The 67,670-nt window shown below is 32.0% G+C and overlaps 1 protein-coding gene across 3 annotated transcripts; it reads left to right on the forward strand.

Annotated features, from left to right (window-relative positions):
- The first annotated feature begins 1,841 nt into the window (after positions 1-1,841).
- Sema5c (Semaphorin 5c) lies at positions 1,842-49,305 on the forward strand. Of its 3 annotated transcripts, XR_016317245.1 has the most exons (21): positions 1,842-2,288; positions 10,730-10,851; positions 13,884-13,986; positions 33,282-33,489; positions 35,186-35,340; positions 35,665-35,824; positions 37,230-37,429; positions 37,833-37,994; positions 38,339-38,630; positions 39,880-40,090; positions 40,677-40,832; positions 41,193-41,396; positions 41,871-42,110; positions 42,259-42,335; positions 42,694-42,910; positions 43,584-43,742; positions 44,406-44,552; positions 45,102-45,221; positions 45,785-45,927; positions 46,230-47,616; positions 47,654-49,305. XR_016317245.1 is itself a non-coding variant. In XM_089708136.1 (20 exons), exons 2-20 carry the CDS (start codon positions 10,755-10,757, stop codon positions 46,464-46,466), a joined length of 3,288 nt encoding a protein of 1,095 aa, XP_089564262.1. In that variant the 5' UTR covers positions 1,842-2,292; positions 10,730-10,754; the 3' UTR covers positions 46,467-49,305. The 3 variants fall into 3 exon arrangements, 2 of the variants coding, with proteins under 2 accessions (XP_089564262.1, XP_089564261.1); XM_089708136.1 differs by having other exon boundaries at positions 1,842-2,292; positions 46,230-49,305; XM_089708135.1 differs by having other exon boundaries at positions 46,230-49,305.
- The last annotated feature ends 18,365 nt before the right edge of the window (positions 49,306-67,670 follow it).

The following is a 67,670-nucleotide window of genomic DNA, read 5'->3' on the forward strand; positions in this document are numbered from 1 at the left end:
TTTATATGAATATTATTATGCAAGTGCCAGGTAAGATAGAAATAACTCGTTCACATATGAGCGATTGCTACCTAGTTTTATTTTTATGAAAATAATAGCCATGTGGGTATTTAGGAATAATATTAAATGAATGAAAATAGGAATAATAACAAATGTTACTTATTAATACTGATAGTTTATAATGCTCGTTGTAGGCATGTCTATAAGTGTTGAATGCACCGTTGACAAAGTTGGTTTTCATCAGGTAGGCTTTAGTCCTTCGATAGGCTTTGATTCTTTGAAGAACATAAGTACGCAGGCATGCTAACGTTCTTCAGTGTGAACTCAGCGTGAGTTTTCCCTTATGAGATACTGAACAAAAAGCTAGTCATGTGTGATTTGGCATTGCGCACCGAGGGTTCCGTAAAAAACGGATTCAGGGAAAAATGTTGTCGTTGATAAGCATAGGTATAAACATACTCCGTACTCGTATATAGATATTCTGTGATGTAAGTAATATAATTTGCGTGGTAGGTATGTACAGGAACTGTAGGTACAGATTAATTATTTTTGACACCCACCTTCGTCCTTCTTTCAACTTGATTCCGCCACATGTTATCGGGGAAAAATTTATGTCGGACATAACATAGATTATATACCTACCTATACCGATTTAAAATAAACACTTCGTTTACTTCCTCAGCCAATAATCCAGTATGTTACCAGGGAAATTTCAATACGCCGCTATTTAAATATCTACCAATTTTATGACTTTATCAAAGCCACGAACGATAATACAAAAAACACGAGTCTTGACCCTTGATAACCTGCATTTAAAATCTTGTCCCTGTGTAATCATAAATATTTTTTGTAAATGACCTATTTTCTGGTAAACTAATTAAGTAGTATAATATTTTTCATCGCTAGTTATGATGTTGAGCTTAACAAAACATAAAACGCATTCGATTTTTAAAACAATGAATAAATTTAAATGTAAACCTACCATACCTACTTCCTTGATGATTACGTATTGTGCTCTAGTCGTGCTAGATGCAATAATATAATAACTTTCTTTTCCTCTTATCGTTTTGATAAAGTAAACGGTAGTAAAGGTGAGCTTAGCGGTCGGTGGCCGCAAGGACGTCGGTGCGCGGGCGGCAAGTCAAGCACGCTTTTGTATGTGTGCGTGCATCTTCGCTTCATGTGCTTTTGAGTTTGGTTTGGCTTGGCGGGGATTGGGGAATGACATTGAACATAAATGTTGCCCACTATGTAGATTTTCCTAATATAAAGAAATAATATTTTTTTATTGTGTGCACGACAATGCTACCTACTTACATACAATATATGAGTTTGATTAAGAAAAAATTACATTCCGTTATTAACATAATATGACTTCAAAACATCGATAAATTTTGAAAATACTTATATTATACAAGTTGAGGACAAATTTAACAAAAGCAAACATTTTACGTAAGGTTGTTTTATACCTAGTTATTAAAACGAAAAAAAAAAACATTGTATAATATGAAAGAAGCCATAGAGTGTAAAATATTACAAAATGGATACTGGATAAGAACAAAATAAATTATAAAAAATGTTGTGTGGTTTTATGAAACCACAGTAAAAGTGAAACTTAGGCACAAAATTATCGTATTTGTACGATAATGACTCCGAATACTGCTTTATACCTACTCGGCAGCCGACCGTCCCGCGACAGGCGCTACACAGACCAAAAAGTTTGAGACGATGTAATAAAATTTTCACTTTAAATACAATTTTTTTAGGGAAACGTAAATATCTGATACTAGCAACATTATCAGTTTAGTGAAGAGTGTGCGCTATACTGCGAGCACGGGGCGGCACACCGCGTATTCATTCACGCACACAGTTGCGTAGATTGTGGAGTGTGTTTTGGTACGGCTTGCCGCTTGCGAGACGCGAGTCGTTAGTTTTATTGTTTTTTTTCGTCCTTCCAGCAAGCCACCCGTTTATCGGTGTATGCTTACCTGTATACGGTTCATATTTTCAAAACTTTGGTGTTTCTCGCTAACTAGTTTACGAATACTTCTAAGTTATAAACAAAGTGAAATCAAAGTGGACTCCAGATGTTGGGACAAATTGCATAACCTCGTTTTGGATCAACAAATAAATATAAACAGTGCTCGGGACAAGTTTTGCTAAGAGTTAATAAATAAAAATAAAGTGATGAATTATACAATGGCTTAAACTGGTAATCCAGGAGGAGAATGGGCCGATGTTACGCGAATTTCGATACAACTCGTAACTTCACCCACATAACATTTATGGTAAGTAAAAAGTTTCATGTTTTGTTTCGTAACATGCAAGTTTTTTCGCAAATGGCTATCGCATATTCGCAGATGTGCTCTTTTATTATTTACACATCCTCGAGTTGCGAAAGTTTCATATTGCTTTATTTATGTTTATAGCGATATTATGAGTTGAAAGTTTGCAATAGATATAATAATTTGTTTCGTGTAGCTGCGCTCATTATAATTTTATGAATCTTGCTGTATAAATTTTTCTAATTGCTTTATTAGGTCACTTCTGGTTTCTGAGAGTAACTATTTGTTATTATTATACATACCTAGTTGTCACTGACGTGCTTTCGTTATTTTTAAATTTAGAATTTTGAAAGTGATTATTTTTAAATTAAAATAAACTCATTTTGATTTTGGCCAACCCCTTGATAATGTAAGTTTTTCTTCCAAAATTGAGTAAGTAAGTGTATCTTTCTTAGAATAAGAATATTACTAATTCCCCTTAATTAACATAAAGAACAAAAAATAAAATCATATAGATAATACCTAACCTATTCTACATGCCAAAATACATATTGAGTACAAAAACCATGAGCTTTTACATAAAATGAACATATTAAGGGTGCTTTTGGCGCTCTTTTTTTCTCGAGATAAACGTTTAGTTTTGTCACGATAAAAGTGGTTTATCGCAGATAAAACCAAAACTAAAAGTAATTACACAAAATGCTCTGACAAATATCTTGCAAATGTTTTAATATAATTGTTTATGAAAAAAAAAATCATAATAAGTATTACCATGTCAAGTAGAAAACGTAAAAGTGTGAAAATTAGAGCTAACTTGGTGATTTTTTTTTATCGAGTCAATTTTAATATTTTATGTTTTTGATTGAACAGAATCGTTGAACATATCATCTAGTTTGATATATATTTTATTTTTTAGATTTGGTCTTGAATATTACACATATCATCTAATAGAAGATTGGTAATTTTGCTTTATACGCACCCTTAAAGAAAATAGTAACTAACCTAAACATTGAATTAACTTCTCAAATGGATTCTAAAACCACCATTCTACCGTACCAACAATTACCGCTGCAGCTTATTGTAAAGTAAAATATCTACAAATTACCCGCATATGTTAGGTGCAAGTAAACAAAAGCTATTCTAATGTCTTCATCTTGCACACAATGGGACGAATGCAAATCTAAATGAATACAATGCTAGACCATTACAAGTGTTGCTGTTTAGATGAGGCCAAATTAATGATTGGGAACATTACTGATTGCTATCAATGATGTACTAAACAATTGATGTAAATAGGCTCGTTGTAATAGCTATGGTATTGTTTTAGCATGTTCTATAAGTTATTGTAAGGGTTTTAATGTGATATACATATGATGGAAAGTAGCATGGTGTATTTATTTAGTAGTCTATGAAAAGTATGAACTTATTAATTTATTAATTATACATTTTAAACAGTATTAATAATTGAAATGTCAATCATTTCAAGTATATTAAAGCTCTTTAATCTCCTATGACCTATGCTATGAAAATAACATGCATAGGTGCAATTAAGTCAATTCTATAATTACCGCTACTCTATTTATTATTTTATTTATTCAAACACAATTCCTATAAATAAAGATTTAAACATTGATCATTGTCTAAATCCTAAGGTCACATCTCATGACCTCAAACTTGAAATCTTGTTTTTTGTCAGATGAGATTTTTATCATCGTTCTTAGAAACCGAAAATGGAGCTGCCACAAATCTTAAATGCAAATTCCTGTAATTAACACTATATGAATGATATTCAAGTGTTTATATAATCCTGCAAATGAGTTAATTATAATTTAGAAAGTTTGCATTTTAAATAAATTTAATTACAGGCCATTCTCATAATGCAAGGAAAGTCATTTTGCATATTTTTTCTAAGAGCTTACAGTATTTGGTTACAATTTAACCACATATAGTTGGTCTGGGCTAAAATCTATCTACTTATAGGCTCATTAAAAAAAATTTTTTTTTTTTAATGTGGTAGAAAAAGTGCAATAACAAGAAAAAGAAATGAAGTAAAGTGAGCAAAGCTATTTAAAGCTCGTGCGAGGAAGTTAATAAAGTAATATTTTAATAGCATTTCTACAAAATCATTACAGGATACTTATCTAGCAACACCGAGCCCTTGAAAGTTGCCAGTGCTATAATAAATAATTTTACGATCGACGCGATATCTTCGGATTAACCACTACCGGGGTTTAGCATTTAGACGTTAGTGCAGCGTGTTATACGTCTTACCTCTTATCTGCCCATAATGAGTTTGTTATATTCTAATATTAACCGTTCGTAATGCTCTTAGAAGCGATCAATTTACTTCGCTGGCTAAGAGCATAGGTTTATCTACGTAATAATATGAGCTGTGTGTTCTTACGTAGATTAATGATGGTAAATGATTTATAATGCATTTGTTTATTTTTTATTACGTAATGAGGATTTATTATCGTGTAAGTGAAGTCGAAGTTGACTTATCTTATATCTTCTTCTGATGGTTTAGTTTTGTTAAGCATAGTTAATATATTTTACATCACGGAGTTATCATATTATGACTGTCCCATGGGTGAATAAATCAGGTTAAACTGAGTAGTTCCAAGTTCAAGTGTTAATTAATTTAAAAAGTTTTGCCTTGACAAAATGCAATAAGGCTAATCAACATTATTCTCATTTGGTATGTTGTACATGTCTTAACGGTTCTGGCGTCAAAGCTGTCTCTTTGTATGTTTACTCCGTTTTATAGAGACAGTAATTGCGTATCTAAAAGAGAAATTGTTTAGGAATTCGTAAGGAAACTTCGTTCTACCTGTGTAGTTTTACGACCGCTAGTTAAAAATGGAGCTTTTTCTACAAGCCCGATACATTAAAGGTGCCTAGATTTATTACGGGCCGCAATAAAATCGCACCAATGAACTCAGCCTAATGTCCCGGGGTTCAATGCTATTGTAGTGTGTAGTGTATTGTTAAATAAAACCTCATATGGATTTATAGTACATCTATAACGACAACCTACAATTCGTTACGGGTCGAATCTAAGTGAGTGAGTTTTCTGGAACCCTGATTGTTTTATTTGAGCACATTGAAACTCAAACACATGCTGTGTTTAAATGAATTTGGCAAATAGCAGTTCAGCCGCAATGCACGGTCCACAAATCCCATCTGTGTGCTCCATTACTTTCCCAGAAATACTGGCTCCTTGTTTTCATTGGCACTGTGAGAGTCCATTGTTAGTTAGCCGCTATAGGCAATAGTTATGTTTTCAGCGATACGTGTTGATTGTGACCGACATGCTTGCAGGCACGTAGCGTGTACAGTGGAGAGGAAAAGCTTAAAATATTTGCTGAACAAATATGTTAACAAGGTAATTCTGAGGGCTGACGTGCCGGTAACAAGGGTCGCGTATATGTGCTAGAATTTATGGTTGTCGACGCTTCCAATGGCTAGTTTGTTTTGGTGTTGTAATGTTGTATTGACTGTACAAATGCGAAACCTTGTCTATGGTCGTGCTTTATGTTAAACACGTAAATAGAATGTACATTGTACAAGTATTACTTAAGTTTAACGTTGTCAAAGGACTAGGTCTAGGTTGCCTTTAATATTATTGTTTTATCTATGTTTGGACGTTCCATAATGCTTATGTTTAGTAGCAGAAGCTTTTGGATGAATTAGGATTTGGCTTTTCTGTTCTTGTTGTTGTTCTTGTATATCGTAACATTTATATAATTGAAGTATTTCGTCGATAGAAATGTAACTAAGCATTACTTTTACGCACTATCAGTTGAGTAATTACTCGTGTGTTATCGTTATCAGTTAAGAAGTTTACTACCAGTGAGTAAATATACGTTATCAATACAGGTCAATCGGTTTGATGCACCTTATCAATAGTAAATACTTTGGAAAATGTTTATCTACGTTTGTGTACACTCGTTCGGAAAATATTGATTTTATTTATTTATAATAGGGATTTATAATCTGTGCTATTTTAGATGGTGGCGCCAGAAGGTAGTTGCTTTTCGAGTGCATATATTTCTATTTTATTTTTTTGGCACGCTCTGTAGTGTAAATTACGGCTTAGGTACTGCATTTTGCCTTTAGAGATGTTGTTAGATTTATATTAGATAACTGATAGTTACACTGGGTTCGTTAAAATACGTGAGCGTGTGTGCCGAGCACATATGTCAGAAGTGAAACTTCTTTTCAAGATTCAAAATCGTCGCCTTACTCCATGACGTGACGGTATTGCCATGACGCAACCTTAATTTTACTCTCAACAAAAACTTACAAAATATCCATTGTTCAAACTTGATAGAAACCTTCATTACCGAAGAATACAGTTTTACTGATGATTGATGAATAAAATAAATCCAGAAATTGCAACTTACAGGACTCGGTAACGTTTAAAGTGATGAATAGGGTACAGCAATTTCACCTTACAGGATCCTTTCAGTAACGTTTAAGGAAACACCATAAATACAAACAGCATGGCAGGTTGAAGCGAACCAAAACAGACATTCAATGCCATTCCGACAATGTTGCAACAAATCATAGACACCATAATAATTCAACTGCCCACCGCGACAGTTCGGAACAGGGTCTGTAAACTCCAATTAGGTTAAAACTGGTTATCTAAACAAATAACTGCCACTTGTTGCTGGTTAATCTTGAGGGCCTTTGCACGTTATACGATACGATATCGGATGGTATATGCCCGATGCGTGTATGGTAAATGGATACATTCGAATTTGGACGGTCTGCAGTAAAACAATTTGAATCAATTTAATTGAGATTTTTTAGCTTGTGCCGGTCAAAACCTGAATACAAAGAACACAAGTTAGGTGAAAAGGGTGAAATGAACTATTTAGACGTCTTGTTCAGTGTACATTGAATCTTCAAAACCTTACCACTAATGGTTTAAGTACCATGTAGATGTAGCTTGTAATATTTTTCATATAATGCAAGTTATCAAATTTAACATTCAAAGTAAATCACATTCCTTTATCAGATATCGACAACAGGTGAATATCGTGTCGTATAGTATAAAAAATATCGTAGGGACCCACAAGTGTATCAAATAGATCGTCTTATCGCTTATCCATATTGCTTCTGCTGGCACGCCCTGGTACTTGAAGTCGTATTAAAATACAATTTTAGATCCAACGACTTAAAGCACGTGGGGTTTTAACGTACTTAGCCTATATCCCTCGTTACGTAATAGATTCGACTTAAAATATTTGAAGATTTTTTGGGTGGGTTAAATATAAAACAACAGTTTTCTAGAAGACAAATATGCTTTAACTTAAGTAAATTAATACGATATTTGACAGCCAATTAGTATGCAAATATTGGGTTAAAATTAATAACGGAATGTCAATAAGGACGTGAAGAAGTTTAAATTGTTTTTCCTTTATTACCTTTTAAGTATGTAGTTTCTACGTCAAAACAGAAAATCGTGTGTAGGCAATCACATTCGAATTACAACCATGTCTTGTTCGGTTTATTAGTGCAATTGAATTTAAATTGCTTTTCTATCATTAGATACTATTTAATAGCCGTTGAGTCTTTAATTAATAAGAATGGTAAGAAATTGGATTATTCGAGTTTTGTTTTTTCGGGAGAGGTTGCTTTTCCCTTGCCTGCCTTATAAATTAATTCAAACAAGTTCATCAGTCCTAGATAAAACATAATAGAAATATAGAATAACCTAGGTAAATAAATTTTACGTACGTAAAGGCATCTACGTTTATAAAACGACTTTTTAATGTAAGACTTCCACAATAGGCACAATTCGACGCGCATAATTTTGCCGGATTTCTTTCAATTATTTAAATAACTTTCTCATTCAACTAGGAAACATTAGATGCGCTTTAAAACAATCTAGCAGAACATTAAAATGCATTCAACTCTCAGATATGTTTGTAATGATATCAATTTGATGGCGGAACTCATGTACGTGATTTCTTTGCCGCTCCAATTTATATTTACGTACAAAATTGGCTCAGTCATTACTGCCTGGAGTAGATTAGGTTTTTACGTTACGCGCCGACAAAAAATTAATATGATTTATTATGTTGGTAGATAACTTATTTGTAAGCTCGCTATTTTGAGACGCAGCCATTAACGTCCGAATCGTAAAAAAACTACAAACTAGCTCATGTCCGTGTAGCCTTCGTTACTTTGATTTTTTTTATTATTAACGTTATGGCGGCTTTATTGTACAGATTACGGATATGTTTCAGCGACTCTACTTTTGTTTTCTGTTTTATTTTTATATCGGGTGCTGCACGAAAGAACTAATTTACCTATTATGCTGCGTGTATATTTTATATTTATATTTTTTCGAAACTTGGACAAATCCGTTTGTATGAATTCAAATAAACAAAATAAGTCTTTATTTAAGGTGGATGGCGTGCTTCCAATAAAAATATTCAAAATCAAACATTTATTTATTCAATTAGACTTCTTCGAGAAGCACTTTTGAAGCCTCATTTCATATTTTTAACAGTAACCACCGATTTGGAAAGCAGTATCTACGGAGAAAAACCGGCAAGAAACTCCATAGTTGCTCTTTTTTATTACGAAGATATTTACTTTAGATGCAGAAGGTACAGGATCTTCATACCGCATACGTACGGATCTTCATTTATTCTGCCTATTTTGGTTCTTATCTGTATCGTATCGGTGTATGTTGCAACCACTGCAACTATAAACTCATTGCTAATCTAAGGCATTAACACACTTCCGAGTCTAAAACACATTTAGTACGTGTAGGCACGGCTTAACATAATTGATCAGTGCACAATATCTAGGTCGGTCTATTTAGCATACGAACGTATCTCGAGTTTATAAACATTAGCTATCTTGTTTGTTTTATGAAGATAGCCTTTCAGCAAAATACGATCTAATGAGTGCGAAACTGTTATCGCCGCTATGAAGTGATCACTAACGAGATAGTGTCGCAAATCTCGGAAATCATATAATTATGGCTATATCTAGTGTATTGAAATTAATGTGTAGGTTTGAGAAAGTTATGTTTTATTGGGAATATTATTTTGTAATGATTATAGTGATTGCTTCCTATATTCTTGGTATATGAGAGAAAGCCTTTTTCAATAACTAATAACTCATAAGAGCTTTTGTCTGTATTGACCTCATAAATTAAGTTGTCTACGAAGTTATTGATTTTGTATTCTTTATGTTAATCATGTCAAATTTGGAATATTCGAAGCGGATTACGAGCGATAGTTTGATTGCGACGGAGAAAATTAATGTGTCGATATTGAATATTATAGTTTGGGAGATGGCTGGATATTTGCTTATAGTTTGAAATATTTTAAATTTTGTTTTGGACTTTAATACCGTTAAAATCTTAATACTATTATAAAGGCGAAAGTTTGTATGGATGTTTGTTACTCTTTCATGTAAAAACTACTGAACCGATTACAATGAAATTTAGCACACATATAGAGGGTAACTTGGATTAACACATAGGTTTTATCCCGGAAATCCCACGGGAACGGGAACAATGCGGGTTATCCTTTGAAAACGCGGGTGAAGCCGCGGGCGTAAATCTAGTTTTAAATATTTCACTTAAAATAACGTTTGTATGGCTAAATGTGAAATTAATAGTTTAATAGTGATATAAGTACAAATCGAGGCATTAAAAATTAATCGTCACCTTGATAGATCGCGTCCTGATTGCGCTATAAACGAAGTAAGATTTATTATTAATTAGAAAATACAAGCACCACGTCCTAGACTATAAAGTTATATTAATTTGTCGCAATAAACGTTAATTTGAGAGAAATGAACGCCGACGGTATCTATCTACTTTGATTGGCCATTAAACGTTTTTTGTACATCAAAGAACGAGAATCGAGATTGAAGTAATTGCTAAGGAGTAGATTTTAGACCACACTCGCGCAAATAACGCAAAAAATAAAGTACTACCGACTTTATGTGTGTAACTTGGTTTATATGCATGTAACAAATTATATACGTGTGGTAGCTTGAGCTTGGCTTGGTTTGTGTGTAGTTTAAAAGGAGCCTATGTGATTCTCTAGTTTTGTGGGTAGTACACAAGATGTTGTGTCGGTAAGCGTCTTATAATTTTAATCCTTGTTTCTCCGGTTATGGTAACTGACTTAGATATATATTATAGAAAATAATTAATCGTGTTATTTTTTTTGTCATAAAACTGTCCGTCTTTTGGTTAATTATAATGTCCGTATGTGTATTGTCATAAAACTACAATGGAGAGCTTTAGCAGAGCTTTGAAACGTGAAAGTGTGTTACCCTTAACTCAGTAACAGTAAAAGTATAATATGGTCACTTCAAACTTTAATAGCCTCACAAAAAAGGTTCAAACGGGCCTTTCAAATGTTCAACATGTGTTAAATATTAAACAATTGTCTTTGTTGCAGCGTAAATAACCGTGAAGGCATCAAAATGTGGCGTGGTTATCAACTAGTCGCTGTCCTGGGCTTGCTCGTGTTGAGCAGGGGTGAACTTCCCGAAGACGACTTCAGGATAATACACAAACAAGGTAAGATTGCATTATGGACCGTCTACACAGAGCCAATATAACGAACGAGAGCGAACAAGCGAGTTTTATTGACAGATAAAACGTGCGAAGGTCGTTTGTAAATTGTAGTATAGAATGAGTAAACAGTATGCAATTACCGGCCTATTAGTTTTAATAGTTTCGTGTAAACACTGTAGTGTACAAAATAAAATAAGCGATTTACGTTGAGTCATATTTTAATGTGTGGAATTTGGTCGTTGAACATAATTCTTTTTAAAGGCTCTGTGTGTACGCACCATTATTAGCTTACAAGATCTCATGCCGATAAGCTCTCCATGTGATATTTATGATTGTTTTAATGCTCCGTTGTTTTGTTTCAAGGAACAATGCTAAAGCAAAGCAATTTGAACGCACGATGATTGGAATTGGCTAATGAATTTTCATGAATGTACCCACTTATGGGCATTAGTTGTGTAGTTTATTTCAAAGGAACTCTCCCAGGACACGCGTTTATTTATTACCGTGTAGGAATAATTTGATGGCTGTCTTGTCCTGTGTATTTTACAAGATTAGTTAGTATTTATTATTTACATATTTTGTCCTCGGCACAGGCAGTTTTGAAAGATTAAAGTGTTAGGCCTTATATCCTTTTTTTAAATGTATCGAATTCAAAATGCTTTACATCTTTTGAACGATAAACCAATAGAAGACACCCAACATAGAAACTAAACGGTTGGTCATTGACTTCTCCAGTCTTCCTTAAAAACAACGTGAACGTTGGAAACCCGTAAGGCATTTCATATTACCAAGATGGTTGCGAGATAAACCTATCATAATCTCCCTCGCAGTGTCTCTAAATAACAGTAATTTAAATCTATTACACACAGTATCTCACAGGAAGTTGACAGACCTCGCAGGATGTCATTCGAAGACATTTCACAAGACCTATGTAGACTGGCTGATATGTAGTAGATAGATTGCCGTGATTCATCCTGGCTATAATGTTATAGACAGAACGGGGCCGCCTATTGTCTAAATATAGTGTGGGTGTATTATTAGAGATCTTACAAGTAATGAAGATGATTACATTCGATTGAAGGATTAATTTGCATCGGTGATTATCATATTTTATCGACAATGAGCTTCCGCCCGCGTCTATTGCTTGCTATTTTTTGGGTTGACACATTAACATGGAACTTTTAACCGTGTTTAAGGCTACATATCTCAAAGTAGGTATTCGTAAGAGATAAGGTAAGAGATATTAAAATATTGAAAAAAAAAAACAATATTACTGTTTTAACAGTATTATTACGTGTTTGTTTATGTAAACTGTAACCATACGATAATTTGTTAATTATGTATCCGATTTTATTATGATGAAAGTTTTTGTAATTATTTTATAACGGAATCATCTTACCGCTCATTTGTATTAACATTGAGTATGTTTGTCTGTTTATGGGAAACTTCGAAATTCAGTGCAATAACTAACCAAGTTTGACTCGTTTTATCGAGGCCACATGGACATATGATGCCGTAAAAGCCTTATATTTGCCAAACATAAGCGAATGTTTGCTGTACATTAGACTTAATTTATTCAGTTTTGTTAATTTTGGGTAAACACTTTGTTTGATGTTCTTCGCCTTAAATATGAAGTTTGTTTATAGTTTTATGTGCTCTTAAATTGTTCCGTGAATGTGTTGCTTGAATTTTAAAATAGATATATCTTCGTAAATAAATAGAGATTATGTTCATATGACATTTTAAAATAATATTGATTTGAACTTAAGTATTTAAAACGACCAGACCGGAAATATTATTTAAAAATAAATGGATGCAAATGATCCAATATTATAACTCCAATATGTTAATTAAAGATATTTTCTCGTTTCCTAAAAATTAAAAACAAGAATACGTAGGATTTGGTTCTTATTCAGCGTTAGATACTTAGATACATATATTTAAGTTGTTTAACTTATAGAGTTTATCTTAATTATTATGTTGGACAAGATAATGCAATTTGACTGCACTATGATGCCATAACTTTTATTTACATGATAATTGAAACGTAAAAAAAGATAATGCTTTAATTTTGTCATGATTTGGTGTCTAGTCTTCATCCTCTATTCAAGAAATGATATTCAATGATAAATACATTTCCTAATCTAGTTTAGTATCTGCTTACAAAGCAGAAGAAGTAGGGAAAAGTAAAACGTACATATCTACTACAATATCTTACAAAACAGACTGGTACGTTTTCCATTTAATTCAAGTATTTAGCGGCTTAACTTCAAATCTATGACGACAATTTTAAGACAGTTGAAAACAAATTACCCAACTGTTCAGGATATATTTCCTCATACGCCCACTAATATGATCCAATTCTATCACCTAGTTTTCCAATACTTGATAAGCATAACGCGAAATAAGACTTCGATTTAATTTATAAGAGGTATAAATCGATTTATGTCCAATATTTCAATCCTAAGTGCGCTATTCATCACATGCGATCAAATACTAGATTTTAAATGGAATATCTTAATAAATAAATGATAGTAGGTCAGTCAAAGATTTGCGTGTTTGTTAGGTTATCTAAATGTATTGGGGTGATAAATATGTGTTATGAGAATAGAAAGTTATCTGTGGTCACAGAGAAATGCCAATTTTGGAGGTTAAGTGACAGGTTACCGAGGATTCTCCATATAATAAATTATTATTATTAAAGGCATAATGTTTTCGTCGAATTTCGTATGGACAATTTAGGACGTATCTACACTGGGTGTTTTTTGTTGTGATTTTTTAATAATCTGTTATTTTATACAATAATTATCACGCGAATTCTTCTAGTGTACATATAGCCATAAAATAGCGGCAACCTTTGAAGAATTCTCCATATTTAATTCAAGGCATTAATTATTTCGATCTTCAGCTGTAGACAATTCGTCGTGAGTTTACGACCTTGCATAATAAATCCGTTATTTGTAGGCTCTGTGTAATACAGATAAGATATATTTGGATTTTTACGCATTATCATAATTTATCATCATTATTTTCAGACCTGTTGGCGTCAGATAGCGATATCTTCGAAGATAAGGATGCCAGATCGTTTTCGCAACTGTTGTTCGATGTTGCAAGGGACCAGGTTATTGTGGGTGCAAGGTTGGTGAAATCTGTTTATTAGTGGTGATTTTGTGGTTTCTAACACAATTATAATATACTTACTTTATTCAGTATCAGAGTTCTGGAGAGAAATAAGGCAGTTACACATTTTACATTAGTAAGCTGATAACGATGTGTTAAAATTTTTCTCCTCAAATAAGTCCAAACCAGATCGAGGGTTGCATATGAATAGTATATTAAGATGTGTCAAAAATGAGATTTAAGAAAGGGCCTGTCCCCAAATCGTTAAGTCTATAGAAATATGTAAAATATTGTTTTTCAAATGCCACGGCGCTTGTAAAACTAGTTTTTTATTGGCGAGCCCGTTTGCGTATGCGTGCAAATGCGTGGGAGTCACTTTGTATTTAACATCGCCATAAAGTAAGGTTTTTACAATATTGTGATACATTAATACATTTATGAGCATATTTCGGAAATGTCTCAATTCCAACAGTGGGATGTTCCCATGCGAAGTGACGTGGGTCGCCAGAATTGACGATCCATATGGAGGTATCATAAATTATTGTCTCTTATCTCTAACTAATATGGGATTCTTATCTAATAAGCCTAGTGGCGTTAACGTTTTATAGTTTTAATTTAAATATTGCTTAATTTAGTTATGAGCGCGTTTTTTACGATTTTTTAGGAGATATATCAGAATAGATTCAATCGTTTTTGGCGAAACAAGCATGTTCATATAGTATTTCACTTTCTTTTATATTGAATAGAAATGTTTTGGTACACTTAACCAAATGATCATGTTAATAAGAGTGATAGATACACATGTTTAGGTATAGCTTAATTGCTTCCTCTTTACTAATTAGGCTATCTATAATCCCTGTTTCCCAACAAAGTCGTGGTCATTGTCAGTGTTCAAAGGATTACTAATTACTGCTACTGGAAGCGATGGTAGAGATAGGTCTATTTAGCTTTCTAGAAACAATGTTTTATTAAAACGTGTTTAAATATTAAAAGGTTTTTGTGGGAACAATAGTCCTTACGTTGTAAGATGTTTCTTTTTTTTGGATAGGGACTGTCAATTTCAATTGATCTGGGCTGATCTGGTTTTTTTCATTCTTATGGTCCCATCAAAGTAATTTAAGGTAAAGTTAAGTGTCTGGTGGCTTATGTTAATATTTCGCGTACCTATCTGTGAACTGGAAAATGTTATTGTAATGTTCTTGTTTTATATGATTTTAGATTTGGCCTCGATGGAGGAATCATTGTAAAATCCACCTGTTGAATATTTGTACGACATCAGGTGTATAAACAGCTCATAAGTTAGTAATAGAAACTGGGTCTCTGTCTCCATTGAAAGTTGAAACGTTTTATTTTCCTATTGACCCCTTTTACTTTATCCATGGGAAATAGACTTCGACGAATAAGGCAAGGAATTGCTATTATTCTTCATGGGAATGTATTGAGTTATGAGCGTATGTGTCTTCAATATTACGCCGTTATTTCTTAAGACTTATGAATCTCTGCCATATGTAGGTATTGCAAATATACATACATCACGTTTTGATTATTGACAAAATTTTTTTGATTTAAAATAGTTTCGTTTATACTCGAAAGTCTAAACCATTTTTAATAAATGAATTTATAATATGTAGGTATTGCAGATGCGAAAGAGTGGTGTTATAAGTTTGAGGTGTGTGTGTGTTTGTGTCTGTGGCATTATAGCTCCCGAATGAATGAAGCGATTTCAATTTAGTTAAAAACACAAACATGATGTAGTAATTACTACATCTACTTGAGAAACGAAAACAAATGAATCATGTCTATACTATACACATTAGAAAACATGTATGTGTAGTAATGACATAGCCTTGGAAAACATAATAACTTAAATAAAATAACATTGTTCTACGGCATCTTTATGGCACAGATCGGGGTCAAAGTCAATTTCAATGTCCGTTCATAGAGCATTCGAAAGGAAGTTCAGCATTATACCTACTTTTAAAAAAGTTTTAAATATACCATTTTGCAATTTTTATATGATTAATATTTAATACATGATATTTAATGAGCCAATCAAAATATCAATCATCAGAATCCGATCACTGTCCTAAAGAACTACATATTTCTTTAGGACAGTGACCGCTAGGATTTAGCTATCAAAAATATACATCATTTTAAATTAGGCGTATAACCAGAGTTTATAAATAAAAAACTCACCTTTTCATCAACAGACTGTGCTTTAATTGAGACAAACGGCCGTGAAACATAATCCAAATAAATTTAAAAGTTGAATGTATATCCCATAAAAAGTTATGTTTACATTATTTTGATGTTAACACTATTTGGTCTATCCGTTTGAGTCATTCACCTGTTTGCAGAGATAGTTATACAAACAAATTTTAGATGCTAGTATAATGATCAACATATGAACAATGCTGGTATTTTGGTCATTATGAATACATTAATTAATTATAAGTTATTTTGAGGTTGACCTTTAGATGTACGGCCGTATATGTCGTCAAGTTTGTCGTTATTTTGTAATAACGCGAAATATGATCGCTTTAATGTTAAAAATAGGATGAGGTCATGTTTAAAATGTATTTGTTAGATTTGAACTTAGAATATTTCATACATCCCATTCTTATGAGAATTTAGGAAAAAATGAGGGTAGTTATAATATTTTACAAAATTTTGTTGCGAAATATTTTAATTGAATTTGGTATAGTATTTTTTATGTTTAGAAAGTCGTTAGATATATTTGGTATAGCGTTTATATACGTTGTTTGTTATTCCACCATCGTATCGCACATAATTATATAAGACTAGATTTCCGCCCGCGGCTTCACCCGCGTTTGCAAAGGAAAACCCGCATAGTTCCCGTTCCCGTGGGATTTCCGGGATAAAAACTATCCTATGTGTTAATCCAAGTTACCCTCTATATGTGTGCTAAATTTTATTGTAATCGGTTCAGTAGTTTTTACGTGAAAGAGTAACAAACATCCATACATCCATACATCCTTACAAACTTTCGCCTTTATAATATATATTAGATAAGTTATTTTATTGCATAGGATAACCTACGAGTAGCATTAGTTTTACATAAATAATGGGAATAGCTAGTAAATGCAATATTAATATCAATTATGCTAGCTATATATACCAGTCCATGGGCTTCAGTAAGGGTCAACCCGTTTATTAGTAAGTAGTAAAATATATCGACTTTTATGTTCGTATGTGATTATTACCTTGCGATGTTCGCGATAAAGTTCCCGTGCGTAGAGCTATTAAATCCAATCGTTGACTATTATGTTAAGCAGGTCCATGAACTTTGTATAAAATAAACAGAGTTCATATGTTGTTTGAGGAATTGCCTTTGTATGCCAGTGTTTATTTTGAGCAAAGCTTTGTTTGGTCTATGAAAGGGCCTTTGAATTATAAGAACTTTATATAAAATCATTTAAGATTTCGAACGAGAAATTTTGTACTGGATGCATACTTTGAAGAAAGGGAGGTCAAAACATAAAAGGGGTTTAATAAAATTGTTAAAATTTTCATACAATTATGTTGTATCCTAAAAAAGAGATCCTTGACAAAATAATAACTCGTAGACGTAAAAAATTCTTATCAGTAGAAAGGTTATGCAAGAGTTGAATAAATACAAATTAAGTTATTTGTTGTTGATACGTGAGTCAATAAAAATTAAGGTTACATAAACAATAATATTGATAATGTTAAGTGTTAAAGCACTTACGTTTTATCAGATTTAAATATTTTAAATTTTAATCAAATGAAGATGTTGAAAGTTGTTACTTGTATTTCGCTCTATTACGACAGTTATATGAATTAGTTATGACTTATGATTATATGATTACTTAAAATGTTATTTTAAAAAATGTGTGCGTGTACTAGTGTACACACGTAAGAAGTGAAACTTCTTTATGACCTTATTTTTCAAAAAATAATTTACTATATGCAACTTTACAGAAATACGTCGAATCACGCGTGGTTGGGATAAGAAAAAGATGGCGCGTAACGGAAAAATGTCACGCGTAACGAAAAAATGTTACACTAAATTTTTTTCCAACCCCGATAAAGAAGTTTCACATCAAAAATTAAGCGATTTCCTCTATTGTCTTTTAAATGAATACAAAAGAGAGGACTCTTTTCTGTTCCCACATTAAGAATAGGTACCTAAATAAATTGGGTCTGCTTTCTTTCTAATGAGCTTTCATTTGACTTAAATTATCTAACATTTTTCATATAAAACTACCTATAAATTATATCTACAGAACCATGTATCACCTTGGTTTCCTGCATTTACTGTTGTATACAATCAGAGGTACCACAGATTACTAAAGTTACTAGTTCCACGTTGTTTTTAATGGACTACTTGCAAGTGATTACAGTTGATGTACAGACAAATAGTACGTAGCTCGTAAGGGTCTAGGTAAACGAACCCTACATTGCGTGTTAATTTGTCGGATCGTCGCATGTCGTGATAGCGATAATTAATGCGTATGCGAGATGACAGTGCCGCACCTTTGCGGTACGAGCTAAAAATAACAATTGCTAATTGCTAAGGGTGAGTACGGACTAGGCGGTTTGGCACGGGTGTGGAGATCGCCTAAGGAAATGGTGAGAACTTTTTAATAGAGGGGCATAATTTGTTTTGATTCAGATGAGCTAGTCGTATTTGTTGTAACGTATAGTCTGCTTTTTATGGCGAATTGTGTAAATTTATTTTACAATGTAAATACCTACGAAATATGCTTTTCTGATGATTTATTTTTAAATGAATATTTACTTGGGGCAGTACTAATTTAAAGTGTACACGTTAATTTGGACGAACATGTGAAAAAGAACTAGGTACAACATTTATCTCAAAACTCAATTCTAGCACCACGGTCCATACATTTAAATAGAAACCAATACAAAAATACAGACAAAAAAATCTCATACAATACGCAACCATGCTATATTTAGTGCTAATTTGATCCCCTCATCAACATCTGTTGCAGAGGAAGTTGTCGCAATTCCATCGTATCTAGTCATTATTTTAGTTGACATTTATTTTATGAACCTGCTTTTAAAAAATAAAACATTTGTATCAATCATACGATACTTGCGAATTACGATCTCCATAAAAACGTATAAAGTACCAGCGCTATATATAATAATTATTACAATATTTGCTATAAAGTTTTCGAAAGCAAATAAATGGAATATTGTAAACCCGTATATTTTCCCAGATCATGTATGTAAATTGCTTACGGCTGGACTGTTTTGCAATGGTTGTAAAATAAGATACAAGTCAAGCGATAGGCCCGGTTTCTGTTGCATATAATAATTATGCGTGACGGATAGCAGACGGCTACTTACAATAAACGTGGAATATAAATAAAATAAGAAATGCAAAGTTGAAAACTTGATAAAATTATTGGTTGTGTATCGATTTACGTAGGAGAGTAAAACCTCTAAAGCTCTCGATTAAGATTTGAAAAGTAAAATGATGAAAGTGTCCTGCCTTGCTTGAAAAGGATGAGCAAACCTTTACCGGTATCTGCAACTTTTGTACTAATTTTGGTTATATTGATGATTTCGTTTATAGAGTTATACATATATTCTTGGCGTTATAGTTAGGCAACAGTTTGTTAAGAGTTAAGACCTTTACCAGGCCGTAGCAATAAAAGTTTCCCGGGATCGCCAGCGTGTTTTTATTACCGGCACATCTTTTTCGTCGATATGCCGGTGCCATCAATAAAACGTGAATAAATATGTACGCCTTTACATCAATGATTTTATTTAGGTTGATTGGTGAAGGGAGGCGTCAAGGATTGTGACTTATAAGGCCTTGTTTGAATTTTTATTTATTCGATGCTTTGCGGCTTGCCAGTTGTAATGTATCGTTATTCAGGTCATTTTTAATCGAATTTCGTATTTATTTTTACTATTATTTATTTATATGGCACATGATAAGTGGTTCACTTTGAAAATCATTTCATTTATATAATATTTGTTGTTGCAACAGGACAAAGAATAAGATTATTCTCTGACTATTATTAAATCACGACAGTCACAAGCAACAAATTAAATACTAAGCTTAAGGCGATAATTTGTTATTCTCTGTACCTGTAATAACTAATAAGTAGTATTCCAATGTAGGTACTTGTTTTATCTCAGAATCGCAACGGTTTAGCGGAAGGAGCTGATTCATATCTCACTAGATGTTTTTTTAGCCTTTTCGTTGTTTTTGTAAGCCTGAATGACTAATTAATTCGTGTTAGTGTTCGTGTTACCATAGTAAGTAAGGATAGTCGTGCATTTTGGTAACGCTATGTACATAAATTTAATAGGACTCATATATTGATCAGTTTTTTGCTGATGACCAAAACTAGCCAATTTTGCAGGACATGAGTTAAACATTTACAATACATTTTATAAACAAACACAAATCCTTTACCCTTATAGGTATTATGTGAGGTGATGGAAATCTGAATCCTCACCTTCTCAAAGTTTTAACTAGTAAATTTGAAAATCTTTAATATTTTTTGACACAAACTTAGGCTATGATGATTTACATGCTGACTTCACCAATGATAAAAGCAATTCAAAGGCATAATAATAGCCATAGGCCTATATTAAACAGCTATATTACTCCCATATAAAACATCTGATCCATCTAACACCACACACAAACATTAACGATCGGCCAGACCATCTGTGTAATAAAACAGTAACTCGATAAAATATAAAATTGTCAATTTGCACACATTAAAATGCTATTACACACAAAAAAGCGGCGTATCAAAGAGTTGTGTCACGTGTATCATGTCATATTACTGTGTGTAGTGCTGTGTAAACTTTGGTTATTATGTTTGACCAAGTGGCTTCGCTTGTACTCGAGTCTGTTAGTATTTGAGCGTGGTACTTGTCTAGGAATCAGTTTTATATGACTTTTAATTGTGTATATCTCGAAGTTGAATAAGAATAGACGTTGCTATTGTTGCTTGTATGAGGTTTTGGTTTTCCTCAATAAATCTTTTTTCATTGATAATAATAATTATCTTTGCAATCATTAATATAGAATGTATAATTCCGATTACTGATTAAATTTACAATTTTTCAAACAATCGAATAATATAAGTGTTTGTTTAACAATATCCTAATAATTATAACGATGCGATATATGTAAATATTTTAAACTGTTATAAATTATAATACGTATTACGTAGTATTAAAATGATTGTGACAGTTAAGGTGATTGCAACGATCTGTTCCCAGCCAATATCCCGCTAGATGGCGCTGAATTCTACATTTCTAGTTTATTTGAGTTTTTGCGTAATTGGAATAGTCATCAAACCTAGGAATAGTCATGGCGGTTACTGAATATTATATTTTATTGAAATATGTTATATCATTGCCTTAAAATCCACCCAATTCGGTAAAATTATGCGTTTTAACATCTGTCATTGCATACAGGGTCGTTTACACACACAGACGTATACAAAAATGATAAAGATTTAACTCTAGATGGCGTGAATGTAAAGCGCGTCACACACGGTGAAGATACTACCTATAATATTTTATCTAATCTAGTAATATTTTATATTACAGTATCTTAAGGTATCCGGTATCAGCGTTCTGACCATCATTTTTCTTTTTTCGCTGTAGAACCGCCATCCTGTTACAAATGACCCACAAAGGAGAATGACCACGGGTGGTATCGGTAAAATTTTAGTTGTGCCACGTATTCGTTATATTGTTAATTCCTATTTGTATTTATAATGATCATATGTATCAATATTAAGTCTTAATTAAACCGGATAAATTGAAATAATAGTAAAAGTAAAAGTTTTTCTTTTGAAACATGTATGAACTTTCGCATTAGTAGGAAGTAGGATTGTTATAAAAATAAAAGTTATATTTGTTGGCGTAAACTATTTTATTGTAATTTTGGGAAATAAATAATGTCAAAATTGATTACCTACAATAAAACGCAGTTTTATTTTATTACCTACATTACACTATTGTTTTTTTTTTATCAAAACATGTATTTGAAGTAGCAAATATGATATTATGCTGATCCAAGCATTTTCACTCAAAACTAATATCACTAATGATTTGTAAAAGTAAATTATTTCAAAATACATTTCATAACCAACAAGTAAGAATAATTATTCATACAACAACAAATCAAAAACACTATTTACTATGGAAAAAAAACCAGGAAGGTGAAAAACATATTTACGATTTCGATGCACTCGACTTTTAGTAAAATAATAGGTAAAAATATTATTATGGTTTTGATCACAGACATATCTGTGGTTTTGATTTTAGCTACTAGTATCAGAAAGCTGCGTGTTCAATGCACGTCGGGGTCCCACAACTGTGGAGGAAGGAAGGTAGAATACCTCCATCGAATAAGTGAAGTTTCTCGACATACTCGATTTGCCGGCCGGCCTCAATGAAGATTGTCCGAAAGTTGTATATGTGCTCTGTAACGAAAAAATTTCGCTAGCGCGATTCAGAGTGAGGTGTCGTACAATATACCTAATGAAGTTTTTCATCTTTTTATTTTACTGCAAATACAAAATAAAAATTAAACAATGGTAATGTAAATTCTAAACAAACTACTACCAAAATACAATTAGAACAAAAATCATTTGACTTGTTTATTTCACCCAGAGGCCTTGAAATAAAACAACGAAAATACAATAGCGTTCGGGATGATTTATTACAAAAAAATGAGCACCACATTTTATAAATGTCTATAACACTAAAAATTACAAAGTACAGGCTATTTCAAAACGAATTCAATGACTAGGTATCAATAATTAGTAAATCACCGAATTTGCATTCGCGAGCGTAGGTATCCATAGTGTTTGTCACTGACGGTCACTGACCTCTATAACTTATAGTTATAGAGGTCAGTGGTGTTTGTTGTGTAAACATGTATGTATTTGAGTAGTTAGTAGCATATTATATTCTGAATTTCTGATCCATGCCTATTCACTCAAAACTAATAACACTAATGATTTGTAACAGTAAATTATTTCAATAGGTAGGTATTTGAACATTTCCCAACAAGACGTAAGAATAATTATTCGTAGGTATACAAGATACAATAACAAATCTAATACACTATTTATTATTTTATTATTTACTAGCGGTCCGCCCCGGCTTCGCCCGTGGTACATGTTTACGTTTTCTCTCCATAAGAAGTAATAGCTAGAGAGCTAGCGCAAAGCTACCTGTATGTATTTGACCAGACCTGGATTTTTGTGTGTTGATTCCCCTATACCTACTATACATGAGATGAGGAGTCACTAAGCCCAGAGTGGTGGACGGGGCGCGCGCTTAGGTAAGACAGGTGGAAATTTTTGGCGAACTTTGAAACCATTTGACCACGTCTGCCATTTTGATATTTGAAAATAGATTATTATTACTATCGGAAAATAACAATGGCAGACCATTATCACGCGGATAACATTCTGGCAGACACTTATGAAAGTGCTGAAAAAAATACAATTTTGAAAGTATTTGACCAGATCTGCCATTCATATATTTTATTTATTAGGGTCTTAAAAACTTATTTTCGAAACGGCAGACATTTTCATTGCGTACAGACTTCAGCAGACAACAAAACTTTACAGACTTCAGCAGTCAACAAGACTTAGCTTCTACATGGTCAGATGTATATATGTATTACGTTCCCTGACCTTACATCAATGATTTACTTTATTAATGTTTTTATGGTCATTTACATTTAATTTTGAAAACTATGGAATAAAATTTATAAATTTGATGATACAAAACTAAATATACATTTGTAAAGAATCTCAAATATAAAGTTGTGTTGCAAATAACAAATCATCATTTAAATATTTAGTTTATTTCTTTATTTAAGAAACAATTAACAATTACAAAACAACATAAAAAAACACGCATGCATTTATTGAAATGTTCATTCATCATCACTATCGTATGGCGTTGTGTGACTCGTCTTCATAATCCATTGAATCGGATTCTGTAAAAGTAAAACGTAAATCTATACTAATATTATAAAGAGGAAAAGTTTGTAAGTATGTATGTAAGTATGTATGTATGTATGGTTTTCACGCAAAAACTACTGGACCGATTTCAAAAATTCTTTCACCATTAGAAAGCTGCATCTTTACTGAGCAACATAGGCTATATTGCATTTTCAAAAAAATTAGAGATCCTTACCAAAAATGCAATAATGTAACCCAAGGTGTAAAAAAATCCTCAATAAAACTTCTGTCATCGCGTGCGCTGCGGAATCTATTGAAGATAGAACAAAAAAATGTTCTACGGTATTATAGTATGGATCAATATCTACAAGAAAGTCCGCGATACCATATGTCCATCTTCAGTAGTTATGTTACTACAACAACTTTTTTACGTTTTCAAAGTAAATAAAAGTGCCGACAGTAATCAAACCATGTTATCCATACACATATATTAATCCTTATCCCATTAAATGATGTTTTATTATAGACTGTTTCAATACCAGCAAAATATTTTTTAAATGAAAAGAATTGGATATTCCATTCAAAAGATATAACGAATTTTTAAAAGTGTCAATCTACAGAAAATAGTAGGTATACTGTTCGAGCAGGCCGTAGTGCGGGGGTCACGGAGGAATTCTACCAATATGCGTCTTGACGGAACACAGTGGGGTTTTGGTCGGTAGGAATCCGACATAACCCACGGCCCCACGGGACGGGGTAAAGGTGATTTTCATGTGATTAAAAATTAAACCTATAGTCCGACCTATATAGTAGACTTTTTTCTTTTCACTGTAACGATATCGCTATCTATGCGGGTGAAACCGCAGGGCATTGCTAGTTATATAATAAAAGAAATGAGTCATTATAAACTTACCTAGTAAGGCAATGCCTTTGATGTCGCACGATGCCGCCGCGCCGCCAGTGTAGGTACTTCTGCTGCTACATGAAAATATGCTAGGGTTGCAACAAATGGGAAATAAAACAATTGTGATTATTACTATTATGATGTAATCATTTATTCATATTATGTACATTCAAAACAATTGCTATTATTAAATCTGATGTAATTATTTTTTCATAAATATATAATTATTATTAATTACATAATATATTGCACTGTGAAATATTTACGTATCACTTTATTTTTGATGTTCTTAATTGTCTTTTATAAAATTTAAGTGACGCATTCGCATTGGGATCAACAATCCGATAAGAAAAGAATGGAGACAACATATACATAGCTTTGATTTCAATTCTACAGATACAAAATATACAATCTATCTAAAATGATACAACGGATGTTTCCTGCGTTTTCTCGTCAAAATACCGAAACAACGTAATTATTGTATAGTAGTTGGGAGTGAAAGTAAAAAAACAAATGAAAAGTGTTTTCCATATGATTATTTATTAAATTTACGCGATTAAGAATAATTTCAACGATACAATTTAGTAACCGAGAATTCAGAGGATTAAAGAAAATACCTGCCTGATCATTTTATCAAACTCTAAAAGAATTATGGTTATTTCGCATCACTCGGTTTATTAGTTTGGTAATAATTATTATAGGTAGTTACAACCCTAGCCATTGAGTCGAACGGTAGGCAACACAATATCGACTTTGTGCGGGTACATATGGTACATTTCTTCTTGCTGTGAAGCGTAATTATTATTATTAAGATTTTTTAGGCTATTTTGAATCAGCTGTTCTAATTTAATTCTAGAAATTTATTAAAACGTGATTTTTTTTAAAGTATATTATGAGTTTATAAATACCTCAACCAATAGTTATTGTGTCCTATCCTCATTTCTTTATATCTTGGTAGTTAACTAAAGTGTTAAATTTACATAACCTCAACAACAACATTTACACTGCCACTGCACTAAAACTAAACTAACTAGCTCTCTAGCTATAAGAACCATCCTCGTACTTCAAGGGATATAATAAAAAAAGAATTATCGAAATCGGTTCAGCCGTTCTCGAGTTATGCGCTTACCAACACATTTTGCGATTCATTTTTATATATAAGACTAGCGGTCCGCCCCGGCTTCGCCCGTGGTACATGTTTACGTTTTCTCTACATAAGAACCATCCTCGTACTTCAAGGAATATAATAAAAAAAGAATTATCGAAATCGGTTCAGCCGTTCTCGAGTTATGCGCTTACCAACACATTTTGCGATTCATTTTTATATATAAGATAAGATTATGTGAAAATAACCAGGAAGGTGAAAAACATATTTACGAAAACATAGTAACATAATATGGCTGTCGCTACAATAATTATATTTCAATTTTATCTTTTTATACCTAGTAGAACTGGCCGACGAATAAAAAAAATCGTATTAGAATAAATACAATAAATTACGGAACAAAAAAAGGATTGTAACTGAATTAGGTATGTTTGTTTCTGGGCGCACCGTTTTCGACGACGCGACGCGCGACGTAAGCGTATAGGTATAGGTACCTACTTTGCTAAAACAAACTAATAAAATTGTGTGTCTGTCTGAAAATTCGGAAAAGCATATTTTGCAAGTTTGTAATTACTTTGATAGTTTACCGATTTATAATAATTGTAATTGTAATTGTATAATATATAATTTGCAATGTGGTGAAATTTCATAAAAATCACGGGCCAATTTTTTGTTTTGAATCCCACCGAAAATATAATTGCGTTATTAGAATAATTAATTACTATACCTACCCACGATCAATTATTACAATATAGTCTCAAATGCATACTAGAGAAATATTGCAATTTGATTCAATTAAAATGCATAGCATACAAAAATAAATTCACAACACAAGAAATTCCGCGCGCAAATCATAGCGCGTGTCAATGAAATCAAGAATGTTTTATATCAAGCCGACGCGGACGACGACGCGACGCCGAACAAAAGTACCTACGACGGACGACCACGCTTCGAGTTGCCAAACAACATGAGTAATAAATTGTTTACAAAAAAAACAAGTTTTCCATTTTTCTGTATGAGTAGACAGAACTTCAAAACGCCACCTGCTACGGTTTATATTATGAACGATTGTTATAAAAATAAAAGTTATATTTGTTGGTGTAAACTATTTTATTGATCAATAATTTTGGAATTTAAAATTGTCAACATTGATTACAATAAAACGCAGTTTTATTTTATTACACTATTGTTTTTTTTATCAAAACATGTATTTGAAGTACCATATAATATTATGCTGATCCAAGCATTTTCACTCAAAACTAATATCACTAATGATTTGTAAAAGTAAATTATTTCAATATACATTTCATAACCAACATGTAAGAATAATTATTATTATTCCTACCTACAACAACAAACCTAAAACACTATTTACTATGGGAAAATAACCAGGAAGGTGAAAAACATATTATTATTTACGATTTCGACGCACTCGACTTTTAGTAAAATATAGTAGGTAAACATAATATTATGGTTTTGATTTTTGCTACTAGTATAAGAAAACTGCGTGTTCAAACTACTTGTTTGTCTGTCTGAAAATTCGGAAGTACTTTGGTAGTTTACCGATTTATAATAATATTGTATATATCGTTGTTTAAAAAATATTCAAACACAATAAAATATGATATTGATATACCTACTGATTTATCACTGGTTTCAGTGATGAACTGATGAGTCAATTATAGCCACTATACTTTCGTCATACGTGTGTATGATTGATGTGATTTGCAACGTGGTGATATTTCAGAAAAATCACGGGTCAAATTGTCCCACCGAAAATATAACTGCGTTATAAGAATAACTATACCTACGATAAATTATACATAATACAATATAGTCTCAAATGCATACTAGTGAAATATTTTATTTGAATCAATAAAATAAAAAAAAAAATAAAAAATAATAATAATACAAAAATAAATTCACAACACAAGAAAATCCGCGCGCAAATCATAGCGCGTGACAATGAAATCAAGAACTTTCGAGCCGACGCGGACGACGAAGGAGCCTAACAAAAGTACCTACAATCATAGGCGGCTCGTGACAAAATTGTATGGCCGTGTTCACTTGAAATAAAACAACGAAAATAGGTACCTACAATAGCGTTAGCAGTACAAAAAAAATGAGCACCACATTATAAATGTCTATTTATACACTAAAAATTATAGAGTATTTCAAAACGAATTCAATTATTATTTAGCAATAATTAGAAAATCCCCGAATTTGCATTCGTGATCGTATTCATAGTGTTTGTCTACACTAATATTATAAAGAGGAAAACTTTGTTTGTTTGTTTGATTGTAATGAATAGGCTCATAAACTACTGGACATTTTACCAATGTTTGCAAGTTTGTGATTACTTTGATAGTTTACCGATTTATAATAATTGTATACTTATATCATTGTTTAAAAATATTCAAACACAATATGATATAGGTACTGATTTATCACTGGTTTCAGTGATGAACTGATGAGTCAATGTTAGCCACAATACTAATCACTTTCGTCATACATGTGTATGAACTATGATTGATGTGATTTGCAATGTGGTGAAATTTCATAAAAATCACGGGCCAATTTTTTGTTTTGAATCCCACCGAAAATATAATTGCGTTATTAGAATAATTAATTACTATACCTACCCACGATCAATTATTACAATATAGTCTCAAATGCATACTAGAGAAATATTGCAATTTGATTCAATTAAAATGCATAGCATACAAAAATAAATTCACAACACAAGAAATTCCGCGCGCAAATCATAGCGCGTGTCAATGAAATCAAGAATGTAATTTTATATCAAGCCGACGAGCGACGACGCCGAACTAAAGTACCTACAGTACCATTTACCTTCAGTGTACAATACAGTTTACAGACCTACGACGGACGAACAATAATGAGTAATAAATAAAAAAAAACATAGTTTCTAAGGTCATTAGTTTTATTTTATTTTATTGTTATTTTCTTTGAACGATTGGAAATGAAATTACTCAATTTTTACACAGAACTTTGATTTATTAGAATTATGCTCATTATGCATAAGATAACGAACGCGAATGCACGACATCTAGCGCGTCAATGTCTAAACATCGCCTTTCGTTTAGACATTGACGCGCTAGATCTGTAATAAGTATATAGTCTATGCGCTAGATGTCGTGCTTTATGTCGTGTTTCGCTTGGCAAAAGTCACGCACACTACTGTAGAAGTGTCAAATTTTTCCGGTATTTTACTGTTGTTTTTCTAAGTAAATATTGTAAATTATTGATTAAAAAGGTCGAACGCGCACACATTTCATTATAGAGAAGTGATAAAATGATTAGTTTTAAAGAAATAGTGTCTGTGTTAAGTGTTTAGAGGTAATCAAAAATGTATGGAGGGACGGTCGGAACATCAACCTTAAATATGTAGGCTATTACAAACCTAGAAGCGATTTATTCATTTAAGCTGCACAAATACGTAACTATATTTCATACTTAGCAAGCAGGTATTACGCAAAGTACAATGTAATCGCTAATGCCTAGGCTTTGCAGATTTATTATGTGCAATAAAATAAAGCAATGCCTATTTGTACGCAGGAACAGTAGTAGGTATTTATTTTATAGAATATGCATAATTTATTCGGTAGTTGTGGCCCGCGTCAGCGTATATTTGCAAAATCTTATAGGTACCTAATATAGAAAATTATTACGCGAAAGATTGTAATTATGGATGGATTGATGTATGGATATAATATAATATATCTAGGTACTGGACAGATTTGACTGAAACTTTACAGGAATGTAGATTATATATCAGAATAACACAGCTATAGAAATGCATGATAATGCACGCACGCTCGTCCGCGTAAAAAAATTTAAACTAGCTATCATTTTGCCAAGTGCAAGGGAAAGCTACAAGAAATAATGCACTCAAGTTTAGATCGCAAATAATTTTTCATCTCCCTTCATTTCAATAGATTTCATAGCAAGAGTTAAGACAATATTTATGTAACTCGCACAGATAACCTTCGATTTCTCATTGTATATTAATATTATTGCTACAATACTGTATTGCACTGAAATTCGATATTCCCGGTATTATTTCAAAGCGATTGTGGCTTTACTTGTGTAATGATATCCTATTTATGCGTTTCTAGAAATATGAGGTCTGTTGTAATCTCATCTCTGATACTTAGGTAATAGGTATGGATGCATGTCATAGGATTTATTAAATGCACAATAATATTCAATATAATTGCGTTCGTAAGTGGCACTTTAAGGACAACTTCTAACAAGTCATTTAAATAATTATTATGCATATTATATAAAATTTGAAGTAACTTCTAGATAAAATGAGAAAAATATTACTCAATTTTCGTCATTACATATTCGTTTTTAAAAAAATAAAAATAGAAAGATAAACGATAAGCACTATCCTTAGGCTAGTGTAAAGAGGATTAGAAGATATCATTTTATGAATGCTATTGACGTCATACGTTTTTGTTTATTGCATCGTATTTTTGGGTGTGTATCGCTTGCTCGATTTATTTTACGAAGTGGGCTTGTTTTTCTAAATGTCTTATTTCCTGTTAAATAACTATTGAACAAAAAAAAGTAGAGATTAATCTGTAACTCCGGATCTTGCTACTTATGAAGCAAGTGGTCAATTATGCTACAAAATTCTAACAAGTTCATGGATCTTAATTATATAGTTCGATTAATCTTGTATCTTGTATCTACCAATAGGGCTTTGCTCTATAGCTATAGGGTGACTTCATGAATAGTATTAGAATAGTAGTCATAAGTCCCGGGATATATTTTAGTAGCTCATACAGTCCCTGTAGTTTATAGTTACTATGACCCGAACTTACTAATCGTAACACTCGTGTCAGCCTGTTCCAAAGGTGGCGTAGAAGCAGTAACTATTCACTAATCTGTGGTAGAAGTAAGCAGAACGACGGCGGAATATAAGTAAATAAAAACGACGATTAATTAAAAACGAAATACATCACTTTCTGTAATCCCCTATTCGTTAGAGCTTGACTACACAACTAATTGCTGTGAACGCTTTGAGATGACTTGCTTTCTTGTGACAAAAAGATTTGCACAATATAAGAACGTCGGTCAGATAGTTAGGAACCTGTTGAGGATGCTCATTAGCGACGTTAGCTGCTTAAGAATAGTGACATTTATAGACGCGCTTTTTGCTGCGTCAGAGCGTTTACCTATTGCTTAGGGTGAAAGCACACTTGTAAGACTTATGTATTAGAGCTAATTCCAGTCCGACCCTAATTTGCTTGAAATGTAAATATTGTACACGGTTCTTCTTTGTATGGGATTATGTTATGGGTAGGTATCTAACTTTTTTTGCAAATTATACTTCATTGTTGATAGGTATTATTCGAGATGGATTGACTCTATTTGATAAATGCGTTAAACGTGGTATCGCTCCGCTATTAAGATATTTAGAGCTAGCTCACATGGAGCTTCCTTCTATACATGTTTGTGGTATAGTGTGCACTGACCTTCAACTAAGGAATGCATTTGTAAGTCTTCGTATCCTTCCGCTTTTTATAACTAAGGATTGAACACATGATTTCCGTATTTACGCTTAGTATCAAGGAAGGGGTTAATCAACAACTCGTTAGCGCGAATAAATTTTAGCGCAACCTTATTTGTCAGTTGAGAGGAAGAGAAAATGCGATTTCCGATCGAATGCTTTATGGACGCAATCATGGGGTTATCGCTGGGTGTTATCATGAGTTAACGCTTATTTCACTTTCTATTTATTAAGCCGTGCTATGCGTATCCAATTTCGTGATAACATTGCCAATTCGTACTGTATGTTTTCCTAGAGTTGCCCTAGTAGCAACTATCTTTATGGAACTTAATTATTATGCCTAACATCACCTTTATCTTTATACACCTACGTGACGCGTATTAATGAGACGCTTTCCTAAGATGCTTTTAAGATACACGACAGTGTCGTATACGTAAATAATGTTAAAGTGATAGACGCCAAAAGAAGTAATCCAGAAACTATTATAATAGCATGTCTCTCTCGTTTGTTAGGAAAGATATGAGATAGCGTTCTAAGTTAAGAATAACTTTTACTTGGAAGTTGATAAATCGATTTTAACACTATTTCATTATTTTAATTTTTATCTTCAAAAGTTTCGCCGTTTAACTATGTAGTCGTAAAGTCAATGACATGTTGTTTTGAAGATCGTATGACAAAAAATAATGCGTAGTACAGTGCCAGATGTACATTGTACAGTTCAGTGAGGTTACTACTTAATCAGATAATTAGAGACTCCTATGTCCTAAGTACTGTTCGCATATGTATTATGTTACATTTCTGCTTTACTTGGTGCTTAGTAGGCGGGAATACGAAACTAGTTGTTTGCGTTGCATGTTTACTATGCAACTTGCATACGTTTTAAATGTGAAAATAAACTGTACAATATTATTCAACATATACTGAACATAATCTTTTTGGAATTAAAATATGTGTAGATATAAAAAGGTTTTTTGAATAGGAAGGGAAGTCTTATAACTATGTATAATTAAACCCTTATATTACATTCGCCCAGTTTTTTAGTGATTGTTCCTCTGAACATTAGACTACTAGATTCCTAGAAACAACGTGACAAGATAAACTAATTTTCAATTTTTTTTTCTAAAATGGTATTCAAATATTCAATGTAAAATATGTTAGCACTCTAAAAACATGCGCCCGCCACAATAAGTTTACTGCGTTGGTAGATTTTTATATAAAACGTCTGTGGGTTGATGATTGTGACATTTCCGAGATGGAATTTAAATTACACAATATTCATAATTTGTTTAAAAATATGCAATTTGTAAGTACATATTTATAATATCGCTCAAAAATAATTCCGTATTCTAATATATTTTTTGTAATAGTTGAGTATGAAACAAAGTAGGTATACATTTGATAATATTCAATGAAGAGGAATTAACAGAAATGATAATGTATTCAGAATTGTTCAATTTAGTGAATAATGATAACACAGTTCAATATTATATTTATTACTTTTTTTTTTATTAAATACTTTGATATATTTCTGCCAATCATTGAGACAAAAAAATATATTACAAAAAAGTCGGTTATTAGATATCCAATACAAACTCATATCAATTATTCCAATCCACTTAATTATTATCCTACATCCTATTATTTCCGAGTTCTGGATTCATCACGTAGTTGACATAAATGCCTACATTATTTTGTATATTTTGTTAAAAAAAGCTTTACGACATCTCTATCCGTATAAATCTTTAAATTGTTATTTCTTACAGCACAAAATAATCAAACTTTTCTTCGCAGAGACACCCTCTACCGTCTTTCCTTACGCGGCTTGCGGCCACTAGAGCGCGCGTCCTGGCCAGCACCCGCAGACAAAACCAAGCTCTGCCAGGACAAAGGCCAGACGGAGGAAGACTGCCATAATTACGTGAAAGTTCTGCTCTCGTATGGACATAAGCTGTTCGCTTGTGGGACCAATGCCTTCAGTCCCCTGTGTAGCTGGCGGGAGGTGACTTTTTTGTTTTTTTTTTATGTCGAAGAACTATTTATATTTTTGTCTGGATTTTAATGAATATTTGTTTTGTTTGTGTTTGTCTTACAAGGTTGTTAGATGATAGATTTAGTTTGGACAGATGGTAGTATTATGATTAGTCAATAGATATATGTATTATAAAGTGTTGAAATCATAAGGTGTCTAGTAGGCGGATACATTTTAAACTCCTCATCGATGTTTTTGTATTGTTTTGAAATGGATTAATTTTGCCTACTACGGCATTGGATTTGACGTTCGTATAAAATGCTTCAAAATAAAACTTCTAGCATACGAACAACATAATATCATCATGTTTACGAAATGCAAATGCAATAAATAGGATAAATTAATAACAATAATTATACATCTATTAAGCAAAAACGTAATAACTCGAAATGTCACATCCAATAGTAATCAAGTTATTTGATCTCCGCTGGCTTGTAAATGAATATGATGTATAATTTTTTGCATAGCTTACTTCCTAGAAGCCCGCAATATATTGATAACTAGTTTGATCTCTGTCATATAAAATGCACATGAAAGATCAAAAGAATTTTTTAACCGTCATTCATACGTGAATAAATATGTATTGGTAGCTAATCATTCAGCTTGTTTGTGTCTAGACCATTGATTTAAAATTGTATCTGTACATGTTATTGATGTATAAAAGGAACTTGTTTTGCTTTATGATAGCGAAATGAATATACTCGAATTATAATACCAGTTTGTGCGACATTATTTTTTGTTATTTTTATAGATTTTAAAGTGTAGTATCCATACCGCGTTTTTACAAAATAATAGCAGAAAATGGAATTGGGTTCGTTGATGTAAAAATACTGTAATAATCATTTTTCAAAAATTTTGCCCAAGAAGAAAAATCTATTTATAGTTTATACATTTATCTATCTATTTATATAACAATATTCAGACAATTTCCATACATTAGTCCTACACTTCACCGAATTGCGTAAATCTCACACTATGAAGGTCACCTTTAGAATAATAACGGTAATCTTATCGTAATGAAATTAGGTGAACTGTGATAACGAGGCATAAATTAGCTGCTATGTAACTTCCTAATTAGCGTGTGTAAGTGGGGCAAGAAGGTTAGACCAATAGAATGGAATACTAGCTTTCGAATGTAATATCTTATGGTGTTTTAGAATATTCAACATGCATTATATTGGTACGAATTTTATGAAGACTTGAAGAACTTTTATGAGCCTGAATGTACAAAACTGATGATAAAATTAATATGATATTATATTTAAAGCATATCTACTTACATGCATAAATTCAAGATCAGTGTACTCAAGTTGCTTGCCTAAAGTTTTTACAGCATATAAACATTGATTGTATTACAATAAAGTGTAATAAAATAATAAATAAACATGTTTACAAATGGCACTTACCAAAAATATGCCTGTCAAGAATCCTTTTAGCACCCGATTGTTATTTTCTTATATATCAAGTAAAGATTATATTATGCACCTACAAATGAAAACCTAGTCTAGGTATCTTTCAATGATTACCCATTATTATAAATGCGATAGTCTACGCGTTACACTTTCAACTTATAATGAAAATAGTAGAAGATCCAGGAACAAGTAAGTACTTTAATTAATCAAAGCCTTAAAATTTAATAATTTATTTAATCTTTTATTTATTCCAGATCGAATCACTAAACATGGTGTCAGAATGGGTATCCGGGGTTGCGAATTGTCCCCACAACCCCCACTCGAACGTGACCGCCATTCTGTCGTCTAGTGGCGAATATTACGCAGGAACACCTACTGATTTCACTAGTTCTGACACAGCAATTTGCAGGTTAGCAATGGATATACATATTTGAGAAACGGGGAATTTACTTTGTTTTTGGAATAGGTAGATAGTTAGTTATATATATGTATAAAAAATAGACTATACTATAATATTCTCTATACTCTTTAATTTTTGTATTTTTTTATGAATCGACTTTGAAGTTTGAGTCAGAGTTTAGTTTAGTAGGTATGCAACAAATAAGCTTTTTGATTCAGTCTTTTTAAATCTTTTATTTTTAGATACTTGCATATTAATATATATCAGTCCTAACTATAATATTTCTATCAAAATTCATTAGAAAGTACATTTAAAAAATCTGTTGTTTTTCAGGAGTCGAGGGGCATCCCCCAGAGACACAGGCATGCTACGAACAACACAATATGACTTGAATTGGCTGAACGAGCCCCAATTTGTAGGCAGTTTTGAAGATGACCATTTCGTTTATTTTGTCTTTAGAGAAGTTGCTGTTGAACATTTGAACTGTGGAAAGGTATTTATTTTTTAATTAACGTTTGAATTAATTGTCAATAAATTGAAACAAACAAACAATTATATAAATGTATCAACGATGATTCGCGTTTTTAACATTTTTGCGGGTAGATACAAAATTATAAGTCAGTCAAATAGAAAGTTAAATTTTGACTTGCCCACTTATTAAATAAAGTAAATAATATTAGTTATTCATTTAACTACTTCTATGTCATCCGTTAATTGTGTGCATATCAAACAAAGTAAAATCTAAGCTTCTTAAATTGTTTGCAATTTATTACTTGAATGACATTGCAATACGATACAAAAGTGATTTTGAGTCGTATCTCAAAGGAATACGGTTAAAAGTCGATTGTGTACATCACAAATCGTATGTATGACAGGAACTTACTTTACAATTCAAAGTATTGGTACATTGTCAAAGGCATTTACATTTTTATGGAAGCAATCGTACACAAATAACATTGGTATTCAATAGTCCATTTGACTTGTGAATGTAAATGGATTTCCTTGCAATAAAACCAACATGTGATTGATAGTTTGTAATTGTGTGGAGTTTAGAAATAAATTTGTTAGAGAGAATAAATAATGCTTTATTTATTTATATGATCGCCTCCTTGGTATAGTGGTTGACGTGTGAGCGTAACGCCGAGGGGTCATGGGTTTGATTCCCGGTGGAGACAAAGAAAAAAAATGTCTCGGTCTGGCAGGACACAGAAGGCTGATCACCTACTTGTCCCTAAAGAAAATCGATCGGTGAAATAGATGTATAATGCATCTGCCTCTTACCCCTCTAGGGGACATGGGACTTCACTCACTATTTATTTATGATAATTTACAGATGTACTTTCACTATTAGTCTGTTGGAGATTGTATGTACACATATATTTACATATTTTACATACATAATTATACAATTCACATAATCATAGTGTAATTGTAATATAATTGTTGTTTCAAGTGTTCAACGTTAGAAACGGGTGTTTAATTTGTATTATTATTTTATTTAATATTATATAAACATGAAGAGAAAATGAAACAAGTAGTTTACGGATACTGAACAATTATGTAACTGGTTTAATATAATTATTATAACATCTTTATTATTTGCAATCAAATCATTATACTTTTTGAAGGCTATTCAATTTTGACCTGGAAATTCTGTTTTAAATAAGATTGAACGACATTATAAGAAATTCTTTTGTCATTCCTTCGAGCTAATATACCTACAGTCATTCTATTCAAAATCTTAATCTATCTCTGCTACTACAAATTCAACATATGAATTCTTCTCTTCGTTGTAGATAATTTACACTCGCTTCAATTCGAGCAATCTTATAGCTACATAATTACCAATAATCTGCCAATCGTTCATTATTACCAATATATAAAATTTTCTCTTCTAGATAATCTATTCCCGCATCGCACGAGTATGCAAGAACGACTCAGGCGGTCATCTAGTGATGAAAGACAATTGGAGTACCTTCCTCAAGGCTCGGCTCAAATGCTCAGTGCCCGGTGATGTTTCGTTTAATTATGATGAAGTGCAAAGCGTTGAGTATATGCCGCAGGAGAAGATACTTGTTGCTGTGTTTACTACGCCTATGTAAGTAGAGTTTAGTATACTTGGATAGTGTTTTTGATACAGTAATTATGTTTGCGAGTTTATGAGTTACTTTTAGTTGGGTAAATTCGATTGATAAAGCGATTTTTGTTGGCTTGTATTTTTAAAAACTATTGTTCCAATTATGAGGTAACATTATCCGGCTCGAAGGATCATTCGAATGGCTTATTTTTTTACATTTTTTCTTTTAAATTAATTATTAATTACTGATACCATAGCTTGTAACTTAATTATCTGTAGATATTGTGGTTATTTCACCCAATTGTTATAGAAACAAGATTTTGAAATCTACAATTTTTCGGCCTTAATAATAATTAAACTGCTTAATTTGACCATTTGTCTCTATTATTTAATTGAAACAAACTATATTTCTTCTTTTCAACAGTAACAGTATAGCCGGCAGCGCTGTATGTATATACAATATGACAGACATCCAAGCGGCTTTTGAGGGGCCATACAAAGTGCAAGACTCGCCTACATCCACTTGGGAACCGAAGTCACCATCCAGACAGGCTAGAGAACATTTTAGATGCATGCCAGATACTAGGTAAGTTAGAGTTAGGATTTTTTATAAATTAGTCATTTTAATTACATAATTCAAATTGAATGTTGGAAGTCATTTAATTAACGTAAAACACTTTTTGAAGAAAAAAATATTAAATGTTAAAAATGTAGGTATTTTACTTGTTAGATTTTTAGTTAATATGTATGAACAGCAATGGTAGTGCAAATTCTTTGTTTTTTAATCAATGTAGAATAATAATAATAAAACAATATCAAGAACTCCAAAATAATATTTCAATGCAATTAAAAAAAAAATCTATTTTATCGTGCATATTTAAGTAATTTAAAAGAATCATCTATTTTAAACCTGCCTATTTTAAATTTCAGACCTGCAATAGAATACCACCGATACCACCTAATGTACGACTCGATCCGGCCTATATCAGGCGAGCCCGTATACAAAGCCACGTTAGAACGATTCACGCACGTAACCGTAGATGTTGCCAACACAAAAAATGTGGGAAAACAGCTCGTAGTGTTCGTATCTACTGAGGAAAGTTATATCGTGAAGCTGGCAATACTGCCGCGGTATGAGGGCGCGTGTGTGGCTGAAATATGGAAGCTGAAAGATGCTATGGGTGGTTTTGATGTACAGAGTATGCAGTTTGTTAAGGATACGGTAAGTTTTTTCTACAGATATAGCTCCATAGTTAAAAAAGTTATAAAAACAAATTATATTAAGACCCTTGATAATTTATTAAAGATATTATTATTTTAGAATCACAAGTTATATAGATAATAAAGTATGATTATTATTTCTTTTTTAACTCTTATGCAAGTCAACTTTTTTCATAATTAAAGCACTTAAATGGTGTATTATTTGGCAAATATATATTCTACAGTATAATGTACGATTATCTGTGTGTTAATACCGCTCAAATTAATGCTGGTATGGGTCAAAAAACGATTTGACAGCTGAGCAACGCCATTTTCAATCTTTGTATCTTACCTAATTTACAACCTTCAAAATTTTAAGCTACTTATTTTTATTTTAATGAAAACTAGATCAAAAATTATGATACATGTATTTTTTGATTTTTCTAAATATCGAAGTTTTCATTCATATTTTTGAGTTTTAAAATCATCTCATTCTAAAATATCGTAAGCGCTAAATGACGTCATACATACGGAGGAATACATTTTTTCCTTTGCCACATAACTAGTTTAAAAAAAAAAACTTGACAGTTGACATTTTGGCACATTTGTCACTTTGATTCGTCAAGATTTGTAAATATTGTAATTTGTTATTTGCTGATCCAAATTTTAAACAAAAGAAACTTATTCACAAGTACTGATGATGATGACTTTATGCAGGATTTGTTATGGGGTGCTGAAAATTTCTGGGAAACAAATATACTATCCCAAAAACGTTGGAAAGTGTTAAATAAATACAACTTTTAGTAAGTAAACAAAGTCTTTTATTTCAAGAAAATTATGAACACTATAACTAGGCACTATTTGTATAATATAAATGAATTGGTCCACCTCCAATCAAACAAACATCGCGCTAATGAGATTAAATTAGAAAATCAAAACACAATAACACGATTTAAAAGTTTGTTGACATGAAAAATTCACAAAAATGACATTAATATGAAATTTGACACATGCCATACCCTGTAAACGTCAGTGATAGTTTTTTTTTTAACTTTTTTTAAATTAGGCTAAGGCTCATTTTTATTCCTCCGTATGTATGACGTCATCATCACATTTATCGTTTTTATTTAATTTCTCTTAAAATATGCGATTAAAAAATGAAATATTTTTTTTTCTGTAATCGCAAGAGCAAAATAAAGAAACGGTTTTTTTCTTTCATGGCCTTATAAAAAATGAAATGTTGTCAATTATAAAACGTTATTCCTCCACAGATGTCGCTATACATAGGCAGCGATACAGCCGTGCTCCGTATTGGCAGTGAGCGTTGTTCCCGATACAAGACTCGATCCAGCTGTGTCGGGGCTACAGATCCGCACTGTGGCTGGGATGACGCTAGGGAAGTGTGTGTGAGGTCGTCTCCACATATACATCACTCGTACTTCGTGCAGAATACCGCTACTTGTCCTACTGTGAGCACACCCGGTAAGTTCCTCAATTGTTATGGGCGCCTGGTACTTTTAGATAGAAATTTTTAGTGTGATAATAGCAAGATAGTCTGGGATTATGCTAGAGAAGTGTGTGTGAGATCGTCTCCACATATTATACACCATTCCTACTTCGTGCAGAATATCGCTACTTGAACTACTTTGAGCTCGCCCGGTGAGTACCTCAATTGTTATGGGCGCCTGGTACCTCGTGAAAATGTAGCCTATTATAACTCACAACAAACGTCTTCTCTTCGGTTGTCGCCTAGGAAGAAATACTAACGATGACTTTGTCTTATTATAGACGCATCTCCTTAAAAACTACTTGTATGTAAAGTGTTTAAATGCTTTAAATCTCATTATTACGCATCTATAGTTGATAAAGTGTTTATAAGTGTGTGTCAACTGTCATGGACACTTACATATTAATTTAAATATTACTCCATGATTTCTATGTTTCATCTTTTTATGACGAAAGAGGCTTATGTTAACAACCGTCTATTAATGATTACTTCACACCAAACATTGCTTTAATGTTCAAAACACGTTTTCTTTAGCTAAATATCAATTTTAATTAATTTCAGTGGACGGTGGTTGGTCATCCTGGTCAGAATGGGAGCCTTGCATGCAAGATGGCACACCACGAGCTCCCTACGGCGATGATAAGCCAGATATGTGTATGTGTCGTACACGCAGGTGTGATAACCCACGACCGGCGAATGGCGGACAAGTGTGTGTTGGTAAGTGGGAGTGAATAAATGTTTTATTATCTGAATTTTTATTTAATATGTCCAGAATACAACAAACCTGTCTTTTATTGATTAAATAAAGTTGTATGAATCTAAAATGACATATGATATAATAAATTAGATGATTATGTTTCTGAATATTGTTCAGTAAATGATAAACAAAAAAATATATTCATTTTTCTGGGTACACAAACATCTAAAATACTTATTACCTACTTATTATATTTTTATATAATATAGTCTATTAAGTACAAATCAACACAAATAATAAACATAAACAAATAGCCTTTATTATCTGTAGCCGTTTGCTACAAAATGCCACAAACTAACATATTATCCTAAAATTTCCAGGAGCCCGTATAGCAGTAACAAACTGTACTATCCACGGTGGCTGGTCAGCCTGGTCATCCTGGTCGGAATGTTCCACCACTTGCGGTATCGCCGTGAAGTCCAGACGCAGAACATGTACGTCGCCAGAACCTAAGTTTGGAGGCAGGGTGTGTGTGGGACAGGATGTACAGGACTTGTACTGCGCTAATCTGCCGCCTTGTCCAGGTATGTGTTAATCTGCAAATTATAGTTGATTATTATTTATTTTGTAATGAGGTGTATACGCACGACATGCCCGACTATAAATAAAATTATTAAAGCAATAGCTTTTATACTTTTATTTGATGAAAGATTCAGGGATTATAAAATAAAGTATTTTTAATATCCAAATGTGTTCAGTATATCTTTTTTGAAGTGAAAACTTCTTTAATGGCGTTGAGCACTTTTTCTGTAATGGGTATAAAATCTTAAACTCGCGTCAGGACACGTGACCTGATCGAAAAAGCGTAAGACGGATACAATTCCAAAATATCAAACATGCTCAACGTTAATAATCAAGTTTTCATTTCTGCCGGCACTGCCGGCACACCTGTCTTTTTTTTAATTTCATTTGATACACCCATGGTTTTTGAAGTTAGAAACTGTTGTTTGCGTTTTCTCTAACATAAATAAAATATAATGTTTATATCTTCTCACTAGACCCAGCACTAGCGCCAGTAGACGGCAGCTGGTCGCCCTGGGGCGCGTGGTCCCCTTGCACTGGCTCTGGGTGTGGAGCTGGTGCGGGAACGAGAGAACGGCGACGAGTTTGTGCCAGTCCACCCCCTTCACATGGGGGTGCTGATTGTGAGGGCGCGAGATATGAGAGGCAGGCTTGTGATTTGCGACCCTGTGAAGTGCGTAAAGCGACTGCGTGGACCCCCTGGGTGCAGATGTTAGGTAAGTGCAGGGTAGTTTTATTTTTAATAGATTTTTTTCTAAATGGAAGCATAAAATAATTATCCTGAATAGCAAATATTCTATTAAACTATGTCAAAAAGTATCAAATATGTTTATAAAAGTAATAAAATGCTTTGTTTATGCACAGGTAATGCAACAGATGGCAGTTACACAGAAAAGCGATTCAAGTTCCTATGTAAAGCGCCCACACCGGAACAGATAAAGGTAATATTTTAAAAGCTCTAATTTTCAAGATATTTCATTGTGAGAATGTTAATAAATAATTTGAAGAAGATAAGAAACTCTCCATATTCTCTGCCAAAAAATAACAAACAAATGAAATAATTATTTCGATACGAAGTTTCTGATTTGTAAGCCATTTCGTAGCACTCGTTCGCTATACACACACTCAATAGTTGGTGAATTGCGTTTAACATAAAAAATACTTTAAAAAAGTACACTCCAAAGGCCTATGTGTGTAAATGATATTTTTTTATTATTTATTCTATCAATACATTGAAGCTAGTAAAACATTTTAACATAATTTGTATTTCATTTATATTATAATACAATCTTCTTCCAGCTATCTCTAGCCCGCGAAGAAGAACGCTATTGCACCCCCCACGGGACTTGCAGCAGTACCCCACCACAGGAAGGAGGTTGGGAGCCGTGGGGTCCGTGGGGGGCGTGTTCAGCCCCCTGTGGGGGTGGACAGCAACCCCGTGCGCGCAGGTGTCGACGACCCCCTTGTGAAGGACCAGCGGATATGATGAGAGCTTGTAACACGCATGCGTGTAATGGTAAGTGAGCGTCATATTCGGACATCTTCTTAATACTATTATAAAGGCGAAAGTTTGTATGGATGTATGGATGTATGGATGTTTGTTACTCTTTCACGTAAAAACTACTGAACCGATTACAATAAAATTTAGCACACATATAGAGGGTAACTTGGATTAACACATAGGATAGGTTTTATCCCGGAATACCCACGGGAACGGGAACTGCGGGTTTTCCTTTGAAAACACGGGCGAAGCCGCGGGCGGAAATCTAGTAGAAATATAAACAAACTCACAATCGCTTATTAAAAAGTCGTTAAAAATGTCCGTTGTACAAAATATTTATTCAAATAAATACCTTATTACGTAGCAGTAGCGTTCAAAGTCTATTGTATTGCCTGAAAGAAAATTGTCAAAACAAAACTCAAACAAAACTCTGCCTTTGCGTGTGTTAACTGTTAGGCAGAGTGCCTAACACACGCAAAGGCAGAGTTTTGTTTTAGACAATTTTTCAGCGTGATTGTTAGTCTAGTTCTTTTTTGATTATTTTACGTCATTGTCTAACGTGCACTATTCTCTTAATAGAATCACAAATAAAAATGCTCTATCCTAAGTTTCGTAAATTAATTTAAAACTATCATAAAGAAAATAGTTTTCTATTTGCATCGTAACACATATTTAATGTTTCCTGCAGGCGAATGGTCATGCTGGAGCGACTGGAGTGAATGTAGCGGCAATTGCGACATTGGTTCCACCGGGCATCGAACCCGCACCAGAATGTGCTTATCACCTGAAGGTTGCGCGGACGCAGGCGCGGCGCTCGAGAGGAGGATCTGCGTTAATACTTGTGCAGGTTTGTCAATCTTTGTCGCACTTAATATGAGCAGTCTTCTCGTACATAGTAGTGTTTTGTTTATGATCAAGTTGATGTTCGTGTTCATGTTCATGTTCATGTTCATGTTCATGTTCATGTTCATGTTCATGTTCATGTTCATGTTAGTGTTCATGTTCATGTTAGTGCAGTTCGTGTTCATATTCACGTTCATGTTTACGCTTATGTTCACGTTCTTGTTCACGTTCAAGGTTCATGCTCAAGCTCATGTTTATGTTTATTTATGACACGTTTATGATATTATTATCTTGAATCTTCACTTGTATGCTATAATCTGCTTTCGAGCATATTTTAACTCATTTTAAACGGACAGATTTAATTCCAACTTCGTCCACTTATCCAGGATCGGTGGCAAAACAATTGTTTCATGATAAAACGTTTTTAACGTGATAACGTTTTTAAAATCGTTTTAGTCGGGTGACATGTTCAGAAACTTGTGTCACACCAAAACCTCACGAGCGCGATCGCAGGTATAACGAGAGAGAGACGGACCGATCTCCCGTCTCATCTCGAGCGCTGCCACTGCATTATGTTATCACGTAAACATCTCGATCGTAAACCTACTTTACAAACAACCAATTTTTTTTTCACTTTTTCAATATATTATTACATATTTATCAACAGATTCAGAATCAGGTTGGGGTCCATGGGGTCCATGGGGCGAGTGTGAAGCGGGGGAGAGAGTGAGACGAAGGAGCTGTGAGAGCGGCGCGTGTGTGGGCGCGCAGTTACAGGTGGCGAGGTGCGACAAGGACAACGATATGGATAACGGTGAGTGCGAGAGGGAGGGAGCATAAATAACTAGATTCACCACTTAGTAAAAGGTTATTCAGGCGGTGATGTGCGATAAGGACAATGATTTGGATAACGATGAGTGTGAGTGAGAGGGTAGATGCAATGCATTAAATCGTGTGTTAAAAATTCGTCAAAAATACTATTTTTTCCATTTGAGCACCATATTAGAATTAGACTCATAATTATTAGTATTGAAAGTTTGTCTAAAATTAGTATTTGATAAAACAATCGTTCAAATCAACAGCTTATTTCGTAGTGATAATGTTCAAAGTCTGTTGTGCATATTGTTGTTCATGAAAAAACATTGCAGTTTTTGAGCGAGATTGTGGGTCTATTTTTTTATTCAACGTCAATTGTATGCTTAATCATGCGTCATTTATATATATTTTTTTTTTTTTGGCAACCCTGTCCTCTTTTTCATAAGAGGAACTTTCGGTTCTATGATAACGTTCAGAAATAAAACAACACTGCTCTTAAACTAAGATGTATTTAACCATATATCTAATAAAGTTTTTTCTCAATCAGAACTATACGCGATGCCGGCATACAGTCAAGGTGTAGAAATGGCGTCTTTCGTTACACTTCGTAATGATTCCCTCAGTGTTGGCGGGATTGTTGGCTGTGTTGTCGCTGCTTTTGTTATGGGTAAGATATTTGGGGCTGATTTTTCAATCGTTGGTTAAAACTTATTCATCGAATAACGTATTAAACTACCATTTCAAAAATGTATTCTATTTATCCGTATTTGACAGTTTACAGGTGACATTTTAAAATGTTCGTGTAATACTTTATTGGACGGATAAATTTTAACCAAGAATTGAAAAATCGGCCCTAAGATAATTTTATCTATTGTATAATGTCTATTGTTAGTTTTTCCTATTGTTTAAAATATAGATGACAGATTGAACTAAACGTAAAGTTACCTAATTATGTAACTATATGCAATTTGAAGAAAAAGCAAATCTTATTAAATTGTATTACCTAATGTCTGTGCATTTGTGCGCTTGTTTGTATTTACTACTCTTTGTAATATAAGCCTTATTTTTGATTTTTGACCCGAGTGGATTCGCTGTGAATTTCTAGTATTCATTATTTTGCTTCCATAATTCAGTTCAACTATTAGTAGTAATTTATCTAGGTGTTTATAATTATATAGCCAGAACCTATTTTAGAGTTTCTACTGACATTCATTACTATGTTAAATACAGGTTGCCTAGTCTGTCTAGCAGTGGTAATATTCTGTCATCGCCGAGGATCCCTCCCGTGGAGGAAACAACCACGAGTTCCCTCCAGTCCTCATTATATCACGGCTAAACAGAATAGCTACGTCACTGTGCCTTTGAAGGAAGTTGTAAGTATAAATTGTAGTTATTAAAATTATTCTAAATAATAATAAAGAATCAATTTGCCCCGTTTTTGCTAGGAAAAACGGAATTTATGACGTTGTCACATATCTATACTAATACGTATTGCATACTGAGAAATATCCAATATTTTAGTAATCTCAATTCAACAAAAAAATTAAATCATGAAAATCTGTTCGTTTTTGAGTAATAAAAGACAGCAGAATAGTTGAATAAATGAATGAATAATATGAGTCTCATCTTGTAACGCATTTCCGCAAATATTTAAACAATACATTTTTACTTCTAGCCTCGCAAAGCAAAACGACAACCATCATTCTCAGGCATCGGCGGAACTAGCGGTATACTTCTATCGAAAAGCAATAATATTTCCAACGCTAATAACCATAATACAGCGATAACTACCCCCAAATTGTACCCAAAAGCGATCGCAAATGAATACGACTCTATGGGCACAATACGACGACATTCCAACCAACCGAATAATAAAAACAATTTGGATGTGGAAGAAGACAAATTTTATTGAACGGGGAATTTTGTAATGGATTGGACATATTTGGAACATTTTGGCCACCTTTGTATTGGATACATTTGTATTGGTCATCTTTATATTTGAAACATTTTGGCCACCTTTGTATTGGATACATTTGTATTGGTCATCTTTATATTTGAAACATTTTGGCCACCTTTGTATTGGATACATTTGTATTGGTCATCTTTATATTTGAAACATTTTGGCCACCTTTGTATTGGATACATTTGTATGGGTCATCTTTGTATTTGAAACATATGTAACAGACACCTTTATAGGTGAATTGTGTTGACTGGTCGGAGCTTGATGTTCTACCATAATATAGTATAATGATTTGACAATTTTGTAGTTGACACCTATTTTTGTAGAATTTGAAATTTTTTTGTATTATAAAATGTGAGCTATGGTAGTGTCATATATTATTATCAATTCAGTTATTAAAGAGAAATTAATGAATATTGTAAAATGACATATTTGTACATATCAAATAATATTTTTGAGTCTATTATTGTAGGCTGTTTCCTTATTACGTTTAAAACTTATTTTAATAATTGCGAACGTACTTAAAGTTATTAAGTTTAACCTAAGTAATTACTTACGCTTTGACGTCTATTGGCAGCTGTACACTAGAAGATCTAATTTAAGTTATTTAGGTCAAATGGCAGTGCCATGGGACTTATATAAAATGCCTGTTTTTCTTTTCATAGTAGATTATTTTCGGTTTTGATCTCAGAGAGATTTATCGTATTAAATTTCTAAATAAAAAAATCTACTACTTTTTTGAATTTTGTTTTTCTGTTATCTATCAATAAATACATTTAAATTTCTGATATTAATAATGTAGTGTTTCAAAAGTTATCTAATTTACTTTGGCGGAATTTCTGAGTTGTCATCTCTACATGTAAATTAGGCAAATATATTAATATTTGATCTTTATAACTAAGTTTATAGACATATCATTTAAAATATTCATTTGATTTGCTTCGTATAAAAAGTAGCTAATTATTTTTATAGTAGAAAATGAATTGACAATTCGTATTTTCCACTAATTTCCTGTTTAATTAAATATTTCATTTTCAATTATGCCTTCAAAATATCTGTTATTATTTTTATTGCATTTTTTTCCGAATTGTATTTTTTATAAGTTTTTTTTTTATATTTTCTGTAGTGATATTTAGTAGCCCAGTGCCATGGTGTAAATGTATAGAATATTAAGTTTAAAGTAGGTATTGAGAAATATAACAAAGCCGATTGTGCCATGTATGTTATTATTAATTATTGTCCATTATTTATAAGTGCCTTCTATGTAAAATATTTTTCCAATTAAATGTACCTATAGAAATTAAAATTAAATATCAATTTGTAATGTAAAGAATTATACGAATGTATTAAAATTTAAAATTAAGAATGACGCGAATGATTATATAAATTATTTTTTTTATGAATGAAATAAATAATTGCACGCTTTAACGCTGCCTATCTACTTTTAGAGTCTTTCACACAGGCTTAAATATGTGTCATAATATACACAGCTTCATACAAGACAATTTTTCAAAAATATTTTTCAATGTGTGTAGTAAGATTAAAGCAAATAAAAAACGAACGGAACTAACGTTTTATACTAAAAAGGTGATAAATAAAAACATGTTTCTTTAAAACGACATAGGCATTATTGAATGAGATAGGTCTCACCAAGAAGCTTATATCTAATACACTGGAGATTTCAGTATGAACATTAACTTGTAATAAGAAAATATGGCCTTGAATGACGCCTGTATGTTTTTTATCTCTTTCACACCCACTTGCCAAGTTAGGTGTGAAAGGGATAAAAGCTTCTTGCTTATAAGCTTCTTGGGTCTCACTATAGTAATGACTAAAATGTTTTATTATAAATAGACATATATTATGGTCTTACCACAAAACAATTTAAACACAGTCTAACTTTAAACCAGGGATCTGTCACTTTAATAGTTGTCTATGTGATACGACAAAACCAGTTTAAAGAGACCCCGCATTAAAGTTAAACCCTGTCTAAAGTTTTTTGTGCTAAGACAGATTATATTTTCTCGTTATGGAAGAGTCTCTTATAAAAAAACTGTGTGTGGAAAGACATTATGTAACGTGTATACACTGCACTAGTAGTACAAAAAACCGGTGCCTTAGCCATGCGTATACGTATCTGTAAAAAACATATTCCTTATATTTTATAATTTAGATAATCAATTTTATATTTTTATATGAATTGTTGAGCTTTCAACGTTATGGTGGCTCATGTTGAGTCGAATGTTATATTTTAGATTATTTTATATTTTTAATAGTAAAATATTTGAATGCTTGTTATAAATTGTATAGCCTTGAGTTATGTGCGGATTGAAATGAGCTATGAGCTATGTATATTATTGGTTATTTACCAGATAAATTATGTACGTGTTGTGTCATATAAAAGTATAATTTGGTAGAATTATAAAAAATATGAAACTACGATTTCTTGACAGCAGGCTTTATTTTGAAGATATACTAAAAAAATTCCTATTTTAATTTTGCTATTGTACTTATAAAATAGCCTGTACCATTACAAACATTCGATTGTATAATAATTTTATTAAAAAACAATTGGTACTTTTATATGACGTCACAATGTATCCTGTATTATGTAAGAGGCTTCTCACGGAACTCACCGATTTAACGTTTTATTATTAAGAGATGAAAATTGTGATTCGTTAAGATATTTTGTAAGAGAAATTGATCAATTGCATAAGTTCTGAAAGTGTCGGTTGAGCTGTACATTGTTATTACGCTAACTACTTAAAAGTAAATAAAGACTGTCGTATTATGAATTTGTTTTATTTTATACCTTTAATTTAGTAACGATTAAGACAATAACATTTCATCAATTCGGTTCATTGTTTTGGCGTAAAAGAGTGACATACAGACCCACATTTACATTTTTTTTATAATATCCTACTAATATTGTAAATGCGAAAGTTTGTGAGGATTTACTCTTTCACGCAAATTCTACTGAACCGATTACAATGAAATTTAGCACACTTACTGAGGGTAACTTGGATTAACACATAGGATAGGTTTTATCTTAAAAATCCCACGGGAACGGGAACTACGCGGGTTTTCCTTTGAAAACGCGGGCAAAAATCTAGTTAGTAGATTAATTACCTTTAAGTTTCACCGGGATCGAAATTTGTACCTTTCAGTTATAATAGGCCCACTAGCAAGGAGATACTTATAGTCTATAGAATAGAATTCGTAATCAAGTATATTGATGATAAATTATTTATTGATACACACAATAATTTATTTATCTTCAGGTGAAAATTTAACAAGCGGTATTTCATACAAAACATTTTCAGTAATTTGTGTGAAAGCCATATCAGATCGAATGCGAAATTAACTGACAATATACTAATGGAAACTGCATGCATTACATAAATAATTATTTCTGAATAATTTCGGACGCATTTTCTGATAACGCTTAAAACTACAATAAAACTTAAATTTACATAATATTACAAATTCACTAAGACAAAACGATAAGATAATATGCCTACTTGAAGGGCTTCATAAGAAAACTGCATCTAAGGTAATAAAATAATAATACCTACCTATGTAAAATATTTGTTTTACCTCGAGTGAAGTTGGAGCTTATACACGAGAATGATTATCTACACTATTAAGGATTAGATTTATTGAAGTAGGTACTATCAAAAACCAATTCAGAATTTAACTAATGTATAATTTATTATCTGAAATAAAATCGCGTCTGTCCAAATAATCATTGTCGATAATAGTATAATAATACTTCGAAATTCAATTACGCATTAATTTAGCTAAATATTGGTGAACCACGCCAAAACAATTATTATCCATTCTAAACACCTCTCTGTAAACAAACAGATCGATATCGTATACATAATCAGCTTTGATAAGTTATAAATATTCAGACTTGTCTTGTTTTAGATGACTACTATATACAGGGTGTAATCGTTAAGTGTGCACAGGCGATTATTCCGTAACTATTGTAGATATCAAAAAACTTTAAACTGATATCGAAAGCCCTTAGCCTAATGAGTAAAATTACAATAATAACTTTTTAAAAACAAAACGGGAAATATCCAAAAATTTTACATCAAACACTCCCATACATTTAGTATGAGATATGACTATCTCAAACATGTAATATGAAAAATTTTGGTTCTTTTTTTTTGGTTTTGTGCTTAAATTACTTCACAAATTTTAATGAAAATTCATTTAGAAACTGTAAATAGTGCTCGATGTGGAATACAATGGTTTTCCAAAACGAGGACGTCACTTCGAACATAATATTTTGCTTTGAACACAAAATGTATGGGAAATTAAATGTATGGGAGTGTTTAATGTAACTTTTTTGGATTTTTCCTGCTTTATTTAAAAAAAGTTATTATTGTCATTTTACTCATTAGGTATACCTAGTACTTTCAATATCAGTTTAAAGTTTTTTGATATCTGTAATAGTTACGGAATAATCGCCTCTGCACACTTAACGATTTTAGTGAAGTGAAAACAACAAATAGAACTAAGTAATACTAATACAAAAATAAGCGTAGGTATCTAATGATGTTTCCTATCATGCCAGATTCCATGTCCGCTTTACTGAACAGTTTTCTTTGCGATTTTTTGGAAATAGAACCTACTGTGACAGTTTTCTTGCCGTATCTCAGTAGTAAGTAAACAAAAACCCAGTACCTACTCGGTACTCGATAGGTAATAACAAGATAATAACTACAGAGATTGATTAGGCTTTTAATCTTTAGATAGCATTTTTACGTTAATAATAAATAGGACATAAAACCAAAAATCGTAACCCGATTTTAAATTTTAATCATAACAATAAAATTATAGAAATTTAATGTACATAAACACTGTAATTTTGAATTTTGATATAAGTAGGTAATATTGTTATTAACTACCAAGTAGACCGTACTACCATCCGCTGCGCTTACTCATTTACGAAGTCAAACTATAATTAAGTTCTTAAACTATTTCAGCGTCTATTGAGTTACAGGAAAATAAGAAAATAGCTACTTAAACAAAATGATCAAGTAACGCGAACTCGATACGATATTTCTATAAATAAACATAATCAATAGATAATTATATAGACAGACCTACGCAGTATTTTTTTTAATATAATAAAAAGCACGCCAAGTCCACTAAAATAATATACCCATTGTACATAATAGAGTGCCATGTTCATGGTAAGTAGGTACTTATAATGCTTGTGATCCACGTTTAAAATAGGTACCTACTTCAATACAATGTCGCTACTGTGTTGCATAAAATAGCGGTTTTATGGATACTTGCATTTTATCGGTTTCAAAATTATCTATTTAATTATTATTATTATCGTTGGATTGAAGTCTTTATTGAGTACAATGAGGTACAAATCTCAAAACTTTACCTACACGTGTATAACGTAGCTAGTGGTTAAAAGTATGAAAAATACCATTGTACTTGAAAATGAAAAAGAAATTACGAACACAAGAAACATCGTCATAATTGGCTTAAACATTCACTCAGTATCAAAGCTTCAAAGGGACTGGAAAACCTTATATGCTAGGTACCTATGCGGTATACGTACTTAGTTTAAAGTGAAATGAACGAATTGTTTCATCTTTTGCTCGAAATTTAATTTCAAAATGAGATTCAAAATTTCGTTTTATGATTTTTATTCCTAAGTCTTCCTTTAGCCGGTTAGGAATTCGACTTTTTCGATATGTTTGATAGCTACCTACTTATTTTTTCGCTATTGATTTTTACTCCGAGAAACATGGATACTTAGCCTAAGTATTAATCCCACCAAAAACATAAATGTAAAAATTGGAGCCGAGTTCAATCGTTGACTTAATTTGCCAAAAAAAGAAATGAGATCTAAATGTGTGCCAAGTTCTGTAGACAGTCCAGAAATTTATTTACAAAGATGTATTAAGTTCTTAGGTGAACTGAAAACTCAATTGTTTTATTTTCCCTTAGAGAACAACGTTTATTCTAAAATATGTTTTTTTCAATTTAAATTATATCTACATATAATATTTTCACAAAGCAAACATCTAGAGGCTAGTTTTTAGAACCTTACAAAATATAAACAGTATGTAAAACTAGCCTCATCAAATTATGGGGTTCAATAGGTCATTAGTTGTTTGCTTTGTGAAAATAATTATATAGGTAATTTAATGTCTCATCCGAAATTTTATCCAAAATTTCCCGCAGTTAGAATTCAGTCCTGTGTTCTGTGAAGATATGAAATTATATTAGCTGTTTCATTTAGTCAAAGCGAAATGCCACAAAGGACGACAAAGCCCCCGGGCTGTTTACGTGTAGTCCCCAAAGAAACATTTCATCAACTCTTTTTTGGCTAATCTTTGTTTAATGATATGAGAAATGTTGCCAAATTAAACGGACATTTTGTTTGAAGAAAATGTTGTTAGACTTCGTATTGTAATGTTCTTTGAGTCTTTATTTATTTATGGTTGGTGTACCGCGTACTTCATGTTTATTGTAACCACAATAAAATGGAACCATTTTGTTACAAAAAGCTGTAATCGTACTTATTTGGTCTATAGACAAATTTTTTGTTTAGTTTAGAACTAGGTACTGTCTTATCGCACATAAGCATTTTTCTCTCTCTTTATCCAATTTCAACTATAGAGCCTATCATGCTGATGTAAAAATACATGATTTAAGACGAATGAGATGAAAGATAAGTAAATAACTTCTATTAAGCTTCTAATGTTCACGACTCGTTCACGAATTGTAAAGCTTACGTTGTAGGTAAGGTAGAGATAGTATTACCTACCTGTGGTATTACATAGAACACCAAGATTTCGTCGTCGGGTTGTTTAAATTCCCTGTTAAAGGCGCAAACATGGATTAAGGAAACAAGTTCGTTTTGTATCCTAATTCTTTTTAAATTCTCTATAGAAATGCGTAAGTATCCAAATTATTTTGCACCTTTGCGATTATGATTTCGGATATATTAAATTTACAATATGTAGGTTCTCTTTAGTGCAATAGTTTGGGCGGAACATTTCAGTGCTCAAAAGTTGTATCTACGACAAGAGACAAGGTTTTTGTTTCGAAGACAAACACATTAGATGGCATGGGACTTATTTTTTATTCTTCTTCCTATGTATAATGTAGATAAGCATTAAAGTTTGTAAGGTTCTATATGGATAGACTCTTTCACAGATAACAGCGTTTCGTGTAGGACTGAAATTAACTATACTAACCTACTTTTAAAGCCGTGAGATAAAGGCGCATGCATCGGCTACAATAATAAAAATATTCATTAAATGGTTTACAACTTATAGCACCTATAAAGTCAAACGCTTATTCTGTCTAGACGATACGTGCCTCAGATCGTGAGACGAAACCGATCGCTTTTCTAAAGTGTTTAAGTGACAATAGTGATACAATCTACACCATCTATTTTAATATTACGATGGTTTACGATTCTTTAAATAGAATAGGGGTTGCATTTTTAGAATATCGTTGAAGAAGTTGATAAAAAATGATATTGAGTTTCATAAATATCTCTGCTTGTTGAATGCTTGATTTTGTTTGTTTGTTTGGTATCAGAATATATTTTTATTTGGTGGTGCCAAAGGAACAGTTAAAATTAAATACACAATGAAACTTTACACATATATTTTAATTTATTATAAAACTAAATTCATTCTTAAACTTTAACAATGAGGTATTCGCAACATAAGTTTCTTTGAATTTCATAAGTTTCCTCAGTTCCTTGAAGTCTAGGTATGTCTCAAATCCAATATCACTAACAAGGATGTCAATTTCCATACAAAGTACGAATTCCACTAGATTTCACATGTGAAGCTCCGTAATTGCCCCAGTTACTCCTAAATCAGTCCCCTGCTATTTCAGCCTGCGAAAAGGTAACTCGATTTTACGATTTAAATTGCAAACGCTGTTTACAAGAGTTGAAGCAGATTTTTTAATTCACTAGAGCGTGTAATTTGATTTATTTGCTTTTAATTTTTGGCAGCTGACTCGAAGGACCAACTTATCTGAAGGTTTCGTAATTGGATAACTTATAAAACAGTATTATCTAATGAATTAGTAGAAAAAATATAATGATATTACATACTGGAACATCTGGCGTATTGGATACGTTTTTTGAGATACTTATTGATTGTTAGTATATTTCTTTTCCCTTAAGAACATGGCAACGTAACTTCGCAAATTAAAGTATCTCTGTATTCAGATGAAGTGGTATCGATATAAATATGTAACGTTTGTAGATTTTCCATTTCCTCGTATTTTAGCAAATTGCCAATCCAAATGCACATCAGGCATTCCACATGTGTAATTGGATTGGTCGTAGTTTGTTGCTCGATGCTTATTTGGAACATTTTATGTAACTCGACTGGCCTATGCACATGTAGATAAACACAAGTTGCTTTGTATTAAATAGTAAATTATTATAGACAATTATTGAATTAAATTGTTCAAATATATATAAATTTATACGTTGATAAAATTATAATTAATATCATACACAAAGTGAACATTCGAATGGCTTTATAAAACCAATAAATGGCTGAATGTATGTAGTTTTGTCAAAGGATAGCTTTTGACCTTTCCATTTAATTAAAAGTTACAAAACTATTGGTTTTCGTCGCAATAGTTTTCGGATCATCGTTCACGATAGTTTGGGATTGAATTATTTGCGGTCCTGTTATATTCATAACTTTTTGTTCGAGAGATTTATTCTTGAGGTCTTATTGCTATTGTTATTTGATTTCGGGATCTTTTAGCATTTCTTGTTACATTTAAGTAAAGTTCTTTACATACTTATGCTTTATTTTCAGAATAATTAGGCAAATATTTTTAATTATTTCATTAAATTCGTTAATAATAAAATTAAAGAGTAGCATTACACTTTTATCGAGTGAGTCTAATATGTTAATTAATATATTTACAATTTACATATCTAATTTTACGCCTTTAATTAGTTTCACTATGAAAATTAAATTATATCCATCTCTAAATTCGTTAATTATCTGAACCAAATTTCAATGAAGATGGTTGGAGTTCGATTGGATGAAAATGAATACGTATTAAAAACGTAACGAACAGATGGAGCAACATAGATGATATTAACTTAATTTATTCTAGTTAACTAATTAGGTACTTACACATTATTGAATAAACTTACACCTGCCGAAAAATGTTTTATTTTTCGTTTCGTTTTGACAGCCTTGAAGAAAACAACTATATCTAAATATTGTGTTTGATTCTAGGTAGTTTATATTAAATTATACGCCATGTAAACTTCCAGAAAATAACAACATTGGACATTCAAGGTAAAATATGTCCTAAGGCTAACGCGTATTTAACGCTATCCTATTCGAAATACGTGTAATATAAAGAAAATAAATTGTTTCCTCAGTAATATATTGTCTTTGAACAAAAACAAAATACGAAATGTGAATATGTATGCTAGATACTTAGATAGAAGTTAATCTAAAATGACTATATTAAGTATGTATAACTACGGTAAGTATACATAATATATAAATATGGTATGAAGATGCATGTGGGAATTACATAGATTAAGACTATTTTAAACCACGTAACTACAATTTGATTTACATAATATTTGCTAAGAGCTTGTACGACATTCATTTTACGTGCTGAGTGAATTAAAATTCCTCTCGCGTGAAAAAGTCTGAAGAAAACGCTCCATCATTGCTGTCGCATTACATATTATGCTGGGAGAACAGTCTGCTTCATTATATTTGCATCTTGTATGCTGACGTAGACGTGATTACGAAAATCTTGAAAAGCTTGGATGGAATGTTTCATAATTTAAAGTGTGAAAATAATATTTTTTATTAAATATAGATGTTAGAGTTAGATCGGAAAGTGATGAGATTTTTTAATACTTATAAAAAAAAAAAATGTAACTAGCATATGCTAGAAATGCTAAAATTTGCAGGTTATTTATCAAACAGTGTTTTATTCGTATCGTCCTACCTAATTGATTTTTTTTTATTTGTTAACTTTTATATCACACAAATGGGAAGAATTAATTAGAAACATTGAATTAATTTGAGAAATAAAGACTAAAAGACTTGAAATAATTGGCCTTTCTTTTATGTGATGGTCCCGTCCAATCGAATTTTCATTCCTTCCTCATCTTGTTTAATCAGCATCCTCAAAGACTCTTTCTGGCTTAGAAATTGCTTATAAACGTTTGGTGTTAAATTAGATTTAACAATCGTTCTAATCAATGGCAGATAATAATAAAAAAATGTACCTACACGTAAGAAGTGAAACTTCTTTATGACCTTATTTTTCAAAAAATAATTTACTTTATGCAGAAATATGTCGATTCACGCGTGGTAGGGATAAGAAAAAGATGGCGCGTAACGGAAAAATGTCACGCGTAACGAAAAAATGTTACACTAAATTTTTTTCCAACCCCGATAAAGAAGTTTCACTTCAAAAATTGTTTTCATCATAGCCAGTCAACAAATAAGCGATTGTATACAGCTTCAAGCGAATTAAAAACTTCAATAACAAAAGTACCTAGCTAACCATACTGCCGGCCGGGTCGTCAATGTTTGACTGAGAACTAGAATCATTATGTCATCATACGATATCGTATAGGAGCTACCAACGTTGACAAGAGAGCATTTTAGTATAGTTGGTTCTTTGATATACTGTTCCTCTTGCTATTTCGGTTAGAGTCCGGGCTGTCTGGCTGGTCGCAGTGGTTGCGTTTAGTAGTGCGCATCTCATCTGCACAGGATAATTTCCCTAATTTGAAGTCATTTTTTAACGCGTAATTTTTAATATTTTACCTTTAGATAGATCCATCAGACATAATTTTTTTATTGCAAGACGTTTTTTTCGTTGTTAAATAGGTACCAGACGCAATTTTTTATTTCGTTTTTATAAAAAATTCAAATTATTTTAGAATGTCTGTAAATTTCATATTATGTTCTTCAAACATAATATAATCTAAAATTAATTAGCCAGACGCTAATTCGATTGTTAAGTATTAAATAATGTGTATAAATAAAAAAAAGTAATGAAGCATGCAGCTCATCAGCTAGTGTATTTTAACTATGCGACAGGAAATAATTGCAAGAATACAATGTTATTTACACTTGTTCTTATAAATAAAAGCTAAAATGAAAAAAAAAAAAACATAAAAGTGAAAAATAAATTAAAGTTACCATACATTGAAAAGAATGGAATAAAAACTATATCAATGAAGGTTAAACAATTACATTGTTAAATTTAAAAAGCCATCTTCATAATCATCATCATCATCATCTTTCCTCACACTGTCAGAATTATTTATGTTATCGTCTAAGGAATTGTTATTGTTTTCCAATATTCCATCATCTGTAAACAACTAGAAAGTTTGTTTCAATATTGATGTACACACGTACACACACACAACACACACACACCACACCACACACGACACACACACGTGAACACACACACACGCATGTTTAAGTTTGTATTGAATTTAACTAAAGTAGTTAGCATGAATTTATATAGGTAGGTATACTAGCGGTCCGCCCCGGCTTCGCCCGTGGTACCTACATGTATAAACTATCCTATCTCTCAAGTTGAATCGAACTGCACATGGTGTGCGAATTTTATTATAATCGGTTAAGTGGTTTAGGAGTCCATTGAGGACTAACATTATGACACGAGATTTATGTATATATATTAAGAATTAAGATTAATGAATTAATATTGTTATCATCATCACTACATAGTATAAAAAAAGTCGCTTTCTCTGTCCCTATGTCTCTTTAAATCTTTGAAACTACGCAACGGATTTTGATGTGGTTTTTTTAAATAGATAGAGTGATTCAATTGGGAGGTTTATATGTATAATAACATCCATTAAATAGTGGAGAAGTACCTACTGTTATTTTTGAGGTTTCTAATGTGATTACGTAAATAATTACAATTTTTCCACTTACAGTGCAAACGGAGGCACCCTACGAGTTTTATCAAAATAATGTACTAACTACATTGAAAAGGTCTACAGAAAAGTCCGTGATGGTATATGTCTATCTCTTATGGATAACCCACAATAACTTTTTTTATCATTTACTTTTTACGACAAATAATGGCTAATTTTCGAAGCGATTTTAACCAATACAGCATTAATCCTTAACCAATTAAAGACCTTGAATACATTGTTCATTTAATATAGATCTATATGGCCTTTTACACATGGATTTAAGTGAATATTTTCGAAGATATTACAGATTTAAAAATTGCGGGACGTAGCGTTTGCGGCGGTACCAGCCGGCCGCCCGGCTATATCTACACTAATATTATAAAGAGGAAAGCTTTGTTTGTTTGTTTGTTTGATTGTAATGAATAGGCTCATAAACTACTGGACCGATTTTAAAAATTCTTTCACCATTCGAAAGCTACATTATCCACGAGTAACATAGGCTAGGTTTTATCCCGGAAATCCCACGGGAACGGGAACTATGCGGGTTTTTCTTTGAAAACGCGGGCGATGCCGCAGGCGGAAAGCTAGTATTTTATACCCGTGCGAAGCCGGAGCGGGCCGCTATGTTTTTATATTCAACGTTCACAGTTTTTCTGTAGTGTATTTAGCGATTATTGCACCCGTGCGAAGCCAGGGCCGGGCGGGTCGCTAGTTAATATTAGATATATATTAGAAAATTTAACTTGTATTGGCAACACTGTATTTTGTTTGTGGTTCTTTTTCTTCTTGTACGCGGTGTGTAATGTGTGGTATTAGGCAATGTGCTATTGGAAACAATATACATAAGTTTATGTAATCGCTGTTTTCATTTAAACCCATAACTTAATAGATAAGTAATAAAAAAATTGTTTTGTATAGAAGATTGTTGATGTACCCTAATAGTTTATTTTTTAGCCTAAGGAATAAAATGTACCAATGTACTTGTTCCCACAACACAGGGAATCCTAGAGTAGGAACAATTCAATTTCTATGCATCTTAGGTATATTTTCGAAAAAAAGAAGTTATTTTTTTATTGTTATTTAATTTTCGCGGCCGACCCTTTCTATCTCTCTTGCACTTTAAACTATCTCTCCATATACACAATCATCAAATTGTTATACTTACCTACTTTCACTACGTTTTTATTTGTACATATTTAATACTTAACAATCGAATTAGCGTCTGGCTAATTAATTTTAGATTATATTATGTTTGAAGAACATAATATGAAATTTACAGACATTCTAAAATAATTTGAATTTTTTATAAAACCGAAATTAAAAATTGCGTCTGGCACCTATTTAACAACGAAAAAAACGTCTTGCAATAAAAAAATTATGATTGATGGATCTATCTAAAGGCAAAAGTTTAAAAATTACGCGTTAAAAAATGACTTTAAATTAAGGATAATTTCCTGTGCAGATAAGATGCGCACTACTGAACGCAACCACTCCGGCCAGCCAGACTGCGCGGACTCTAACCGAAATAGCTAGAGGAAGGTACCAATAGCTTTGTATTTACAAAATTAAGGTTTAGCCAATGACTGAAAGATGTTTCTTATAATTATTATACATTTTTTAAACGGACCTGGAGAATTTTCGACATATAGGGCATAGGATAGGATTTTATCGCAAATCCGTTGTAGACTCCAAACCTGAAACAAAATATGATTAAAAAGTTGGTTTTCGTATATGCTAAGATTACAATACTCTAAAAAAAACCTTTTAAAAATTATAAACTTAAACGTAAATTATAACAAATTTAAATTTCTTACATAATATGTATTATTCAAGTAGGTCTTTTCTTATGAGACAAATTATAGGCAGATAAATATTGATTTGATGACAATAGGTATTTACAAAAGCTATAGTTTCTCATTTCAAAGGAGCCTGGCTGATTACAATATAAATAATATTGCTTTGGGCATATCTTCTTCTACGACACGGTCTATTAAACATGATTATTTATCTAGTAATAAATCACTATCTATTATTTTGTACGTTTATTATATAAGCATTTTTCCGCAAACAATTCTTCATAATTTTATAACAAGCTAGACGTGCCGCGCGGTTTCACCCGTGGAAGAAACCGCCGACAAAAGCAAGTGTTTCTATAGGTTATTCTGCTAAATTAGCAACATCACTACCAAGTATGATCAAAATCCGTTCAGCAGTTTACGTATGAAAGAGGAGCAAACACAAAAAACAAAACATACATTTACAGATTGTCAGGAGAAAAACAATGATTGGAAATGTCTAAATGGTTGAATTGATTTTCATTTGTGAAATAATTGAATTGGGTTATATGAAAAGCGGAGACGGTGAGATAATTGTTTCCATTAGGATACGAAGATACGGGTGTTGTTAATCATTCAATGATCACAAATATAGGTACCTATATATAGATTTAATTAATATTTGGTTGATATAACAAGCTGGCAAAGAGTATAAAAATATGTAAGAAATATCTACGAAACGAACGCAAATGCGATGAAAATGCCATGCAATTGAAATGAAAATGCAATGCAAATGCCATGCAAATTCCATGCAATTGCCATGAAAATGCAATGCAAGTGCTATGCAAGTGCGATGCAAGTACGATGCAAGTGTCATGCAAGTGCCATGCAAGTGCCATGCAAATGCGAATGCATGTTGAATTAATTAATCAGGATCAATCTGAATTAAAACAGAGTTCACTCGATTGATTAAAATATCTTTCTTAATCAATGTCTCTCATAATATAACTTTATTCCTGTGTATAAGATGGATGCAATGTAATATGGTTCTAATCAAGTCTATATTTAACATTGTGTTTAGAGAAGAAGTCGTCGACCTTTTTTGTATATCTTATTTCATCCCTAATCAGGCACTATTTTCCACTTGACAAGAAATCGAAAGAGATATTGCCCTGGGACAAATTGCGTGCCATTAGAAACGATTTCTAGCGTAAAATAAAGATCGTATCTGAGACATTAACGTAACTTATTACCTTTCACAATCTTTGTCCAGCTTTGAGGTTGTTGAACTTACCGTCTTTTGATTTTCACGACTAATAAATCAACACTCATATCATTGTTTGTAATAGATGGACTCAAGAACTACTTAAACTAATTTGATACTTCTTTTAGCAACAGAAAACTGCACAACTTCTGAATTCTCGTTTGTATTTCTTTTTTATAGTTTGAAAGTGAAAAATATAAGTTAATATTGCGTAAAAATATACAAGCATAATATAAAAAAAACACGTCGTGAACACGTTCAGCCTGAATTTACTTTATCCAAGAAATATGAAATTAGATTGTAACTCACGTTCACAAAACATAGTCCAATAAAAAGAGTTTCTATTGAACTGACGTGAAGTTCCTTTGAAGAAAAGGCATAGGTTAAGAGTTACTAATGGAAAAAAGGTCTTAAAGTTTGTTTCAAAGCAAGTGGGACTATTGTAGTGAGATTTAAATTTTGCTTTATAATTCAGTTCTTACAAATCTATAATTTAAGCGAAACTAAAACTACTAGGAACTAGAACAGCATTTGAAAAAGATTTGTTAATTTTCTTGTCTTGTGTATTTTTAATATTATGTTGACTGAAAAGCCTTCGGCTTCCTAAGGTATGCAATATAAGTAGGAATATTTCTTTTCAATTAACAGAATTATGTTTAATGATGATAATCAAATATATTAGGGCTATTATTAATAAAAAAAGTATTGATAAGGAATAAATCTATTTATTGCCTCTCTAAGAGAATAAACATACAATTTATATATTATTCAACGTTTAAACACTGCAACGGGATATTCAGATAAGACAGACGGGATAGATATGAAGCAGAATATTGTGAAGATTTATAAAATGTTAAATCTTTTTAATACTTTTCAATAAACTCCGTTTTTGTTACAGTTCCATAATAAAAAGCTATAATAAAAGTGTGCCATAAAGAAATAAAAAGGACATTTCAAGTAATCTTAAAGTTGTTAAAGAAATGACAATTTAAACGGAGTCTTATCTCTTAATATTAATTCTAGCGTAAAATTTCTAAGAAAGGATCATTTTACAACTCAAGAAACTTGGCGATTTAAAGCAGTTTAAATATGAATTAAAAACAGTGAAGTAGAAAATATACATTGTTATACATAAAGTTAGTGACATTGTTTGCACATTTAAGATGTAAAAAATGATTAGTATGTATTGTACTATCTTATATACATATAGTATTAGATTTTTCATAAAAAAATAAATATAGTTTGTATTTATATCTATCTCATTTGTTGGTAAAAATTTAATAATTAAAATTATTCGATACTAGCGGTCCGCCCCGGCTTCGCCCGTGGTACATATTTTGCAATAAAAGGTAGCCTATGTCCTTTCTCGGGTATCAAAATATCTCCATACCAAATTTCATGCAAATTGGTTCAGTAGTTTAGGCGTGATTGAGTAACAGACAGACAGACAGAGTTACTTTCGCATTTATAATATTAAGTAGGGATAGTGAAAATTAAGCAACAACAAATTTCTCTATATACAAGTAAATGTTAGTATGGTTGATATCTACACTAATATTATTAAGCTAAACAGTTTGTTTGTTTGAACGAGCTAATCTCCGTGTTAAATCATAATACATAATTATCATCACGCTAATACCAACAGGAGCAGAGCAATGCGGGTAAAACCGCAGGGCACAGCTAGTAGAAATAATTAAACAAATGATAAGAGTCAACAACATATAATTTCTTTAAAAACATATCATTTAAACATAAACTAAATGATAAGGAATTTGCACCAAATTGTTCAACTTAAATTAGAGCGTGGTTAAAACCCCTTCTAATCTTAAAGTAAATAACGGTGCCAGGATTTGATTTCAATTCATCCGGAAGTTTATAAGCCAAATTTGTTAGTATAATCTGCACTGGCTCCTAAGTTTTAACAGTAGACCTCTCGACTTTACAATGAGGTCGTGTGCTTGCATAACTACCGAAAAGATCCATATAGCTGCTAATGTAGCTATACGTAGTAAGAATAATTCTTGATGATAATTATTATCATTTGAGTCATTAATTTATCAAACTCCAACAGTAATTTATGCAACTAGACTTCTTTGTATCGTCAAAATACATAATTTAATATATCTACCGGCCATGTAAAGCATCATTTGTTGGTATATTTATAAACGGTTTCCAATTTCAGTCTATCCTGTTTGCTCAATAAGTTTCCTACCATGTTTTTATTTGACAAAGAATATCTTATTATTTTCTACAAACACGACGTTGAGGAGTATTTCAGTTATTTTATATTTTTAGACACAATACAATGTCGTAAAAACTTAAATGGCTAAGAATGTAGAGATTATCAAGGGCTATTTTGTGGTATATCCTATAAAAATTGTGACAGTTACCGAATGAAAGAAGAAACAGAAATACATACTTAAATAAATATCATTCTTAATTGTTTGAAAAAATTGCTTAGTTTTATTAAGTTTTCAAAAGCTCCAAAACTTTAAGAAATTAAACATCGATGAATAATAGCGTTTGCATAAAAGGGTCGTTAACCTTTTTCGTGGTGAATCGAATGCTATCATCGTCTAGAGTTTCTTATAATTGTTTGTATAAAGTTCTGTATAAATTCAGAAATTCGCTAGTCCATGTTATTTAGCGGTCTTAAATTTTCTTAAGAATGGTTTTAAAATGGCCTAGCTTCTTCAATGGCTGTCACACCTTGGCAGTTCGCCAGCTGGATAGCAGACAAGGGGTTGAAGAACTTATAAATCATGGAAGGGAATCAGGCTATTACTAAGACTACCTGCTTAGGACTGAGAAGATGTACATTATTCATGTCGGCTGCTTTTTGTCATGTCAACAACCCACAGATGTTTTTTGTCGTGAGTTATTAGTGTTTCGCTGTTTATTATTCAGTGTGTTTTGTAGGTTCTCATTTGTGTTTAAATAGAAAATTTGCTGATATTTTCGATGAAAAAAAAGGATAAAAATCTTTTAAATTGTAATTATTTTCAGAATAATAATATTAATGAACATCATATTATGATGTTAATTAAATATGACTTCGACATTATGTGATTTGCGAAGCTAATATACAACATTTTAGACCTTAAATTCGTATAAAAATAGACGGAAACACCATAATTTATTTGTAATGAGTATCCAATAAGAAAAGTATTTAAAATATATAGTAAAATTAAAAACAAACAGTAAAATCTTGAAGTTGGTCGCAGAAATTGATATAAGTATCTAAGTATATTAAGTATGTACTTCTTACTATTTATTTTTGCAAGAATTTAATACAATAAGAATTTTAAAGAGATTAACATTACCTTATTATATGTACGAAACTTACGAACTCACTTTGTCTGACTTGGAAGTTAAAACTGTTTCAAATGTTCTTTAGGGTGAGGAAAATTTAATATTCTTTAATAAAGCTGGCACCTAATTTAATGTTTTATAATTATAGAGATAAAGCAGGTTTATTCTGTTGGAATGGTAAAAATTTCAGTGGCTAATTGTATTTAAACGATAGGTATTTTGATTAAATTTATGTTATATATATTCAATATTTATATTGTTTTTGTTAACTGTTTACCTAATGAATGTTAAACTTGATTTGCAAAAATTGTGAAGAACATTGCTCTTTTCTAGCGTCTGTGTAGTTTATGTTAAAAGTTGTTTAGTCCATAGAGTCATTATAGGTCCTTGTGAAATGTCAAGGATTTATACCGAAAATTGAATTTATTGTTTTACTTATTTATTGTTATACCTAAAAGGTAATTGTAATGATTATATAAGCTCTGCAAAAAGGAATGCTTTTACAGTACTCAGTAGTGTCACACAAAACTTGTAATAATTATAAATCGTAAAATAATCTCTAGATATTTAACTGCTTCCAAAGGTTTAATTAATTCACGGTAACTTGGGTCGGAGTTCGGAGTATTTGATATCTGAGGCAAAATTATCTGGCTCGTAATGGATTCCGGGAAAAATATTATATAGGCATATAATTCATTTTGAGGATCTCGGGCCTTCTGCTGATATTTTAAGGGGTTCGTGTTTACGTATGATTAAAGGTAACCATTTTTTATAATATCAACAAATAATTCTACACGGAAGATTTTTTCAAAATCAAGGTGTAAAATTTGTATGTATATTGTATACCTATTGACGAAGAGAAAAAAAAATTGTAATTTAATAAAGCATAAAATGAAATCAAATTACTGTTGGGCTATATAATATCTATTCCGTAAATTTCAACATATAAAGCTATTTTAACAATGGCTAAATAATTGATTCAATCATTTCCGATGTATCGTTAGGTATTTCAATAATTACAATAATTGTACATTAAATGTAGTTTATAATATATCGCATGGGCAATACAATTTCATTTGCATCAAGTATACATTAAACATTTCATTTCTATGTTGAAGTAAAAATATCTCTTCATTTGCGTGTCCAAATATGTTTTCGAACTTATAGTCGTGTTTGAAACATATTTACGAAAAACAGGCATGATTTTTCTTGTAAGCTCGTTTTTATTTGCCTCTGGTGCAAAAGAAGAAAGATTCTAAGATTAAGGGTTTTATTTCTACGATTTGAACATACAAATATAAAATGCGATAAAAATACGAATCGAATAAAGAAATGGAAAATACATTTGTGTATTGTACTTAAGGTCAGAGATAAACAAATCTGAAACCGTTTAGTAAATCGTTCGGGATTCAATTAGGACTAATAATCGTATCTCTGCCATTACCACGTTAGGTTTCCGAACGGAAAATCCCTACCGAAGAACACAATAACGTCTCATGAATAATAAGTAGCTTCATTATTTATTAATAATCTTCTACCCTTTGCGTCGCGTCTTGTAAAAGTATTCTGTATCGGATTTTGTTAACGTAAAAGTATAACTTGGTTTATTTGAGTAGAGAGCTTTATTTTATGAATAAATTTGGAAAAAATAGGCCTCTCTGTTATTGAGTTAGACGTTCACGCATTACCATGTTTCCAGAAAAAGCCACAACTGTTTAAAAGTAAATCAATATAAGAGAAATATCATTTAATTCGGAACAAAACAGATATTTTTAAAAGGTTTGGAAATTTATATTTCACTAGATTTCCGCCCGCGGCTTCGCCTGCGTTTTCAAAGGAAAACCCGTATTGTTCCAGTTCCCGTGAGATTTCCGGGATAAAACCTATCCTCTGTGTTAATCCTAGTTACCCTATATGTCCTAAATTTCGTTGTAATTGGTTCAGTAGTATTCCCGTGAAAGAGTAGATAATAAACACACACACACATCCAAACAAACTTTCGCATTTATAATATTAGTAGGATAGTAGGATTGACATAAATATACTTTAAACATAATAGGTTAAATTATTTTGTTAAAATATAAAAGTAAACCAAACAGAGTACTTACACATTTATTATAATAAGTACAGAAAATAACACCCGCCCAACTCGTATAACAGGCTGTGGTTGAGCTTTTAAGAAGTTGCCTCGTTATGTAAAATAAATTTCTCTTTCAATTTTCATAGAGATTTTTGAAGGTATTTATGTAAGTTTCAAATAATAAGGAGCAATAAATTGCTTTAGTTATAAATGACTGTTATTAATACATTTAAATATTTTCTATAAAATCTTTAAACTAGTATTAGTAGTAATAATACTTGTACTACTATCGTATATTAAAATTATTTACAATTATTATTCGTGATGAAAATAATTGAAAAAAATAAGGTCACCTACGAAAAGATCACGTTTCAATGACAGAATAAATAATAATAACGAATAAAACCTAATCTACGAGCTCTTTTACGAAAAGCCTTTCACTGCTGTATATTTCAAAGTGAAATAAGATCTTTAATCTAATATTTATACAAGTTTCAGGCAATGGTTTTTCGTGCGTGGCATCGAAATTAAAAGAAGCCTATACATTAATTGTTCGAGGCAATAATCTATATCAATATTACCTACTTTACATTAAAGTCTCTAATAACTCATTTAAATAATAGTCTGATCAGAACACACGAATTCTTTTTGTTGAAATTTGTAAAAGTATTTCTCAAAATACAATGATAAGATCGAAAGTTTTGAGTCCCCTTTGTTTGGTTTAGGTCAAGTGAATTTAGCATATTATGCTTTACTC

Source organism: Colias philodice, chromosome 20, assembly GCF_061535455.1.
Source record: "Colias philodice isolate Cphi_HAF_F1 chromosome 20, ilColPhil1 Martin Lab GWU primary, whole genome shotgun sequence".
Taxonomy (NCBI): domain Eukaryota; kingdom Metazoa; phylum Arthropoda; class Insecta; order Lepidoptera; family Pieridae; genus Colias; species Colias philodice.

Excerpts from the sequence above, each read along its gene's own strand:
- Sema5c (XM_089708136.1), top strand. The coding sequence starts at position 10,755 with ATGTGGCGTGGTTATCAACTAGTCGCTGTCCTGGGCTTGCTCGTGTTG. Across the intron at positions 38,631-39,879 it reads TGCAGTTTGTTAAGGATACG|ATGTCGCTATACATAGGCAG; the intron begins GTAAGTTTTTTC and ends ATTCCTCCACAG. Across the intron at positions 42,911-43,583 it reads TAACACGCATGCGTGTAATG|GCGAATGGTCATGCTGGAGC; the intron begins GTAAGTGAGCGT and ends TGTTTCCTGCAG.